The sequence below is a fragment of the Macrotis lagotis genome, chromosome 1 (assembly GCF_037893015.1).
Source record: "Macrotis lagotis isolate mMagLag1 chromosome 1, bilby.v1.9.chrom.fasta, whole genome shotgun sequence".
Lineage (NCBI taxonomy): Eukaryota > Metazoa > Chordata > Mammalia > Peramelemorphia > Peramelidae > Macrotis > Macrotis lagotis.
In genome coordinates, this window is record NC_133658.1 from 692357086 (window position 1) to 692422922 (window position 65837).

Below are 65837 nucleotides of genomic sequence, written 5' to 3' on the forward strand. Positions count from 1 at the left end.
TAATTCTGCATGCTCCATTGTAAATCAGCTTACATGTTTGCCCATATTTCTTTATCCTATTCATATTTTCCTTTCTTATAGCCAAGTAGTATTCTATTACATTGATGTACCACAACTTATTTAGCCATTAGTAAATTGATAGGCATCTTATAATGTTTTGAATTCTTTCCTTATGCAGAAAATGGGGCTATAAATATTTTATGTACATATGTGTTTAATTTCTGTCTTTGGCTTTCTGGTTAAATATATACTAGCATTAGGATTTCTGTGGACATTTTAGCAAATTTCTTTTTCAAATTATTTTTTAGAATAGCTGAACCAAATCATAGTTCTATCAACTCACCATGTGTTTGCTTGTCTTTCCACAATCTAATGTTCCTAATTTTTTTGTCATTTTTGCTATTTTTCAGAATGAGGTGTTTTATGAATATTATAAGTGAATATATAAGTCAATTGGAACATTCTTTCATTTGGGTATTAACTGTTTGAAATTCTTTCAGATATTTTGGCATATATCTGTGAAACCAGCTAATAAGCAGTCAAGAATTAGTGGATTGTTTGGAAATGTTAATCAAGTCAAAGTTTCTATAGCTATAAGCAGAGGCACTAAGCCTATAAATAGTTGCTTTACTTTTGACTTGTAGATAGAGAGAACCATCCTAACAAAAAAGTTGGTGATTTTTTCTTTTGAAAACTGTTTAAATGTTGAACTAGTTAGCTTTTGATTTTATATATTTCTGTTAATTACCTATATATCTTGTATGCCTTACTTATATTTGAGCCAAAGATTTTTCCCAGACTGTTTTCCTTTTAAATTTGTTTACATTAATTTTGTACATGCAAAACTTTTTCAGTTTTGTGTACTGAAAATGATCTATTTTATGTGATTATTTCTATTCCTTATTTGGTTAAGACTTTACTCTCTAGGTATCTGCTCTGATTGTCTTATAATTCTTTAATGGTGTGATCTTTTATCACCTGTCCTTTTTAAGTCCATTGTGGTATATGGTGTGGGATATTGGTCTAAACTTAATTCTGCCAGTCTGCTTTCCAGTTTTCCCAGTAATTCCCTTAGTAAGAAGAGGATATTTTCAGGTAATTTTTATTTTCAGACTGAATTATTGATTCAATTATTTCTTATTTTTCTTTGACTATTTTGTCCCACTGCTCTACTTTTATAATTTTAATCAGTACCAAATAATTTTGATGAGGGATTGATAATAGAATTTGAGGTCTGGAAGTCTCTTTATTGCATTTGAATAACTGAAATATATATATATATATATATATATATATATATATATATATATATATATATATATATATATATATAAAGACCTTGTTGGAGGTCATGATAAGAAATATTAGTTTAAGGGAGAAATAGTTGAAGGGAAACAGAGGTTTAGACTTTATAAATAAGGAAACTGAGGGTTTTTTTAATTGGTGGGGGTGTGTATCTGGTTGGGTTGGCAAGGCAATGGGGTTAAGTGACTTGTCTAAGGTCACACATCTAATAAGTATTACTGTGTGAGGCCAGATTTGAATACTGATTTTCTGGATACCAGGATTGGTCCTCTATCTATTCTGACACCTAGCTGCCCCTAGGAATTTGAGTTTTAAAAAAATAAGGGAGTTATGGTATAGTATGAAGGGGAGCTGCATTAAATTGATCAACAATCAGTCTTTGGATTTGAATTAAGAAGTACAAGTGACACTATGGAAAATCCAGATACTTGTAGTACAATGAGGTTTATTGAAAGGATATACAGGAGCAGATATTCAACAACCTCTTTCACTAGCAGATTCAGTCACAGTAGCCCTGAATTAGCAGTCCAATCAGTCACATATACCTTGAACTCCAGATTCTCAGTTACTATTAGCAGGATGACCCTCAACAATAAAATGAAAAGGAAATGTGTGAGCAGACATTTGTTCTGACAGACCACTAGGTGGTGAGTCAGTACCTGCTAGGGCAGAAAGGGGTTTCTATCTCAAGGAGGATTGCATGGAAAAATACTGGTAGTGTCCTCATGAGATCTATTGGGATCATCTTGCACAAGGTATAGCAACGTATGGCAAGATTCAAAGTGTGAAGAACTTTTAAAAAGAAGGAAATGACATAACTTGTAGGGGACTGCAAGAGCCAAAAAATAATTTATGTAGAAAAGCATATGCTTAATGCATTAGTATGAGATGATCATCTGAATAGTTAGTGAATTTAATCTATTTTTTTTTAGGTTTTTGCAAGGCAAATGGGGTTAAGTGGCTTGCCCAAGGTCACACAGTTAGGTAATTATTAAGTGTCTGAGACTGGATTTGAACCCAGGTACTCCTGACTCCAGGGCCAGTGCTCTATCCACTGAGCCACCTAGCTGCCCCATATTTAATCTAATAATATGTTTGCCCTCTATTGTAGTTGAGATTGAGTGATGAATTTCTGAGAACAAGATAGACCTAACATGCTTAAATGTAGGAAAAGATAAACTAGGAAATGGACCTTTTAATTTCATTTATTTCTTTTTTTTAATATAGTCATGGAACTAAGTATCTATTCTTCTAATTAGGAAGAATTATAGGGGCAGGTATTACATTAGAAAAAAAAATCAATGAGTTCTTACGTTAATTTTCCCTAGTCTACTATTTAGAACATTATATAGTTAGGTTGTTATCTCTTATGCTGGATCTTTTTTTTTTCTTAGTGGTAATATTAAATATAATTACCAGCTAATCTTTAGGGCATAAAAAACTTGATTCAACCACCCAGCAATAACAGTTATTACTGTACCATCTAAAACAATTGAATAATTATTTTCACTTTCTGAAATGCCCCTCCCATCTTGAATATTGCAAATAGCATATAATTATTATTGAGATTAAATGGTAACTTTGGTCATAATTACAATATAATTGGTAGAGCATGAATAATTATAGATTGTATCACATATATAGTCTGTTTATTTGGTACTTATATAGTTATTTGTAGTATGCATAATAAAGCAAAATGCTAAATGAAAGTTATTCTTAATAAAATTCATCAGATAACTTACTTTCATTTGATTTGATACCATCTGTTTAAAATACTAGCAAGGAGCAAAGTAAATAAAAAGTTTGGCAAGGACTTTCTTATTTATGTCTTTTCAACTTTTCAGTATCAAGTTAATAATTAAAATCTACTTATAAAGTCAAAAAATTTATGCCCTTTTAATATCATTCTTTAGGTAACTCACAAAATTTTCAGTAGAGGTAGATTTTAAGGGACTGTTGCATGTGGGAGTACTGTAAACTTTCATCACCTGGTGTCCTCAAGCGCCAGAGCCTTGTTTTATTGGTTGATTGTAGAGTGCCACGGGCGTGGGAGTGGTCCAGGGACTAGGGAGGATATTTAAGCACTTGTATTCTGGTAAATAAATGGAGATCTGGAAGATCTTGATGGAGATGAGAGATCTTGATGGAGATCTTGGAGAACTAAGAGAACTTTAAGGAGAACTTGTCATTCTTGTCTCCCTTGTCTCTCATCCCATTAATATTCACCTGGGTAAGAATAAGCTAGCTGGCAGGAACCTAACACTTCCTGAGCAGCTAGTCTAACAGGAACTTAACAGTAAATAAAGGAATATTAGAGATTTTCCATTCCCACTAAATTGATAGAGATCTTGGATTCTAATTTCCATTGCCTCTTTTCCCACCACTTTGCTGCTTTGCTGCTTATCCGTCCATGGTGTTGAAATGGAATTTGTTGTTTATAATATTCATAGAAATTGAAATTTTATTCCCCTTCAGATTCTGAAGATGATGACATCTTGGTGACATTACACCTACTCTGATAAAATTTCTGGAGCCTCTTAGATAGAGAATGATGGGATATTTTTCAGACTACTCTCCTCTTTGTTTCAGTGATTTTTGCTCTTGCTGCTTCTACTGCTGCATTTCCTGTCAGTCTGTCTGTCTGTCTCTCCCTCCCTCTCTTCCTTTTCCATCCCCTGCCAGAAGCATGGACAAGGTACATTTTGTTGTTGCTTTTGAGAGCAGAACCATTACCTAAGAGAACCAAGAAAGAGGGGAACCAGTACCTAAGAGAACCAAGAAAAATACTTTATATAGGCACCACTTGAGCAGAGTTTTAAAAGGAAACAAAGGATAGGATTCTAAGATGAATAAGTCCTATTCTAGGAATGGTCCTTGAAAACTTGACTGGCAATGAAGTTTATAAAGTAGGATGATGAAGTTACATGGAAAATATTTTCATGGGCATTTGTACATGGGCTAGAAATTATAGGCATCGAAGAAGAGATTCTACTATATTAGCAGCATTGAAGCTTTTTACATCCTTCCCTCTCCCTCATCTCTCATATCTGACCCATTGCCAAGTACTATTGATTCTACTCTTGCAATAGCTTGCATGTCCATTTCACCCTTTCTTTTTTAAATGTTTTATTGATGTATTTTATTTTCACACAAAAATCACATTTCAACACTTAGCTCCTAATTTTACCTTCTGATTTAGGATTTGTGACTGATAGAATATATGACACCCTTCACTTGTGGTTTATCATTTCTTAGCAGAGAAGGAAGTTTTTGTTAATGTAATTTAGAACCAACATTAGTCATTGTGTGTCACCCAAATTCTGTTTATTTCCCTTGGTTTGGCTTTTTTTGTTCATATTTCTCCTTTCTACTCCCAAGGTCAGAATCCTAGTTAAACCCTTATCATCTCTTATCTGCACAACTGCAATAAATTTCTAGCTATTTCCCTTTATTTCAGGCTTCCCTTTAATTTCCTTTGATTTTTTTTTTGCTCAAGTTATATAACACTTCGATCTGATCATATTTACTTCCCCGCTGTTAGACTTTCAGTGGCTCCTAAATGAACGAGTCCTAAAAACAGAAATGGATCTGTGATCCTATAGCTGTGAATGTTTCCTCTGATGATACTAATCCTAACTCATCCACACCTGTCTAGCCATGGTCAGTCTTTTCTATGTCCTCCCATATATTCTCTACAGGGAGTCCATGCTGGAACCCTTCCTAACATTCTTCTGACACTGTAAGGATGCTAGTGGGGCACTTATGTTCTCTCTCAGTCTCTTCTCACTACTCTCACCATGTGACCAGTTCAACTTTTTCAATCAAACATTTCTTTGATGAATTCTTTACTCTATTTATAATTTATATTTATTATGAATTGAACCTGCTTACACCCACCTTGAGTTATTTCTCTGTTGACTTTTGGGTTAATCATTTTAAATTCTATTTTTTAGGTTTTTTGAAAGGCAAATGGGGTTAAGTGGCTTGCCCAGGGCCACACAGCTAGGTAATTATTAAGTGTCTGAGACCGGATTTGAACCCAGGTCCTCCTGACTCCAGGGCAGGTGCTTTATCCAACTGCACCACCTAGCCGCCCCCATTTTAAAATCTTAATGGATTTTATTGTTGCTCCATGTCTTACTGTCATATAATGTTGCCATGCAGTGTATCATTTTCTTTTGTTTTGCATTGCAGGAAAAAAGACAACAATTTGTGCTTTTTAGTTTCAGGCCCCCTGCAGTCTGGTTCTCACTAATCTTTCCAGTTTGATTTCACATTATCTCTCTTTGTATACTCCATGTGTCATTTACATTGAACTACTAGCCATTACCTAATATCCTGCCTTCCTCCATCTATGTCTGCTTCTTGCAGAAGATGAGATTTTAGCTGGGACTTAAAGAAAGTCAGGGAAATCAGAAGATGGAGATGATGAAGAGAAAAGTCTAAACTTTGGGAAAAGCCAGCAAAAATGCAGTTAGTATATGGAATGTCATATATAAGGAATAGTAAGAGAGATAAGAGTTATTGGATCGTATGGATTTTAGGAAGATCACTTGAAAGCTGAGTGATAGAGGCAGGGAGATCAAACAGGAGACTATTGCCATTGGTCAGGTATGAGGTGATGAGGGCCATAGTGAAGGACATGTTAGAAGAAAGAAGGGGGTGTATTCAGAAGATATTAAAAAAAGCAGAAGTGATATGGTGGGACAGGTGGGATATGGTGATGAGGTAGAATGAGAAGTTGAGGATGAAACCTGGGTTGTGTTTCTGGGTTGTTGAGAGGATACTGTTGTCCTCACCAGTAATGGGAAAGTTGTGAAAGAGGGAAGAGGAGAAATTTGGGGAAAAGATAATGAGTTCAGTTTTGTGCATGTTGAAATGTTTATCAGAAATCTATTCCAAGATGTCTAGTAGGTAGTTGGAGATGTGAGACAAGAGGTCAAGAGAGAGGTTAGGGATGGGTAAGTATATTTTAGGCTCAATAGCATAGAGATGATTCATGTGAACTTATGAAATCACAGTGAAAGTGATGCGGCATATTGGAGAAAAGAGCCCAAGACAGTCTTGGACAATGCCCAAGGTTAGTGGTCAAGCTTGGATGAAGAACAAGAAAAGGAGAAAGAATGGAAGGCAGGAGAAGGTGCAGAGTGGTGACATTACAACCTAGAGAGAGAAAATGTCAAGGAGATGAGGGTGGTTACTGTCAAAAGCTGCAGAGACATCAAAAAGGATATAAATTAAGAAAAGGCCATTAGAAGGGGCAGCTAGGTGAAGCAGTGGATAGAATATCAGCCCTGGAGTCAGGAGGACCTGAGTTCAAATTTGGCCTCAGACACTTAATAATTACCTAGTTGTGTGACCTTGGGCAAGTCACTTAATCCCACTGCCTTGCAAAAACAAAAAAGGCCATTAGATTTGGCAATTAAAGGTCATTGGTAAATTTGAGAGGACATTTTCAGATGTATGATGAGGGTGGAAGTCAGACTGCAGAGGGTTAAGAGAGTGGAAGCACTTTGAAGTACTGATGATAAATGACCTTCTTAAGGAGGCCTAGTTATAGCAGGTTAGTTTTGAAAGGAGGGAAAGATATGTGATGATGATTATTACAGGAATGGGCAGATCAAGGGAGAGATTTTTGAGGATGGGGGAATATGAGCATGCATTTGAGAAGCATCCAGGAGACTGGGAGAGATTGAAATTAGTGAGAAAGTGGGAATAATAAGATGCTAGTAATCTGTTGGAGAAGATGGAATAGAATGAGATCATTGGCACATATAAAGGGGTTTGTTTAGTAAGGAACAGAGTGGTCTCTGTGTGAGACAGAAGTGAAGAAGGAAATAGTTATGGAAGACATCTGGGTGATGTGAGATGAGCAGAGGAGATAAAGGAGATCTTGGGGAATAACCTCAAATTTGGGGGGGGCAATATGAGACAAGTTCCTCAGTTGACAGGGTTGGGAGAGGAGGAACCCTAGAAGATTTGAGGTGGGTTAAAAAGGTTTAGAAAAGCCACCGAATTGAGGAGGATAGTGGATTGATACTGGTATAAAAGTATTACCTTGCCACATTGAAGACCCAGTTGAGATTTTGTAGCACAAATGTCAGCATAGTTTTGTGTTTTTCTCCAGTATCATTCAGCAGCATGTGAATAGGAATGAAGGCAGCAGAGTCTGAGAATAATCTCAGTCTGGGTTTTGATGAGGTAAGACTTAAATAGGATAAAGGGGCAACAGACTCAAGAGGAGAAAACAGAGAATTGAACTGGTTCACCAAAAAGTCAAGATGAGGATGTGAGGAGATAGTAGTGCAGGGGTGATGTCCTGGGAAAAACAAAATAGAGGCATTAGAAAGTCATTGTGGGAGTCTATGAATCTTCAGATAGACTCCAGAGAGAGTTTAATTTCCAGAGATTTAACTATAGCATTAACCTATAAAATTGTTCTAGAGGCAAGTTTTCTTTTCTTTTCATCCCCTTTTGAATGCATCTCCCTTGCATTCAAATTGCAAAATGAGATAAGAGGCCAAAACCTTTTCTAAGATATTGAAATCAACAAATTTTAGAGACTGGACACAATAAAATTTTGCAGCTCTTAGGTGGTTCGGGGACTTTGGTTTGACATTGAATGGAGATTTAACTTGATCTTGAGGGCATAATGCAGACAATTAGTCACACAGTCGGTCAGTTAGTGGGAACTGAATGAGCTGCAGGTGACTACAATTGGAAACATCTCTCTCAATTAAAAAGACAAACTGGCAACCACTCTGTCCAAGTTCTCCAATGAGAACTTTTATTTATTTATTCATTTTTTCCTCATGTATACTCTAAAATGTTCTTTCTGCAAAACAGTGGTGAGCCTAGTCACTGCTCCCCTAGAATCCATAAGGTTCTTCAGAAATGTTGCCATAGAATTTAGCTAAGCTAGTCACAGAGCTTGGTCCTGATCTACTTACTACAAAGGTACAAGGGCCTGGTTGATAGCCAGGGGTAACTAGAAAAGCATTCAGAAAACTGGACACACAGCCAAACAGTAAAAGTAACAAAGGTGCAGATTCTATGGAAGAAAAAGGATTTCAATATTCTCAACTCTATAGACTATCAGAATTCCTTTGATAGACAGGAAAATGATTCTTAAGTGATTATTTTTAAGGGCACTCTAATAGAAATGCAAGTTTCACTAAATTTTACTCTTTTCTCTTTGGCTCACAAATACACTAAAATACCATAAACATTATTTCAAACTTACTTCAGTAAAATATAAATAAGATACATTACAAATGGAAGAAAATACAAGACACCTCTTCACATGGTAAATCTCTGCAATATAAATAAAGCAAATATTTCATATACCTACAATTGGACAGTTATTGAAATCATTACATGTTTCTTCCCTCCATCAAGTCATTTAACAATAATATACACAATCTACACAAAGTAATCTCTAAAAATACAGCAAGAATATACCTGTTAACAAGGACTGTGCTACTACTGTCCCCTACTATGACACTAAAAGAGAGGGTATGACTATTTGGGCAGCATATGGTGATTTACCCAGAGCTATAACTAGTGATTCTAGAGCTTGGGGCAAGCACCACTAGATGCCCCTGTCTGGGGCAAGCAGTAAGACAAATTCAGCTGGGGTGAGTGGGGTCAGAGGGAGAAATCCCACCCCCAGAAAGAACTTAGATCTCCAGACATAAGATTCGTGGGAGGGGACACCCCCTGGGGACATCCCCAGGATACCTAGAAGCTGCTGGTCGTGAGATCATCACCTGGTAATGGAGCATAATGTGACTTGAATAGAAGCTCACCTGGGATTCAGGCCAACTCGGGGAGGGAGCTACTGTCATTTGACAGTTTCCTATTTTGACTAATTATTCTTCCTAAGTAGGTGCTAAACTTAGTTGTTTCTACTTGATGAAGGAATACAAGTGCTGGGACAAGGTCTTCTCTTGCCTTAGTTATAGCTCTGGCTTTTTCGAATTCATTATGTTGGGCAGGAGACATTAACAGTCCTGCTATATAGTAACTTCCTTTGTATCTACAAAACTACAGTTTTATAAAAGTTTTTCCTGTTTTAATTTGGCAAGCTGATTTGTGGCACAATACCCCCCTCTTCGGTAACTGTTGAAGGAAGAATTGACTGTCTGAAAGTGGAAAACATGCTGCTTATTACTAGGGTCCTACTCACTATACATATATATAGTTATATATAACTGTACATATATACTATAAAGAGTTTTTCTTCTGCAACTTCTTTTAAGACCTATTATTTTCCAGCTGACTACAAGAAACAGGCTTAAATAAGGTTTATCAGTACACGTCACAATAATTTTTTTTCTTCCTCAGTAAAATGGCCTAAATGTTTTCAGCAACTTACAGGAATTTTTTCTAGAGTGCCATAGGAGAAAGGAATATTTAGAAAGAAAACTTCCACGAAGTGTGTTCTGTAGAACTGGTTGTGAAGCAGCCAATTCTGGAAAACAGCTCATGAAAGCAACAAAGGGCTTGCCAATCCTTATTACAGATCCTGCCCCAATCTTTCTATTTCCTCAATGAGGAAGTCGATGTCCGACTTGGTGGCTGCTGGGTTTGAGATGACCATCCGGAAGAAGTTGGCTTTGTCTCCCTGGGGCTGATATCCAATCATAGTTGTACCAGACTCCATCATCAGAGCTTTAATCTTCGGGGCCACCTTGTGATAGAGAACACAAAATAATCCATAAAGCCAATTTCAACATCTTTTTTGTTTGTTTTGAAATTTTGAGTTTTTTTTTTGTTTTTCTTCACAGACTAATGAGGGAGTGAAACTTTTAAATTGGCATCTGAGGTCCTAATTTCTACAACAAATACAAATATTTCCATATTCAATGAACAGAAAAATGAGAATTATATATGAAACTGAAAATCTTTATAACTTTTGTTTTTAGCAGTCATATAAAAAATTCAGCTTGTTAGTTTCTAAGCTGTCCTGCTTGTCTGTGACTTCCTCTGACTTCCTTTAAGGATGCTTTTCAAATGACTTCATGTGTATGATATATATATATACATATATATATATATGTATATATATATAATATATATATACATACACCTATATATGGCATTTATATAAATACTAACAGCTATGTTATTAATAACAATAAATAATAATAATAATAAATAATTCAATGCATTTGGGGTATATTGGGGAAAGAGCAACCTGGCTAAAAATACCTTTGATAATTTTTTTAAAAAGAATAAAAAAGGGAAGTATTGAAAATTCCTTTTTTATAGTGGCTAATATTCTCTGGCAGGGTGCCATAAATAAATAAATTAGAAAGACTTGTATTAAGTTCAGGCTCCGACAGACAGGAAAAGTTGTGATTATAGATAAATCCCTTAACTTTTCAATGTATCAATCAACTTATAAGTTAAAAATGAATAGTTAGTCATCATTGGTAGAGGCAATTTCCACATTAATAGTTTCCTGAATCAATTAAAGTTAAGTCTTGACTATGATATATTCTAGTGTACCTGACCTATACTCTATAAATACCTCTATTTTCTAACATGGGATGTTCTGTTTAAAAGGGAACTTCATACATCATCAGAGTCCATTCCAACAGTGTCTGCTGAAAAAGAGTATCTATCCAACCTCATGCACCAGAATAAATAGCAGTTATTTTAAATAAAGCTCTAAAACAGTACCCCAAATTTGCTCTAACTAGCCATGTGCAATTGTAGCCATTTGGAACTTGATAAAAGTAATATTACTAATCTTCTGATCTCACCACTCTTATTGGTTGACAGTATTGGGTGGTAAATAGAACACTGGATTTGGAGTCAGGAAGACCTAGGTTCAAATCCTGCCTTAGACTCTTCCTAGGCTTAGAAAAATCACATCCTTTCTATGTCTCAGTGTTCTTACCTGAAAAATAAAGATAATAATGGACGTACCTCATAATGTTGTGATGAAGCTCAAGTGCTTTGAAAACCCTAAAGTGCTACATAAATATTATCTTTGTCATTATTATTTTATTGATTGACTTATTACTATTTCCTAACTCCAAAGTGAGGACAGGGATAGGATAAACACAAGGGAGTGGATTCTTATGTCATATGCTTTTGAAGAATGAAATAGAGCAACAACTGGGAAGTCTTCAAGAGATGCTAGATTTTTACAACCCATTATAAAAGATACCGAATATTGGATGAAGTTGACACTGTCCAATTGGAGTGCAGACAGGGAACTCAGACACTAGAATGAAGTTACTGCTGAGGAGATTGGGGCAGGATGACACAATGCAGGGTGGAGGGAATCTATTCAATAACTTTCACTTCAATTATTCTTGCTGAGTTCTAATATTTCCACTCTGCTAAAGCTTGGCAAGTACAGTGTTTTCTATTTCTGCCCTGGACAGAACCCCAGTTATCCTGTTCTATGTATGGTACTAAGTCTTTGCCATCATTGTCTTGGAGTTTGTTAAAGCAATTAGGGGAAGGTTATATGGTGGAGACAATAGAGAGAGAGAGAGAGAGAGAGAGAGAGGCAGATGGAAAGGTGGGATGGAGAACAATGTAGTTTCTGAAGAAACAGCATATTTCTTATTTCTTCCTTTTAGAATGAGAATATGGAATTCTAACTGCAGCATCTAAAAAGCTTGTGAACAAAGATTTTATTTACCCTGTCAACAGTGATGACAGAAGTCTATGTCTAAGTTGAACTGCCATTTGTTTTTGCATAAATTGTCCCAACTTTTAGAAGCCTCAAGAAAAATGATCCCAGTCCTATATATTGCTCAATACAAGATTTGGCATTCACAAATTCCAGCCACTTTTGGCCCAGGTTCTATTCATTGAATTACTCAGCTACATAGCATCATAGAACTGGATCTAGAATAGACTCAGGTGACTATCAGGGCAGCTAGGTGGCACAATGGATAAAACAATGGGTTTGGAATCAGAAAACTGAAGTAAACAGGGATAAATGACTTGCCCTGGGTCACATGGCTAGTAAGTATCTGAGCCTGGATTTGAATCCAATACTGACTTCAGGCTTGATATTATATCCACTGTGTTATCTAGTTAATTTTATTTTAGGAGAGATGACTTTTTGTAAAAAAGAGAATGATATATCCTATTTCAATCTCACAAATTGATCTTTTTTATTATATCTATTTCCCTTCCTGGAACTTATGGACAATCTACATTGTCTAAGCATACTTATGAATTATATTTCTGGTTGGCAAATTTGGAAAGAATAAGCTGTTCCTGAAGTTCATTATCATGACTACCATCAACTACTTTATATCAGAGAGATCGCATTCTTCTTTTTTCCTTCTACTCACCCCCTTCTTTTACTCTCTTACTCTGTTTCTTTTTTTCATCTTATGTCATATTCTTCTGCATTTTATTCTTTTCCTGGTCATAGGCCAATGGTCCCATTGGAGTTTGCTTCATCCCAACAGTGACATTGAGGACTAAGTTTTGATTGGCTTTGTTTAAATACTATAGCAATCCATGCTTAGAAACTGACTTTCTCTACCCTTAATGTATATCAAGGTTCTTATGACCCATGGATATTCTTGGTATAAAAGTCAGTCTTCAAAGGACCACTTTGTGGGATTTTAAGTTTAACAGCCTCTGACTTTATTGCTCTCCAAGGCCCTTGAGTTCTAAGCTCTGATTATCTAATGCCAAATAGTGAGTTCAGAAGCAAAAAAATCCAGTTAGACTTAACATCTGATTTTGTTTTGTTTTGTTTTTCAATGCCAATGGTTGGTTTAATGGAGTACATCACTGAAATGAATACTGATTATGACACCATGTAGAAAGGGAGTGAGAATATATAATTTTAATATTATCAAGGGTCATTTACCTGCAAATAAATCAATTCATAGCTACATAGAAAAGCAATTTAATTTGGGGTAAATGTTTTCTCAAAGAATAAAAATACTTCAACTCATCTACCATTTAAATTAAAAACAGGGAACATAAAACTTTGCTCACAGCACAACAAATACTAAAAACCGTTAGTTTTAGGTTGTGGTCTATTAAATGCAGGAAAAGTGAAAATAGAAGAAATATGAGAGGAAAAGAAAGCAATATATAGGGATGGAGAGAAAATAAGATGAACAGAGAAGATAGGGAAATAGACACTAAGAAAAAATAGTAGAAAATAAGAGTGAGAAAAGGAGATGGAGGAAGAGAAAGAAGCAGACATAGATAAATATAGATATGGACATAGAATATAAGAAAGTAAGAGAAAGATATAGCTGTGGAAAAGAAGGGTCAGACAAATATTTGTGTGTGTGTGTGTGTGTGTGTGTGTGTGTGTGTGTGTGTGTGTGTGTGAAGACAAAGAAAAAAGGGAAAAGAAGAGGAAGAGAGAGGCAGGTATAGGGCTCAATACATTAAATTTTTTTTATTTAAGGCAATGAGATTAAGTGACTTGCCCAAGATCACACAGCTAGTCAATTTTTAAGTGTCTCAGGTTGGATTTGAACTCAAGTACTCCTGACTCCAGGGTCAGTGCTCTATCTACTGAGCCACCTCGCTCTTCAGTACATTTTGTTTGATGTAAAAGTCAAAAGCCTGAAGTTCATCTGAGTTCTGGGTTTTAGAGTTACACAGTCCCTATTAAATTTTAATTAGCTGCTTCACTACTGGTTACAGCCCTTCAAATGCTCTATTTTTCAAAACTTGAGAAACTCTACTCTTTTTATGATAGCCAAAACAATTTAGAAGACAGAAAGTGACCAGAAAAATATCATCTTGAGGAAAATTCATCTAACTAAAAGCAGAATTTGATTTCTACTCTACTATAGAATTTATCTGAATAAAGGGCTGGATTCTTTGCTCTGCAGTTGTTCTTACCTGTTCAAACAATATTCTCAATTAGATATGCAAGTCTTTTTTGATAAGTAACGTAAAGTTCCACTGCTGAGCCAAGTTTCCATCAAAACTTTCATCTCATTCTCTTATGTAATCCATTTTCAGTCATGTTCAACTCTTCATGGGGTTTTCTTGGCAAATATAGTAGAGTGGTTTGCCATTTCTTTCTCAAGTCCATTTTAGAGATGTGGAAACTGAGGCAGGCAAACAGGGTTAAATTATACAACTAGTGACTGAGACCAGATTTGAACTTAAGAGGATGAGTCTTCCTGATTCCAGAGCCAGTGCTTTATCCACTGCACCACCTAGCTCATTCTCTACTTTGTTTTTGTTCCTAGTAGATATATACAGAAACCAAATGACAAGACAGCTTTCAAGGTGGTTATCAAATAATTGTGAAGAGCCCTGACCTTTATTATACTTGGCCTGTGATTCTGCCATTATCTGGGAATGTTCAACATACCGCTTTGCACAGTGAATCTTGGTTATGTTCCAAGTAGAACCCCAATTAATACTGAGACTGAGATCTTACTGAAGACACAGTCAAGTTGACTTTAAAACAAAGGTTTAGTTCCTTTGTGATAAAGGTAACTCAAAGAAGAAAACGCTGAGTTATTCAAAAATCTTTGATCAAGATGAACAGAACAATCATATAAGGACAAGCTAACTCTAAGTGGCCAGAGAGAATGCAGAAGGGTAGATGATAGCTCATATGTACACCATACCCTATGAAGTTTTTCTCGTCTCTCATCACTGTCTGGAATACCCCTGAGGCTTTGAGGAATGTACCAGAAGCAAACATTTGTGTGCTCCGGCTGTGAAGACAAAAACAATAAAGAAACAGTAAAGAATATGAAAACCTTTCCTTCATCCCAAAGTTGATACTTAAAAGTCATACATAAAATGGGAGAATCAACCAACAAGGCAAAGTTTTCAGATTTCCAATAGCATGTCATATTTGAGTAAATGTTGCAACTGTATTAAGGAGAGTAACAAGACATCATTATGCATCATCAGAAAATGAGATATTCCAGATCTGAGATTTTTCCAGTTAACTAAAACTATCCCTTCGAGCAATTAAATTTAAAATATGTAATATTATCATGCACATAATACTTGTATGCATGCAAGTTTCTTGAAAATCTTTTAAAAAGTTTGATAGCCTTCCCTGCTCTTTAGTTCCCTATACATAGTAGATGACCAATAAATATTTGCAGATTTCACTTTGTTTACAGTTAATAGAATTGAACTTTTCTTGATTCCTCAGAATAGGAGCATGATAGTAAATGTTTGACAACTGGCTCTTCATAAAAAGAGCATATATGACTCACTTTTAAGCTTTACTTATCATTATTTACATTTTTTATCATTCTTAAGTCTGGATAGTCAAGAAAATAATAAAACAAGCCCTGATGTATACAGTTTACCCATTTCTGAGGTATAAATGTTCACATTGAAAATTTAACAATTGTCTCTCTTGACAATTCAAGTTGATTTTAGTATGCCTCTGATTCAGAATCCTATTCATAAGCATGAATTTTCATGCTGTGTTTTAATACGGTAATGTCCTTAGAGATCACTAGAGTACTTTGAGATAAAACTTCATTACATGGTCTCATGACTGCTTATCTTTCTGTTTATTATAGTTTTTCTGTTTTCTCCTATACTGTCAACTGTCACTTTCCCTGCTGTCAATATGATTGCCTCCTAAAGTGTTTCCTTTTCCTTCTAATTTAATTTCCCTAAAAAATTGGGAAGTAATAAAAATGCGTGCAAATAAGTAAATAGTCTCTGTGTGATGGACTGAGGAACTGTGTTATAGTAAAATGAAATAACTAAGAGTTATTTCTCAATAAAAAGTGACCAAAATATGAATAATTTTCAAAATAAGAAATATGAAGCATTAACATTTTTAAATAATGCTTCAAATAACTAACAATAAAATAATATGCAATTTCAAGATATAGTTTTTTAATTCACATCCATCAAATTGACAAAGACAGATATGCTTTAAAACTTTAAAAAACCTATACTACACTTTGCTATAAAACCTGTTACTGTCTCTTTAAAATCAGAAAAGATGAGTTACAGTTTTAACTATAATTAAATGGGGATTTCACTGTATAGAGTCAGGGAGAATGTGTGAGTTTAAGTTGATCCATGAGAATCTGTGAGAAATTGTGTGGAATACCAACAGAAAGAAAGTGAGGAGAAACATTTCTTGAAAGAACTGTCTTAACTATTATTTTATAAGGAAATATTAATTTAAAAAACTTTAGGCAGCCAGCATGGTTAATAATGAGTACTTGATAAAAGCAAAGAAAATGTCATTTTTCTGTCATCTCTGGAGAAAGACAGAGAACCCAGCAAAAAAGAAAATGGATAGACCTTTTTTATGAAACTATTGTAAATATTATCTTACAAAGGGGATGAAAAGGATCCTTTTGAAGAGATTTGTTATTCTAAGTATACTAAAGGGTATGGAATATGTCTTCTGAGGTGAGGTTGTCATCATAGTGAAGGTTTAAGATGACTCTGAATGTGGTGTTTCTCATAGCTGAATACTGTAAATAATTTCCTAGGTCTTTGTTTTATATGTATTGACTTCATTATTAATAAAACTATACTATTAATTATAAATATTTAGTAAGCTTAATATTTATTTAATTTTAGGAGATTACAGAATTTAATAGAGAGCTATACTATAAGTAATTACTATGGAAAATGTTTCAACAGTTTTCTAAACAAATAATATTTGATGAATCTGGGTTCTGATGAATCTGATGAGCTCTGAGAATAGTTGGCTAATTAGGAAATAAATGGAAATCTTACTAATTCATGAGAAAATATACAAATATACTTCTGGGTTACTTTTTAGGATGGTGAAATAAAATATGAGAATGATTTCAGTAGCTGAGGGGAAGATCTATAAGCAAGATTAGTGACCTATGTATCCCTGTTGCATAGTCAATTTTGGAGAAACTCTGGTAAATCAGGCATACTAATAGATTGTTGTGAAACTGTGAAATGGTCTAATCATTACAAAAAAAAATCAATTTAAAATTATACAAAAAACCTTAAAAACAATTCATACCCTTTGACCCAGGAATCCTGTTACTGGGCAATAATTCCAGTAGTACAGGAACATGAGTGACAGAAAGAAAAGTCATATTTATACCAAAATCATCATAGGATTACTTCTTGTAGTAATTTTAAAAAAACTCCAAAAAACCCCTTAAAACAAAGTAAGTGTCCATGGATTGGAGAATGACTAAGTGAAATATGGTTTATGGATATAATTGGATGTTATTACACTGTAAAAAACAACGACTAAAAGGAATTCAGAAAAACCTGCAAAAGACCTGTATAAACTGCCAATTATAGAAAACAGAGCTAGGAAAACAAAATGCACAAAGATTACAAAAATTAAATTAAATTTAAATTAAATTAAGGCCACATTATCAAAATTCATATTAAATGCCATGACTAATTTTAGTTCCAGAGGACTGATGATGTGAATATTTTTCTCCCTTTGAAAGTGAGGTGGACTACAGGTGTGGAATGCTTAATGCATTATGTTTCTTGGTTTTGCTTGACTTCATTTCTTCATTGTCAAGAAGAGCTCTACGGAAGAGGTGGTTTATTGGGAAATGACTCTGTGTGTGTGTGTGTGTGTGTGTGTGTGTGTGTGTGTGTGTTGTGTATGTGTGTGTGTGTGTGTCAAAATGCAAATAATTAGTAAAACATTTTAAAATGTAAGAGCTTAAGAGTATAAGTTTTGTGATCTCTTTTGGATGTTCAGAGATCTAGATGTTCTTGGAGGTTTTATAAATAGTTAAGGTTTTTTAATATCCTCCAGATAAACACTCATTTCCTAACTGTTTTTTAGGGTGTGAAAGTTCATTTACTAGAAACTGATACCATTTCATTCTATTTGAGTCTAATACATTTCAAATTTTAATTTGCAGGATGTTGATTTATGATCAGATTAAAGCTACCTTTTATTTTACTCTCTTCACAGAAATATAGTAAAGCCTCATTTTAAAACTTATGTCAAAGGATACATACAACATCCTCAATAAATATTCTGAGCTATAGTGAGAATTATACAATCTTTTACTATGTATATATCTAAATATTGATGTATGCATATGGTGGAATTTTTGGTAATATCCAAATCAATCTAATGACAAATAGGATCTATAAGGAATAAATTTGATACTCTTCTTTTTTTTCTGGATTTATAACTCATGAACAAAAGGGAAGAACTGGATCATGGACACAAAAAAGGAGTCTCACAGCTAATCCATTTCCTTCCCAATGTAATATGTTTCACCAATATATAGCTTTATAATTGGGTTGATAAAAGAAAATAGGTAAATTAGGAATGTCCTGGAATAAAAGATTAATGGGGGGGGGGACAATACTGGGAGAGAAATGTACAAAGTTGGAGATTGATGAGGGCCTAGTTAATAGGACATAATGATCAGGTTGTGATTAGAACATTTTAAGAACAAGGACTACAAGCTGAGTAGGTATTTCCCAGGATCCTGCCTAAAGACAACATTCTTTCTCATGAGAACACATTTTCCCATCATTTCTTTAGGTTAGCAGCACCTAGTCTTTTCCCAAGATTTGACAAAGATGTCAATGTCTCTAGAAGTACAGCAATTAAGAGAAACCAGAGCTCTGATTCTACTGGAAACCTAGGCTAGATGAAGAAAAACCCATTGGACCAATAGTGGAAAATATTTCAAAGGGAATTTATGTTATTGCCTTAAAATATTTTATGGAGAGGGCAGACAGTTCTTTGGGCAAAGGACATTGAATTCAATGCAATCTGGAGGTAGAGAGAGAGAGAGGAGGTAACCTTTTTGAGGGGCTTCCTATGATTCTATATAATCTTACTAATTAGTCCATGTTCATTTTATGTATCCTACAACCTAAATGAGATATGAAGATGATTTCTTTTCTCTAATTCCTCTCACAGATTTTACTAGTAATTTTTTGTTGGGTCTGTGTAGGATAAGCTGCTTTAAACTCACATTAGCAAGTATTAGCAAGTATAACGAATGGTGTTTGACAGCTGAACTTCATCCTTATCATGTCCATGGATCTTGACAGAGAGTCATGCACTTTATCTCTGGAAGATAGATTAAATGACTATTAAGCAGTTATCTCTCTGAGAATTTGTTTTGGAGGGAGACAGAGTTCACATTTCTTTAAATTATTTGGAGGTTATTTTAAGAATTATATTAATTATAATATGGTTTGCCCCAAAGAAAAGATATACCTTCCTCCTTCCTTTGTAGAGGTTGGGGACCATGATTGTGGAAAATTGTACTCTGCCAAACTCATTCATGTCAGTTTTGCTGAACTGTGATTCTTTTTAGTTTTTATGTTACTTTTTGTGTCAGAAAAGGATATATTTAGAAATGAAAGTATATTTTAGGGGAAAATATGGTCATAAAATTTAAAACCACAAAAAGGTTTATAAAGGATTAATTTTAGAAGATAGTCGCCTAAGGAAAAGATGAGGGAAAAATAGATTCATGCTGCAGAAGTAAGGATTTTAGTTAGAGGTGAATTCCTGATAGTAGAGATTAGGAGAGATGATAAGGGAAGATGTTAGCTGTTTTTTTCTCAAAGCCCTTAAAGAATAAGGAAATAGGTCAGTCTCCTAGCTGTCCTAGATGGTTTCTATGCACTCTTTCCCAAAGGTAGATAGGCCAGACTAAGTAATCACTGAACTCATCCCAAAGAGGAAACAGTTTGTGAATGTGCTAGTGTGTCTAATGATGCCATATCCAATTTGAATTCTGGGTCAAACAAAACAGCTTCATTTAAAAAATACATCCAAGATGTCTTGGACAGTAGTATTCTTGTGGGTCAAATGATGAAAACATAAAAGATTGTTAAAGAGTACAATATCTAGCACAACTATGGCCTCACAATTGCCACTAATGGAAACACTCAAAAAAAAAAATCTCTTAACATACACTATTATAGTTAGGATAGACTGTGATGACTTACCTCACCATCAAAAACCATTTCAAATTCTTCTCTGTTTTTAATTTTGGCATAGAGATATTCTGCCAAATCCAGACACTTGTTGACCTGATTTTCAAATCCTACTGTGCCCTGTTTTCAAAGAAACAGAGATGTTAATAAGGAATGGGTCATTTTTCCATTTATGTCTTAAGACAATTGAATTTTAGAGTTGGGAGGAACCTCAGAAATCAGTTAGTCTAAGCTCCCATCTGTGTCTACTTATTTAAAATAAAAATATTGGAATGTGAACCCAAGTGCTGTGTGATTGTCTTCATTTGAAAAATGTTATTTTTGAAACAATCAAACAGTGGAGGAGAAGCCCCAGTAAAAAATCCTCGAATGAAGATATGCATAGTTCAAAATGAAATGTTGTGGGGGTGGGGGGCCTTATGACCTTTGAGTAGCTATTTAAAGCACGAATTTTATTTCCAAAAGGTTCTACCACCCAGTACTTTCAGTCTGAAATTTTGTTTACTTTGGAACATACCACATCTCTTTCCACTTGGACTTGAAAGTATTAAGTGTACCTTGACCAAACATCCCAAGCTCCCCAAAACAAGCAGTTTTTTTTATTACCATCATACCTTGCCCTTGATCAGCAGATCAGTAGCAGAGAGCCAGGGAAGCAGAATGCATTCCCTGGCTTAGTAAGAGTCTCAGACATTTCATTGGGTCCAAATATTGACAAACTAGTCAATCTAGACAAGTACAAGCTTCAAGAGTTAGGCAGAAATAGGGGCAGCTAGGTGGCGCAGTGGATAGAGCACTGGCTCTGGAGTCAGGAGTACCTGAGTTCAAATCCAACCTCAGACACTTAATAATTATCTAGCTGTGTGGCCTTGGGCAAGCCACTTAGCCCCATTGCCTTGGAAAAAGAAAAATTAAAAAAAATAAGAGTTAGGTAGAAATACCAAATATTTACATGGATGGGTGTTAGCAAAGAAAATAGGTGAGTTCTCAGAAAGGGTTGATTTGGGGTTGACTGACAAGACTATGTGAGATTCAACACTGTCAAAAAAACTACATCCTTCAAACTGGTGTTCACAGTTTTATGAATTATCCACTGAAAATTATCTGTGATAAATATTAAAGACAGATGAGTGGTCCCAATGCTGCCTTACTGTTACCTACGTTGTGCTCAGAAAATAGGAAGTGAATGCATTTTTCTCCCACTTCCTGAATTCCCTCCTTGTTTACCTTAGCTTTCCACATCAACCAAAACTTGAAAATGTCCACGTGTCGACCACACTGTATGGCCTTGTCTCCAGTATCATAGGAAATGTCATACTGTTTATCTTGCTGGAATAGGTAGCCTGCACACATCTGGTTGCATCCTTGGAGTATGCCCTAGGGGTAGAAACAGAGAAATATTTGCATATCGTATTCATAATCTTCTAAAGCATGAAGAGGGGGGACTTAGGTTGACCCAGCTTTTCCTCTCATCACCTCAGTAGTATTGTTAAGCTTTTATAGGCTGTTTGTCCCATTAAGGGAAACATTACTCTTGGGAGAAATGCAATGCAAAGCTTGACAGTTTCTATCTCTTCCTCTTCCACTGTAGACACTGATGACTGAGTATTTGGTGTAAAGGTTATTTAAAATTCCTTTGTCCAAGAGGGTAGAAGTGAGAAAGAAGAGGTGATAGCACTCCCTGAGGAGGTAATCTCTCACAGTGTCATCAGTACCACTTTGAATATTGAACAAAAAAACCTGTAACTGTCAGCAAGCAGCAAGAGCTAATATAAACACCGTCTGGCATATATCTCTTCACAGCCTGGCCACTTCTCAACTCTCCGGTCTTTTTACACAGGATTCCCTTGCATGTTCTTTCAAGTTTAGCCACATGTCTCATCCGCTATTTCTGTGACTTTGGACCGGCTCTGCTTGGATTCCATCCCTCCTCCCCTCTTGGTTTTGGAATCCATACTTGGTTTCTTTCAAGATTCAGCCCAAATGTCACCTTGTACAATTATGTACCCTTTCAGAGGCTGGTGCCCTCAGAGTCATTGACTGAAAGAAACAAACCTTTTCTCTCACAAGAATGGCCGAGCATTGTAACAGAACACCCATCATCTTGTGAGGGTTCCAGGTCACTGAGTTGGCTCTGGAAGAAGAAATTGGTACTTGTAAGAGGAGATGCAGACAGGGGGGCATAATAAATTATGTTCTTTGGGGAGTCATCACTGTACATTCATGAGCTGATATATACTTTTCATACACAACTCTAGTTTGATTGAATAAACATGTATGAGTATTTGACTGGTTAACACTGTGTCAGTACAGTGAGCTAAATGCTCTGCCATTTATTACTAGGATAGTGACTCAGACACGCTTCTTTCTTGTACCTATCCAGAAAATGACTTGGTGATAGATCTAACTGCATGCCTACTTCCCTATAATAGCTAGCATCTATATGGTGTTTTATGAATATCACCTCATTTGATCCTCACAACAACCCGGGGTGGGGGGTTAGTTACTTTTACTATCTTCTTTTTACTGATGAGAAAACAAAGGAATAAAGAGGCTAAGTGGCTTGCCCAGTTTGTGTCTGAGGCTGCATTTGAACTCAGGTCTTCTTGATTCCATTGCTCTATGTAACATCCCAACTAATTGTCCTTCCTGGGAGATATGAGGAAATATTCCTAAAAATGCCTAGAGACCAGTGAACTATAAAACTTCTTCTAATACTCTAATCACTCGATCCAAGACAATTAAGTGACTAAGGAGCACCTTAAGATGTTGCAACAATTCCCAAGTGAAATAAATAATGATTAAAACCTTGGTACTTTTGCTTCAATGATGCATAAGCTTATTAAAAATTTCCTTGTGAACCTGGTGAACTCTTTCCCCAATAATCAATGGTTTCCTTGAAATGTTTGTTTGACCTTCCCCATACTATGCCTCTGACCCAGAATTCTTAACTTTACATCAAGGAGATCTATTAGTGGGGAAAATATTTATCAGGTATATTTGTGACTGTGGTATATGAATAAAATGTGAATAATTTGAGAAACCCTGAATAATTCCGTCCTCTAAAAATTATAAAGAAGAAAGAAAATCCATTATGGAATAGATTTGCAAAATGTTCAGATGGAAGGTAATGGAATTTTCATCTCAGGTCAAAGTTTGGAACCCTGATTAAGCCATAAGGGCTTCAGAGCAAAGGAGATAGGCTAAGGTTCATTACAAAGGGCAAGAGTCTATTTATTATTTGCAAAATAGATTGATTATATCTGTCTCACAAAATGTCATAAGATCTCTAAATTTCCTAAAGATTCTAAATAAACAATATATTTATGCTTCAAATAGAAAATAAGGAGATATGGTCAGGGTTTGATTTTCTTTAGGAAATAAAAGATATATATATATATATATATTATTAGGAATATTAGGATTATATATTAGGAAATATAAGACCATATATATAATTATATATATAATTATATTAATATATATATATACATATATATATATATATATATAATTTTTTGTTTAGTTAGGTTTCAGTCATTTCAGCAGTATACAACCCTTCATGATTCCATTTAGGGTTTTCTTGGCAAAGGTACTGGAGTAGTTTGCTATTTTCTTCTCCAGCTCACTTTCATTTTTTTCCTTTTTTCTTAGGTTTTTTTTTTTGCAAGGCAGTGGGGTTAAGTGACTTGCCCAGGGTCACACAGCTAGGCAATTATTATGTGTCTGAGGCAGATTTGAACTCAGGTACTCCTGACTCCAGGGCCAGTGCTCTATTCATTGCACCACCTAGCTGACCTTCCAGATCATTTTCTAGATAAGGAAATAGGAAATATAGACAAACAGTATTGTGACTTGTCCAAGTTTACACAGCTAGTAAATATCTGAGTCTGGATTTGAACTCAGTTCTTCCTGACTCCAGATCTGGCATTCTATCTAACATATATGTATTACATAATTCATACTTTAGTATATATGTATTTATAATATATGTGTATATATGCCTGATACATATATATATATATATATATATATATATATATATATATGACTCATACTTCCACCTCTGTGTCCTTGTTCAAGCCATTCTTTATGCCTAGTGCACCATCTTTCTTCATCTCCATCTCTCAGAATTCTTAAGGCTCAATTTAGTTGCCACTCCTTCCATGAAGCCTTCCAAGAGTCCTCATGTTGTTATGTTAGTGTTCTATTCCACTTCCATTTTCCTTGATCTATACTTATGCTCTGCATTTGACTAAGACTTCATTTTTGACTTTCTAGCCCCAGTTCCTAGTACAATGCTTTGAATATAGTAGGTCCAGGTTGAATTTCTGTAATTTGGCAAAAAATCCAATTTAAAATTTTGAATATCAGAAAATCTGAAAAAAATATTTTGACTCCAAGAATTTTCTTCCTTCCATACGTATTATGTCTATATACACTGTACATATTCTCTACATATACAGTATATGCACACACATACTATATACATCCAGCATATATTATATGCATATATATATATATATATATATATATATATATATATATATACACACATATATGACCACACTAAAGAAGAAATTTCTTGAGTCAAAGTACATTTCAGATTTTCCCAGATTCAAAATTTAAAATAAAATTTGTTTGATAAATCTAATTGAATCTGGATTAGCTCTACTTGGTGGTCTCCCTTGTGTTTTGAATGACCATCCTTATTTATTGTGATTCTTTCCTTACAAAGCTAGGAGATGGTCAGGAAAAATGGCTTTAAGTCAGAAAAGTTACTACAAGGAACAAAAAGACAGACTAGTGCTATGATTTTTTTCTCTATCCATAAGATGTTTTTTTTTCCCCAATAGTCTTGACCTGGAAAACTATGATAAATGAGTGAGAGATGCTCTCTCTCTCTCTCTCTCTCTCTCTCTCTCTCTCTCTCTCTCTCACACACACACACACACACACAAACACACACACTTTCCTATCTCAAAGGAGCCAGCAACAATGAGGCAGAGAAAGAAGGGAAATGAATTAGTGGATGAACATGGTAAACTGCAAACTCTGCACTTGAGCATTTCCCAGCTAAGTAGAAAAATAACAGATTCTGCAAGGTAATCAAAAGAGATGCCACTCTGAATCAGAGGTTCATATTGTATTTGTCTGATACTCTGAATGATAGGATTCCAGGAAACTGCCTCATACCTTTCTATGCCATTGAGCTTGTGACGGTGTTTTCTGGACATAAGGAGACCTCCTCCCCAGGCAGCCTGTGAGAGCAGAGAAAGAAGAGGGATTAGGAGATCAATTGCAAGTAAGGATTCCAAATTCTTTTCTAGGCTGCTTGACCTTCTATAACTTTCTTTAAACATGGAGGCTCACATGGAAGATGAGACTCAGAAGGTCCTCTGGCAAAATAATCTGGCAACAACTCTCCAAGTCTGAATCTTTGCAATTTTTTTTTTAGAACATTTCACTGAGGTGAGTGTGAGCCAGGTTTTAGTCCTGCAAGTTAGTTGGTGACAGGTGGGAGATGAGGTTAGTTAAGGTCCAAGTCTGTGTTAACACCATAGATGTCCAGGTACTGATGAGCTAAAGATCAAAGATGCTCCTACATTGTTACTTGAATTAGGGTCCATTTGGGGAACATTGTAGAGCTGAAGGAGGCTGTTTCCTAGCTCTCACTGCATGAGGTAAATCTCAAAGTATCTAGATAAGTGAAAAATAATATATATAAAGCACGAGTAGTCCCTGAAGGCTGTAGCAGGTCATCAAGTGTCCAGGCTTCTCAGAGGGTAACCATGTCAAATACTGCAGGGCAGGGGGTGGGGGTGGGGGATGAGGAAGGTGGGGAGCAGGGAATTAATCATATTTGTAGTTTCTGTTTTGTCATCTGCTTCACAGCAGAAAAGACAATCCAGGCGCATGGGGTTAAAAAGATAAGGTGATAGAGGCAGACCCAAGGAATGGATAAATAGATAGATAGAAAGAAACAAAAGAAAGAGAGAGAAGGTAGAGAAAAAGCAAGGGTTGAAGTGAGAATGGGAAGAGGAAGGAAGAAGGGAAAGAGGAGCAAGTAGAGAGGGAGAGAGAAAAAGAGAAGCAGGCTAAGCAGGGCTATGCTGGAACCAGATTGTTAAATTTTTCAGGGAGTGAGCATTTACACCTTGGAAATCAGTAAATATTACAAATCAGGACTTGATTTATTTCTTTTGTTAATTGTCTAGATTTAAGAAAGCAATGGGGAAAATGTTAAAGTGTGTCATATGTACAGTTTTTTTTTTAAAGAGAGAGCTTGTTAATATTTACTAGAACAGTCCTACAGAGAAGAGAAAGGGAGAGAAGAGGAGAAATATAGTTAAATATTTGGAAATATTTTCTATTGTCCTTTCTGTGTCTTCAGAACAATTCAGGGGATAATCTCTCTCAATTGTGTTTCCATGTCCTTTTATTTCTATATCAGTCTTAAGCAAAGATCATGAACAGCAAGTAGCCAAGCATCTGTGACCCTTTCCTTTATTTCTTCTCTCATGTGGGGTGTTGTTTTTTCCCCCACAGCAATTAGGGTCACAATCCAGGTGCCAAGTGTCTGAGGCTGGATTTGAACTCAAGTCTTCCTGAATCCAGACCTGGTGTTTAGGCACCAAACCACCCAGTTAGTCCCGTTTACCTCCCACCCCATATTTTTGCCATCTAGAAGCAGTTTATCCAAATAAAGCTGCTATGGGCAGCTTGCTATTGGCAAGTATGAAGCAAAGAAAAGTCAAGTAGCTCTGGAATGGGCCAGAGAAATCCAAAGAATGCTATGTCTATGATGCAACTTGTCCAAACTGGTCAAGCTGTGGACCAGAGGAGAGCATGGGCCTGAGACGATGTGGCAAACTCTGAGGATCTCCAAAAGGAGAATGGTTTCCTGCACCTGGTTAGATTTGGGCTGTCTGTTGTGTCCCAGCACTTACATCAACATGCAGCCAAAGGTTGTATTTATGACATATATCAGCTATTTCAGGGATTGGATCGAAAGCTCCATACACAGTCGTGCCTGCAGTTGCATTGACATAAAGAGGAACAAATCCCTGTGGCAGAAGACAAAAGACAAAAGAACTGATCAATCTTTAATATTTCTTGTTTGAACCAAAAGGTATTAGAACTTACTTTTAAATGATGGCAGCTGAATTGTTTATATTTATTTTTTAACAACCTGAAGTGAGATTGTTAAACATGGAAAGACTCTTAGAGTCAATCTAGTCCAACTCCTTCATTTTATAGATAAGGAAACTGAGGCCCAGAAAAGTGAATTGACTTGCCCAATGTCGAACTTATTTTTCCAGGATCATCTTTACTAGCCTGATATTGCTTCTTGCATCTCTGAACCTTTCTTTGCCCAGGCTGTTCCTCATTCCTGGAATGCACTGTCTTGTCATCTCTGTCTCTTAAGAATTATTGGCTCCATTCAAAACTGAATTCATGTGCTTCCTTCTACTCAGGATCTTTCCTAATACCCCCTGAAATTGCTTTGAATTTCCTTATATTGATGTGTTTTTTCCTCTGATAAAATATAGGTTCCTTAGAGGGTAGGGATTCATTTTTGCTTCTATGCCTAACAAATAGTAGGAACTTAGTAAATGCTTATTCATGCTAAGGTTTATATAAACAGTAAGCAAAATAAGTAGAGGTAATTGCATAACACCAGATTATATCTATGCAAATGAAAAAAGACACCAACAAAAGGAAGCTGATCTTTGAGTAACTGCACAATGAATGAAGGTTTCAGAGAACAGAATAAAATATATCTCCTCCATCAAGGCAGAAAGGTGGTAGACTATTAGAACAGAATACAATATACATTATCAGCTATGAATTTTTTTTTTGGTCACAAAAGATGATTTCAATATTGTGAGTGTTGGCAAAGACTGTGATACAAAGACAAAAGCATCAATAATGACATTATTAAAAATGCTTCCAGACTGGGATATTGAAGGTCAATACAGCTGACCAAGAAAGAATATATAGAATCAAAGGGCATAGAGCTGGAAAGGACCTTAGGGATCATTTAAATTTCACTCCTTTATTTTCCAGTTGAGGAAATTGAAGTACGGAAAGAACTTGGTCATCTTATTTTAAATGGCTCTTTCTATCACTACTTCATACTTCTATATAGAGTAACAAAGTTGTCATATGACATAATATAAAAGCTATGACTTATTTTAAAATGGATATTGTCTATCTTTCTTGTAAGGCATCCTTTCTAAAATATTTTTGGTTTATGACTATGGTAATATAGTGGTTAGTTACAAACAAGAAAGGAAGAAATATTGCAATAGAACTGAAATGAATTTAGACATCTGGGAGTCAAGAGTTTTGAGGTCCCTTAGCTCAACTTCCACCTCTTTGCCTCTGTTCTAGCCATCTTCCATGCCTAGCATGCCATCCTTCCTCATCTCCATCTCTTAGAATTCTTATCTTCCTTTAAGGCTCAACTCAAATGCCATTTCCTCCTTTAAGCCTTCCATCAGCCTTCCTTTTGTTAATGTTCCCCTCTGCTTCCATTTTCCTTGAACTATATTTATGCTTTGCATGTGGTGAGGCATAAATAGTAGGTAATCTCCCTGACAAAAACTTCATTTTTGTCTTTCTAGTCCCAGTGCTTAATAAATGTTTTCATTTAGCAGGTCATTAATAAATGAATATTGAATTGAAATTGTTGTTAAATTATTCTTGCCCTAATTTTGGTAGTCTCTTTCCTTCTCATTTATCTCTTTTCTCTCTACTGAAAGCCCAGCAAATATAGTTACAGCAGAAGGCATGAATACTAAACCAAAACAACATTATTGTTAAATGGATTGACTGCAACATGGCAGGGCCTTTATGAATACATCTGTTCAACAAGATTTTTCACTTAATACAATTTGCTGAGATTAGATCAACAAAGACCTGTTACCATGTGCCATAAGCTAGAACATGAGAATAGCTATGTTAAACAGACTCCAATGTTAAACTGAGATTGTACCAGAATGAAAAGCAAGTTAAAAGTTAAATAAGGCTTTGTCTACAGGATTCTAAAGCAAGCAGTTAATTGAACAAAAGGAGAGAGAGAGAGAGAGAGAGAGAGAGAGAGAGAGAGAGAGAGAGAGAGCAAAAAGGAAGAAAGGAAGAAAGGAAAAATCGAAGAACAAAGAAATAGAATTAATTAGCATAATGGATAAAATAGCTGAATTCTTGTTTGAAATTTTCATTTTTCAACTGACTTTTTTGGGAATCAGGTAGACAGAGCTTCAGAGAATTAGGTCAACCTATAACTGGAGACTAACAAAACTGGAGAAAACTATGTTAGAAGTAACATTAAGTGATATTTTGAGAGTCTGTACCTGTGATTTCATTGATATATAGTACTTCCAGGAAAACTCCCTCTACTAGTATAGTTCACCACCTGCTATGCGACTTAGAATCATAAAGAGTTCTCTGAAGCCTCTGACAAATTGGTCTTTGTCATTATGTGTCAGAGATAGGACCTGAATCCAGTTCTTTCCTGATTGTAAATCCATCTAGTCTACTTCAGTTATTTCTCATGAAATAATTTTTAGTTTAATAATGGTTTTTAATTTCCAGCAAAAAATAGGTTTAAAAATTAGAGGTTTTCTGTATTACATGGCTAGAATATAGCAACTCACATTTATATCCTACATTAGTTTAAAGTCCTTTGTCAAAATGACTTGAGTTAGATCATTAAGGTATTATCTATCTACCTTTCTATTTATCTAGATGAAGACCTTAGATTCACAGTCAGGGCTGGTACTCAAATCTAAGACATCTAATTCCAGGTCCTTTCCATGAAACCACACTACAAAACTCTTTCCTTATAACCAATCTATAAGGTAGGAATATAATAGGTCTTATTATCCTTTTTCAGTTGAGGAAACTGAGGCTTAGGGAGAATAAATGGCTTGCTCACAGTGGGCAAGTATCTCAAACTCAGGATTAGTGACTCTTGTCCAGGTTTTCTACCACACGCACCTTTTTCTTGGCTTCAAGAATTTTTGCCTCCAAATCAGCTGGAATGATTTTCCCCCTGTAATTGTAACAGAAGGAGATAGTTTTTTTTTTTAATAAGAAGAATCAATAGGGTTGCACGTGAAGGAGTTTCAGATGCAGAAGAAAGTAATTTAATTGAATATTTTCATCAGCTCATTAGCAGCTTGGCACACTAAAACAAATTTAACAGATGAATTCATTTACTATATCAAAAAATTTAGCTATCACCCTCCCCTCCTACCTTTCATTGCATTTTATCAGAATCACATTGTCTGTTCCAAAGCCAAGTGCGGCACCTGCCTTCTTTATCGAATAGTGACTCTGCAAGGAAAAGAGACATGTATTGACAAGGGAGACATTCCTTTGGGATAGTCTATAGTGCATGAACAGCAGCATGAACAGAACAACTTACATGTTCTGAAGTAAAGAGGACCAATTTGGGAACAGCTGCCATGCCTTTGGTTTTGACTTCTGGGAAATACTTATATCGAGCAGCCATGATGCTGTACATATTGGATATGGCACCCCCTGTAACCAAACAAAACATATGTTGAGGGGGATTTGTCATTGTGCTTGCTATTTCCCTTAACAACAAACTCAGTGCTTGAGTTTCAAGATATAAGGGAGGTTAAGAATGGGAAGGAATGACATCTTGGTGGATTGGGACACTCTGGGCTATCCCCTAGTTATCTTTACAATTCCTTTACTGTGACCTCTATGGTCCCAATGTCTATCCTCCTGTCTGTATTAAAGCTAGAAGTCTTCATCATAGGGCTATTAGATTCACATTTGTAACTGGCTTTTGGGTCTTCCATAGTAACATACCTTTTTTTTTTAATTGGAGACAAAGTGGAAGAGGTAGTGATGACAATAGAAATCAAGAAATATGGGTTTCCTGTTTTTAACCTGAGGTTGATTTATATATCAATGACTCAATCAATAAATCAATAAATAATTTGTTGTTTTTCTGCTATATGTCAGGCACTGTGATAGATTGAAGTTGTTCCATGGCAATGCATTACCTGTGCTTTCCAACATCCTGTGTAATAAATATTATCATTTTATAGATAAGGAAACTGAGGCACAGAAAGATTAGAGACTTGAAGTCAGAGAGAAAGCAACAGCAGAACTTCCTGAAAGTTCTTGCCCTCTGAATTTTTAGTCCTAGGTCTACTTGTCATTACAATATAAGTTCCTTGAAGAAAGAGACTATTTGTTATTTTTAATTCTACTATCCAGAGCATTGCTTTGAATGCAGTAGGTACTTAATAAATGCTTTGAAATGACAATGTCTTGTCTCCTCAAAGAGCACTCAAGTGGCTGAATCACTTATATTTTTTATTTGAGACTAAATGATTTTAGAAAACTTAGATGAAAACAAAATCTGAATCTACACACAAAATGAAACCTGAAACTGAAACAACTATTTAATAAATTTAGAAAAAAGCCACATTTTTTGTTTCAACAATATGAATATTATGGGTCCATTAATTATCTGTCTAAATTAACTAGATGTTTGCAACAGAATAGTAATGAGTTCTTTAAAATATATATTTTATTTTGAAAACATTTAAAAATTTTAAAAATTTACAATTTACAACTACAATTTAAATGTATAGATTGACAGCTGCACTAAGATATTTGGAATACCATACCTATCCAAACTAGGGCATAGTACTCTTATAACTTCTTGCCCAAGAACACGTGTGTTTGTTTTAAAGAATCATTTTGTATTTACACAAGACAATTGGATCTATCATTTTGACTGAAAATCCAGTATTCATTAAACTGGCTTGATATTTTTTCTCTGAATTGCCCAGTAGTTTGAAGTAACTGACTGAATTGAAGTGTTATTTAGGCATCATATAGATGTACATCTCTTAAAGGAGGAAGTCTGGAGAACTGAAAAACTTCAAGAACCTTTTTAATATTCTTCCACAAACCCTTTAAATGCGTTTTGTCAAGTTTTCTCACTCAATGCAGGGCCCAGAGAACTAAACTTTGTGGCTTTAATGAGATGAGACAAGGGAAGTAAACCTACCAGGTGAAAATATGCCATCACCATCCTTATTTGACCATCCGATAATTTCTCGCATCTTCCTAAGTGTTATTTGCTCCATGAGGACAAACACTGGGGCAATTTCATATGTAAACCTTAGAAGATGGTGAGGAAAAAAAGAAGATGAATAAAGAGGACAAGCCACTAATTTCAGGAACTCAGAGGAAGTTGTATTTCTTCAGAAAGATCTTCCAAATCTCTGATAAAATATATTTATTGAAGATAGAGCAAGTCACCAGTCATAAGCTGTCAGATATTTCCCAAAAAATTAAAATTCTTCATTTCAATCTGCCAGTGTAGATACCTGAAAACACTAAACATTCCTACCTTTTCCAAGACATGAGCACTTCTACACAGAACTCCTCAAAACTACTGGAGTAACTATTTTATTGAGCATTCAATTCAACCAATGAATTCGTTTTGCTGATATTTTTCCTTACTGGATTTACCAGAAATTTGACTAAACTGAGCAATGGTTCAGGAATTGTAGAGATACAGCCTCTGTAAGAAGCAAATATACTGGCTTTTTTCTTTTTTTCTCTTTTTTTAATAGTCCATAATTGCATATATATATATATGCATATATGCATATATATATGTTGGTAGGAAGACTAGATATAAACAAAATTTATGATTTTGTAACAAACTATTTTGTGAAATTTTTTACATTCTCATTGAATCTAAGGAAGGATAACTTTATGAGAAAAAATTAGATAAACCTGCCAGCTGACAATAGTCCTTTATCATCTTTTTTTTTATGATCACTAAGAAAATAAGAGAGATTCCTATTGGAATAGTTGGATATGGTCCTACCTGAAGGCATGGGGATGGACTAGGTAACTTCTCTGGGTCCCTTTTTAGTCTAGGATTATATGACAATGCACAACTTCATTATAAATATATTGACAGTGATATATAAAATTAAATTGCAAAGAAAAATTTTCAATTACTGCCAATTTCAGACTCCTATAATATGAAATTTTGATGCCAAAAATCCTAGGATGTTTTTAAAAATTATGAACATCAGAAAGTCAACTGTGAAAATAATTAGAAATATTGGTTTGGATTTTAAAAATCTAAGAGCAATTATCTATGGGGACTTTTTTTTTTCCTACTGATAATCCCCAAGGACAATTTTGTTTCGACATTGCCATATAGTCGATATCTGTCAAGAGTAATTATAAAGGATGATTTTCTAATTGCCAATTATAAATAACAAGAAGGCAGTCAACTGGTATTTCTATCTTCTCTAGGCAAAGGGCATCAGATGGCCTGGCATGTGGTGCTTATCTGATGCCAAACTGAATCTCAAGCAGTAGTCTCTGAACTGCAAAGTTCATCTCTGAAGGGAGACAAAGGCTCCCCTTGATCTAGTTATAAAAATAAATGTATGTGCCTGAGTCCAGGGCCTAAAAAACAATCAAGGTAAGTCTAAAGAAAATTAAGCAGCAGGCCTAAAAGATATTTAAAATAGCTCTCATTTTGCTTAGTCTCCTTGAGCATCCACGTCTTTGCAGTAGGCTCTGATTATTAACTGAAGGCTGATGTCTGAGTTGTCTTAGCCTTGTGATGTGGGAGAATCTGCCTAGGAAGGGAAGCTGCAACATCAGTCAGTGAAAGTGGAACCAATGAGAATTCAGGCCAAGTGAATTGCTTTAACAATCCTTTAAAAATGTCTGAAAGGCCATTTTCAGACACAAGATGCAAGCAACAATTCTCATTTTTCAAGACTGAAAAAAAACTCCAATCAATTTAATGACAGTTAGAAATTTGTGGGGGAATTATCCCAGAGAACTCTCATGACATTTTTGCTAGTGGCAGAATTTTTTAACCAAAAGTATCTGTTTACTGATCTTAGGATGACACTAAACTATTAGGAGGAAGAATACTTGGTTGTCATTTTTTTAATTACCATCACCTCTGGAGGGCCACAATCATGCTTTGGTCCTGCTCTGAGCCCCATCATCATGGCAACCAACAATCCCTTATGTCTGATGGCATGCTGGAGACTGGCTGTCATAAAGGAAGAAGAAGAGAGAAGGTTCCTGGTTTAGCCTGTGCTATTTAAAGTACCAAGTTGCAAACTCATGATGTGTGACATCACCGAACAAGCGAGCTGGCAGAGGGTGCATCTGAGCTTCCCAAACCCATTGGAAGGATGAACTGTTTTAACACTGTAGAGATGCTGGCATGACCGATTTGAGTTGGCCACAGTGGGGACACTAGATACACATGAAACTTCTTAAGAATGCTTGTTAGAGTTGACCTGTGGTAAGGTCAGGAACATACTATATCAGAAACCAAGGACTGGTCATCCTTGAACACAGATTGCATTAGTAGCCAAGCTCAAGTCAGACGATCCCTTAGGAACCAGATGGACAAGGGAGAAATGACAAGAATGGGATGGCATGATTTGTTCAGCTTTTTGCCCTTTGCCTTGTGCCCGGCTATAGACCAGGTCTAATTAGCCTCTGCTTTGTCTGAGCAGGTGATCTTCCTGTTCTAGTTGCTTAATCAGGTGGATCAAGTACAAGTTTGCCATGTTGACTTCTGACCTGTCCCTGCCCTTGGACCGTGGTGGTTAGCCAGAACTCTCAGGATTTGGAAACAGTTTAGGAAGCAGAAGACCAATTTATACTATAACATCAACTTTGTAAAAATGAACAGTTCTGAAAGACTTAAAAACTGTGATCAGTGCAGTGATTGATCATAAGTCCAGATGATCAATAACCAAAAAAAATGCTACCCACCTCCAGAGAGTGAGATGATAGATATGCAGAATAAGGCACATAGTTTTTGGAATGACTAATATGGGAATTTGTTTTACTTGAATGCACTTATTTGTTAGAAAGATTTTCTTTTTTTTATTTTTTGCAAGGGGAAATGGGAAGGAGAAAAATAAAATGCTTGACATTTAAAAAAAAGAAATTTAATTAAAAAACTAAAACCTTAGAGAATTCAATAAGAAAAGAGTCTAGTACCAACCAATCCTGCTTTCTATTCTGGGACTTCTTCCCAATTCCCAAGTCTTATAACCAGCTAAGTGGTACAATAGATAGCTCACCCACAGGCTTTGGATTAGGAAGACCTCAGTTCAAATTTGACTTAAGACACTTATTAGCTGTGTGTTGTTAGGCAAGTTACTTAACCTCTTTCTGCCTTAGTTTCTTCATTTGTAAAATGGGATAATGATAATACCCAGTATTTTTGTAAGGACAAGATGAAATTATTGTAAAGTATTGTAGCACAGTGCACCACATATGGCAGTCACTTCCTTATTTTGCAAGCACTTCTTAATGCTTGTCATCTATTTATCTGGGAAGCTAGGTTGTACAATGGTTAGAGCAGTAGTCTTGGAGTCAGGAGGACAGGATTTCAAATCCAGTCTCAGACATGACACTAGCTGTGTGACCTTGGGCTTATAACCCTGACTGCTTCATATCCAGGGCCATCTCCAGTCATCCTGATTCATATCTGATCAAATGGCTCTGGAGGAGAAAGGGAGGTTGGTGACTTAGCACAGCACCCCCTCACTCATATCCAATTCATGTGCTTGTCATGGCATCACCCCCCCATGTTGTGATCTTCTTTGAAAATGAAGGATGGGGCGCCTAGGTGTTGTAATGGATACACCGGCCCTGGAGTCAGGAGTACCTGGGTTCGAATCCGGTCTCAGACACTTAATAATTACCTAGCTGTGTGGCCTTGGGCAAGCCACTTAACCCCATTTGCCTTGCAAAAACCTAAAAAATAAAAAGAAAAGAAAAGAAAAATGAAGGATAAAAATCTATAATCTGTTTATCTATCTTACTATCTATCTACTTATCTATCTATCTATTTATCTATCTTACTATCTATCTTACAATGTCTTATTCTATGTCTCCTAATTCCTCATTTTAAATCTGCTTGAAAACTCTTAATTTGGTCCTGGTAGGATACTTCCTCTTGCTCAGCTCTCTGTCCATGGTTCTTGGTCACAGCCCAGTCTTTACCTAACTGGCAGAAAAGTCCAGTTCCCTTCTAGGATAATGTATCTTCTGGATGTTGATGCCAATTCTGATAGCCCCATAAAAGGATACTATATATAGCCAGAAGGGCCTCACCCTGCTGGGCTTCGGATAGAGGGGGTTCCCAGAGGGACAGGTGGGATCCAGCATAAACAAGAGATCAGAATTCAAGTCCGGATCCAGTAGCAAGTTATATTGTAAGAGGACAAAGTGGGAGGAGCAGACAGCAAGAAATCAGGATCTGAGACAAAGGATCCAGACAAGAACTGGGCCCCAGAAACAAGAAATGAGCACACTGAACTGATTGTAATTCCTATCAGTGTGAAGCTAAGGATAGCCTAAGCAGCTCAATATCCTCATCAGAGAAGATTGGAAAATTACTATACTGGCCTAAACATCTGAGGTGCTTTCTCTACCAGAAGATTATACATAGTCAGAACCTTCCCATCTTAGGACCAAGGTGGAGGGTAAAATCATCCACAATATTTCACTCAAAGAGTAACAAGCCCTAAGGGAATTTCTTCCCCACTAATTTTCACCACTTCATAAAATTTAGAATTTAGTGTCCAGCTTTGGAAGGAGGGAATAGGACTGGTCAGATCATATTTGGTGATATGGTGGCATCATATGGTTGTGTCCTCTTCTGGTTACCACAGTTTAAGAATAAAAACAAGCAAAAAAGGAGAACAAATGAAGGAATTCAAAACCTTTTCATTAGAAGGTACTTGGAGAAAAGAAAGCTAAGAGGAGGCAAGATATTATCGTCAAATATTTAAAAGGTGTCATGGGGGAGACTGGTCTTCTTTTGTATGGTTCCAATTAGAAATACTAAAACTATGTAATGGAAGGAATAAGGGTACATATTTTGGAAGACCCCCCCCCCAGATAATTGGAGCTTCTAACTTGGAATGGACTGTGAAATATAGCATCATTAGCAACGCAGATGCTGAGAATTGGTCTGTCTGTTGGTGTGTCACAGAGGAGATCACTGCATAGAATGACTAGATGACTTCTGAGGTCCTTTCAGATTTTGAAATTCTAATATTATTATGTGAAAAAATGATGTAGATATTAGAGAGTATAAGGGGTAGGAAGGAAAGGGCAGAGGAGCACACAGGAGGCTCCTGTTATTCTACTCTCTTAGTCAATGGGGAGTTGATCACCTTCCCCAGATTTCCCTCCAGGATCATTTCTCTTAGATAATAAGAGCTGCTGATAATGTGTACTTTTCTGACAAAATGTAGCTAGGTATGGAAACTTGCAGAGAAAATTTCTCCAGTGCAATTTCTATGAAATTATTGGTCTGACTGCTCTGAATTTCTAACGAGATGTGTTTGAGCTATGAGTGATCTTGTAATTAAGGCTGAGTATTGTCATCAAGCATTTGTTGGGGGATACAAAGGTACAAGGAACATCTAGCTGGCAGAGTGGAATATTGCCAGGCCTGGAGAAAGGAAGATCTGAGTTCAAATTTGACTGCAGACATTTACTAGTGTGTGACCCTGGGCAAGTCACTTAACCTTGTTTGCCTCTGTTTTCTCATTTGTAAAGTAAGTGGGAAAAGAAAATGGCAAGAGACTCCACTGTCTATGACAAGAAAATCCCAAATAGAATCCTGAAGAGTGGGACATGACTGAAAAGTAACTCATTGATGAGTTATATGAGTTATAACTCCATCCTGCCGGGCTAAAATCCCTCATGGATTTATCCTGGAGTTTTGACTTGGGAGCCTGCATTCTGAAATGCCTGCTATGATGCAGAAATGCCATGGGTGGCCACTTGAATGTCATAGGGGAGCCTACATAGATTGGTCATTATTGCCTACCAGATGAAAATGTGGATCAGGTAATGAATGCATCATTGATGCAAACCTTACCTGGAAAAGCTTAATCTTTTCCCCCATCTTTTCCTAGAAATATTCTGAATACTGCATTTAGATGGAGGAGATGGCTGTCAGCAGAGATAATTCCCTCAAAAGAACTTGACTCTCCTGCCACATTTCATCATCCTCCCATAGAACTGGCTTAGAACAATTTCCAGATAATAGTTATTACCTCATCTCTAGACAATGCCTTGTCTTGAGAACTGACAGAAACTATTTCACTATTTTAACCAACCTTCTATATTGATCTGTTGGAATTGTATCATATTTTTAAAATCTCCACTCGGCAGTACAGCTGCAATTATGAACCATTAGAGGGGTTTGCTTTGACCTTCAATGACTGAAATATATTTTAGCATTTCATAGTTCAACTTAGATTAGAAAAGAGGAGAAAAGGATTTTGATTTTATTAACAGGGGCAAAAAAAGAAAATTTGTGTGATTTCCTGCTAAAGGAAAATCATTTGAATAAGATATTTAGGTCATAAAATTTCAAAGCTATAACCTAATTTTTAGCCAAGATATGTTAGGAAAAAAACAAGCAATCAGGGAGCAGCTAGGTGGTGTAGTGGATAAAGTACTGGCCCTGGGGTCAGGAGTACCTGGGTTCAAATCCAGTCTCAGACACTTAATAATTACCTAGCTGTGTGGCCTTGGGCAAGCCACTTAACCCCGTTTGCCTTGCAAAAACTTAAAAAAACAAAAACAAACAAAAAAACCCAAGCAATCAAAAGGCTAGCAAAATAGGTTCTACTCCTTTAAGGATAGACAAGTGGATTCATTGAAGGCATTAAAGAAAGTACTTGTACTATATGGGCAACTGTCCATTGATTTCCTTAGTTCCTAAGCCCTTTGTTGAATATTTTAAAAGATCTGAGATTAGTTAAGATATGGGTACTCCCTCATTGCCAGGTGGCTATCCTTCCAGATTTGTGGTTCTCTAAACTCAGCTTGGCTGATCTTTGGGTAGATGACTTTCATGGTCAACTTGCTAGGCCCATGTTGGAAGACATCTCAGCTTGGTAGGACCTGTCAGAACTTACATACATACTCCATTGGTATAGCCCTTTAGAACCCTGAATCATTGTAAACCACAAAAAGATATAGAACTTTGAGTAGCTGAGTTTAAGTAAACTCTTATTTTTGGAGGCAGCTAGGTGGCTCAGTGGATAGAGCACTGGATCTGAAGTCAGGAAGCCCTGAGTTCAAATCTAACCTCAGACATATCCTGGCTGTGTGACCTTGGGCAAGTCACTTAACCTATTTTTGCCTTAATACTCTGGAGAAGAAAATGGAAAACTGCTCCATTGTCTTTGCCAGGAAAATCTTATGGATAGGAAAGTCCCTGGGCTCATGAAGAGTCAGACATGACTGAACAACAACATACTCTTATTATAAATTGTTTTTTTTAAGTATAACTGATGCTTTAATTAAGCAACATATACTCTGATGTTTAAAAATTATTCATTACTATGGTATAATTTTTGTCTTTTATATAGTTATATGATATATCACAAACTAATAGATTATAAAATGACAAGGTGAACAAGGGGAGAATTTTGGGGGGATAGTGTCAGTAAAATAATCATGGATCTTTAACTTGAGTTTCATGAATTTGAATAGCCTACATGATCACTCATAAGATTAAAACTTTTTATATTAACTATTACCTGAAGATGTGGCAAATTAAAGCTCCTTTCATTTTCTATTTTTCAGATCATCCATCATTCAGGGCATATGCTACTGAAGACTTTAGTATTTAGAAACTTTTTCAAATCTAGTGCCAGTTTAAAGTAGCAAATTATGTAAGAATATTTGTTTAATTAATAGAAACTTGTCTTCTATAACTGGTATTTTGACACTTCATTTTACACTTTTGAAACATAAACAAATCAATATACGATTTCAAAATGGCCTAAGGGTGTTGCAGATGGTAGCAATTTGGTCTTGAAATACAACAAAATATTGTAAGCTTGAGTAATCTGCATTCCATCTTGATGTCAAACAAGACTTTCTTTTTAAAATCACATGAACTTTCCACCTAAATTCATTTTTTCAAATCTCCTTTATTATGAACATAGATCTGAGAATCTCAACAAGAATTAAGTCCATCAGGAAACCCAAATGATTCTCATCTGGCTATTAGTTAGGTGTTTCCAATAAACATTAGTGAATGTTGTAACCATTGTTATAGAGGCATAGAACTATTACGGTACTGAGAAAAGGAAACAAGCCCTACCCAGAAAAGACGGCCAATATAATTTGTCTGATTGAGACATCAGAGGTGTCAGACATATTAAAACACTCCCAAATGTGGTCAAATGTCACTAAGAAATATTTAACCAAAAATAGAAGGTAGATAATTTATAATATGTGGTTTTCTAAGTCAATATGTAACCCACAGAAATCCTTATGTACAGTTTAATAGCCCCATTTCTAGGGATGTAACTCAACTGGAATAAGGATAAATGTATAGAGAAGAAACTTAGAGGTAATGCTGTGGAGGTAATAATTACCCATCAGACAAATTAAAATCAGAACTTTATACAAATTTACAAGAACAGAGAACAATATTAAAGCTGTGTCTACAAAAATGAATAGATTTTTGGGGAAAAGTAACACTCAGGTAAACAATTACATATTGTATAATTAGTTTTAATTCAATCAAACAACTGATAGGGTTTTTTTCCCCAAAATGGTTGAAATGTATCATAAGAACCTAGGGTAAAAAGATCACCGACCTTAATGGTAATGGTCAGCAACTTTGGTTATCAATGGAAAAATGAATCAAGATTATTCTAGAGAGCAAGAAAAATTGTGTTTAATTGCCCTCTCCTGAGGATATGGTCATTTCCCCACAGTTTACTTAAATAATAAGTTCTAGAATCACTATTTCTTTTGATCATCTTGTCAATGAGGTACATAAATTCAATTCAATTCAAAATGTATTTATAGAGTAGTCATGATAGCTGACATTTACATAAGCATTAAAGTTTGCAAACTGCTTTATGCCTATTATCTCATTTGGATTTCATAGCAACCAGACATTATTATTCCCACTTTACAGATGAGGAAAATGAGACTGAGAAAATTTATGTAACTTGCCCAGGGTCACCAAGTCAAAGAAGGTCTGCTATCAACCCAGTACTGAAAGGATGGTGCCCTCTGGAGTGAAATTCTATTTTTGCTATTTATTAGCTACGTGACCTTGGATAAATAACTTAATCTTTCTAGGTCTCAGCTTCTTCATTTATATAAGGAGGGAGATGACCTGGTCACCTTTAACTGTCCATTTTGACTGGATTTATAGTGTAGTTCTAACATATGCAAAGTTTTTTGCAAACCTTAAAATGCTACATAAACACCAGCTATTATTTATTTATTATTCTTATGTCTATGACTCTAACCATATGCCTAAAGGATTTTATACCATAAAATTCCACCTCCCCAGAAATCTTTGCTAATTTTAAATAAATAAATTAATAGGGATTAGTCTCTAAAAACATAAATTAACAGTAACAATGTATCAGTATTGCTAGAAAAGAAGGAAAAAGGTATAGGACTTACATATTGGTGTTAGCAGTTGATGTCAGCCACTCACCAGCTAAGCCAATAATATCCAGTCCAGTAGAGAGTTGGTTGAAAAATCGAGGATGACCTAGTGAGGCAAGAATAACAGATACAGGGGGAAACATAGAAACGTATGACTTTGAATCTGTATGCTCGCATAGTCACAAGAACATGAGAATTTCCATTTCTGGATAGAAGGTAGATGGACTCAGAGTACAGATTGGAGCATGTTTTCTTTTCTTCCTTTTTTTTTGTCCCAACATGTAATGTAGGAATTTGTTTTGAATGACTATACATATTTATAATGGGATCTTCCCCCCTTTGTTTTCTATCTGGGTTGGGGAGGGGGGGAGAAGGAGAGAAGAAGAGAAATTGAAAAATAATTTTTCAAAAAGAACTCAAGGATTGCCAAATGATGTCAGATCCATGGTCTATCATCCCCTGTAAACCATCAGGAATAGTAGCACTGAAGGGCGCACAATGGTAGAGCACAATTGTCCCCTCTGAAATCAAGGGCAGTTTTAAAATAAAACAGAGAATGCAGCATTAAAAAGGCAATCATTCTACTTCTTATGACTAAGGATTTTGGTGCTTAAATCTTTCCTATATTTAATTTCCCAGTGCCAAACAAGATGAAATAGCCTTGAAACCTTAATCCATTCCTTTAATTTCAATAACCTCTTTCAAAGCTTCTTGGGTCAAGATAAGATCCGGTGAGTCAATTTTGGATTATTCTAGCCTACCCTGTGACTGATTCAGAAGATGAACTCCTTGGAGAAGGAAACTGTGCCCTAATGGAAAGTGTTGGTTTTTTCATGTCTACCATGTTACATGACTTTGGACTAGCTAATCAGATTCTCTGTGTCTTACGAAAATAAGTCATCCGATCCAGCCAGTCAATTCTGTCAAAAACTAAATCAAGATGCCAAATGACCAATTTTACCCAAATTTTCACACAGTTAGCCATATGTTCAGGTCCTGTGTAGACAGAACATAAGTATCTTTCATCTGGAAAATGTGGATAAAAATAATGGGGACAAATTATGGAGACAATAAATGGGAGCAATTATAAAAGTCCAATGACTTAAGTATTATGGAGAATTAAAAAAAAGACTCATCCTTTGTTCTCATAATACTTTCAGCACAGTCATTGCCTTGGTCAATTTGCCATCATGGGGGTGGGCAGTGGAGGGAGGAGGAGGAGGAGAAGCATGGATAGAGCACCAGCCCTGGAGTCAGGTACCTGAGTTCAAATCCAGCCTCAGACATTTAATAATTAACTAGCTGTGTGGCCTTGGGCAAGCCACTTAACCCCATTGCCTTGCAAAAAAAAAACAACCTAAAAAAAAAAGTTGATGAAAACCTAAAATGGATGTAATCAGAATCCCTAAGAATTTATTATACTGAATTCCACAGCAGCAGGCATTCTCCTCTTCTGTCATTCATTGCAGTCTACAAGCCTTCTCTAAGTCCATTATTTCCTATTTATGCTGTATATAGCTTGCTTCGTTGCATTTTGTTTCCCCCACCCCCACCCTTTACCTTTAGATTGGAAGCTCCTTTAGGGCAGGAACTTTCTTTAGTCTGACATATGGTAGGGGTGTAATAAATGTTTTCTGATTGACTGTTTGGGAAATACAGAACTTCCCTTAACTCTTTCAGCTAGGTACCCTTTGGAAGTACATAGAACTGGCCTCAGAAGGAAGATCTAGGTTCAGGTGCCTTGTCTTGACACATACTTGATTGTGTGTCCATAGGAAAGTCACTTCATTTCTCAGGTTTCTAGGCAATCCTTTGTCCAAAAGCTTCAGAAAAGGTATAATTTTGCACCAGTAGAAGAAAGTTCTCACTAATTGGTAGCTCTCTATACCTTTGAAATTACAGGTCTGGTTCAAAAATTAAAAAATCTGTTTGGCAATGGAAAATACGATAAATATGAAGTGATATTCTTGAATATCTGGTCTGATTGCATTGTATTATTGACATATATTGAATATATTATCCACGTTCATTTAGAAACAGACCTAGTCATCTGAATTCACCTTAGAAGCATTTTTTTTAGGTTTTTGCAAGGCAGTGGGGTTAAGTGGCTTGCCCAAGGCCACACAGCTAGGTAATTATTAAGTGTCTGAGACTGGATTTGAACTCAGGTACTCCTGACTCCAGGGCTGGTGCTCTATCCACTGTGCCACCTAGCCACCCCAGAAGCATTTCTTAAATCGTAACTTTCTATACCTAAGAATCTCCAGGAGAAAAATAAGGAAATTCATGTGATATAAAGATTTTGATAAAGGAATCTATCTAATTAAGCTATTTATTTCTGCAAGATCAGATGAACTTTTAAAGTTCATCTAGACAACTCCAGATTGTTTAGGATAAATGTCTTATGAATTGTAGAGCACTCCCACTCAGGTATCATCACCCATCAGGGTGTCCCTCTGCCTATCCTAGTATAAATCTAAATATACTTTAGATGATTAAAAATTATAGAAAGTATGTATATGCCCCTTTGAAAAATTAAAAATTATCACTATGGGTGACCACATCATCAACTGAACTTAAAGTGTATCTTGACACCTTTTGAAAGTTTTTCAATGCTTAATAGTGGAAATTCATATGACTACACATATCTGTAATAGGTTTTATTTTTTCTTACTTTCTCTTTGAGTGAGGGAGTAGTTAAAAAGAGAGAGAATTTGGAATTGGAAAAAAGGAATAGAATAGCTCAACTTAAAATAGATTTAAATTAAAATTTAAAAAGAAAATATTCATAATCAATCAATATGGAACAAAAAGTCAAATAAATACAAAACTCTGAGTGACCAAGAAGTCAAACTTCAATCATTTTGAAAAGGGGGTGGAAGATGGGGAAGGAGGGATGAACACATATAAATTAAACCCATCAATTTTGCCATTTGTTCTGTTTAACCTTTACTAGAGTTTCTTTCATAGGTAGTTGTGGTGGTCTGTACCTATAGAATATAATGCTGGGGAGAGGGAGATTGGTTTACCACTTGAATTCAGTTCTTAATTGTGGTGAGACTAAGCCCATGACCAGTAGAGTGAGCTCCAGATTGAGGAGAACCACTGGGCTACCCAAGGAATGAGCTAATTGACCTAGGTCAGAAAAACAAAACTAGTGAAATCTTTTGAGCTGATTATCAGTGAAGTTAGATTCAATACAGGCAGCTGTATACTTCCACCCTGGGCTAGAGATATCCAGTTTCACTCGTCCAAGAGAAGTATTTTTTTTTTTTAGTGAAGATAAGATGTAGTAAAAATGCTACTAAATAGTGAAATGGGCTAAAGCCAGGCAGCAGAAGAAAGAAGTTAAAGGAAAGCTAGAGTGCCAGAAGACACTGAAATGATGACCCAATGATGCTTCTGGAATGAGGAATAACTCAAGAGAAGGTACTGTGTTCAACTGAAGAACTAGGGCCTGAAAGAAGAGTATACTCTGCAACTTTTGAGTGCCTCAAGTAAACTGGAAATGTCAAAGAAGTCTGTAAGAAAGGCTGAATTGACCAAACTGTCTCACTTAATCAGAGGTGACAATTAGGAACTAAGTGCCATGGACCACCTTGGGCAACTCTCCAAATTCCCCTGGCACTTAGAATGTGGATATTTGGGGAACCCATATTAAACAAAGCCTCTTCTTTTTGACACACTAGTGAATTCAATTAACCAGTTAGTGCTAGGAAATTAATTTCAACTCACATGAATTTAAACTGAGTGAAATGGGCAGAAAGAGAACAATTTAAACAATAATACTTGACAGACTTAAAAACTGATGAATACAAAGACCAGAAAGCAAGCTGACTGATGAGGAAACATGCTATTCACCTCCTAATAAAGAAGACATGAACTTAAGATGTTGAATGATGCTTTTTGGATTTGACCAATGTAGGGACTTCTATAACTTGATTATTCATTTCCTTATGAGGGTTTTGTTTATATTTTTTTTTAATCTTTTTTGAATGAGGGAGAGAAAGTGGATTTTTGTTCATAAAAATCCATTTAAAAAAAAGAAATTTACTCTTTTGTTAGTGAGAGACTCACAAAGAATGTTCAGTTACCAGGTTTGGTCTCCAGATGTCTACCTAGCCAGTATGCATTTTGTTTCCCTTTGCTCTGGATGGAGACACATTTCTTCTCCATAAGCTCTGAGAGCTATAAAACCATTGACATTTGTTGTGAGCTCTCACAAAGAACTACAGTCAAGAGTCCAAAACCTCTAACTTCTGAAACTTTGAAATTTGAAATCATTCTCCCCTTTGCTTCTAGGAGACCTTTAGCTTGAAGGAATTTTTTTTTTGACTCAGACTTCATAGTTTTGTTTTGTTTTTTTGCAGAGATAATAAGGAGACTTGAAGAGTTTGATTTCACATATTGGGTAACAGAAAAAAAAATTATCAGGAGCCTGAGTCCTACCCAGTGACAGGAACAGGATGAAGAGGAGTTACTGAGTCAGAAATAGGTATGAAAACCTCAGAGAAAAGAGAAACAAATAAACAAAAAAAATCATTCTCTTATCTGTTTAATGGACTGAATAGCACCATGGCTGTTTGTTAACTGTTTGACAGAGATGGATTTAAGATGCAGAATGAGACATATATTTTTAGACCCATACAATGTGGGAAATTTGTTTGCTTGGATTTATGCATGTATGTAAATTGAAAAGGTTTAGTTTTTCCTTTTCCTTTATTCCCAATGGAGGATAAGTAGGAGAATGAGGGGAGATAGATTTAGAGTAAGAAAATAAAAAAGAAGTGAATAAAAGGAAAGGATAGAAAAGTTATTGAGATGTGTTTTTCTTTAAAGGAAAGAAAAGATTAGAAGAAAGACCAGACAAGTAGGCTACCTTTGAAAGCAGCAAGTGGATCATATTTTTTTTTTTTTAGGTTTTTGCAAGGCAAACGGGGTTAAGTGGCTTGCCCATGGCCACACAGCTAGGTAATTATTAAGTGTCTGAGACCGGATTTGACCCCAGGTACTCCTGACTTCAGGGTCTGTGCTTTATTCACTATGCCATCTAGCTGCCCCTTGGATCATATTCTTAAAAAGAAAAGCAAGTTGTACATAATAGAAACATGTGGTTTCAAGGGCTATCTTCTTCTTCCTTTCTACTATGTAAATGAAAGTGACCATTCTGGTTCAGTATATAAATACTTAATTTTTTTTAAATGGTGATGAGCTGTCACCAGAATCAGTTGATTTCCCCTAAGCAAGCTAGGAAAAAATTCATGCTAGCAGAACTCCAGGCAGAACCTCTAGGGGAATTTACTCACTCCCCATGATTCTAAAAATTAATGTCATTTCCACTTCTAGCATGTGGCTGGTTGCCCTCTGAGGTAGATTGGTCTTGCCAGTCTTTCTTTAGAGATATGTGTGCATGGGAGCATGGGAATGAGAGACTAAAGTGTGGAAGATAGAATTTTAATTTCCATGTATCTGCCTGCCTGGTACTCTACCTGTTCGAACTCCATACTTCAGAGTATCTCTGCAGTCCACAAGGATCTGCTCCAAGGACTCAGGGTGGTCAGATAGCTCCAGGTTGAAACCCTCCATTCCTTCCAGCAGCTGGTGTGGATGGTGGAAGTCCAGCACCTTGGTTGATCTGTCAAATGTCTTCCGAACATAGTTGAGGAGGATATCCACCACTTCCAAAAGGAATTGCACAGTTTGTTCTTCCCCATTCTTGGCTGGAAGCAGATCTGAGAGATTGAAGATAGCAGAGTCAACACCTAATATCTGGGTGCTTTATACCTGAGGACCAACAATATCTTTCCCATTCCTTTCTGTTTGTACCACCATCCTCAACTCTCAGACTCACTTTGGTCCTAGGATGCATACCATCAACCCTCAACTAGGTAGCACAGTGCATAGAGTACTAGACAGAGTTAAGAAGAACTGAGTTAAAATCCTGCCTCATATATTTATTAACTATGTTTTACTGGGTAAGTCACTGAGCCTTCTTGTGTCTCAGTCTCATGGTAAAATAATGACTCTGGGGGCAACTAGGTGGTGCAGTGGATAGAACACCAGCCCTGGAGTCAGGAGGACCTGAGTTCAAGTTCAGCTTCAGACACTTAATTATTAGCTAGCTGTGTGACCTTGCGCAAGTCACTTAACCCCATTGCCTTGCAAAAAATAATGACTCTGGACCTAATGATTTTCAAGGTTCTGACAACCTCTAAATTTATGATCTTATTTCCCTCTTCACACCCACACCTACAACCTCCCCACCCCCAAGCCCCCACAAACCCTAAATATCTGGAAATGTTCACCCTGGATAAGAGATGGATGGGGGCAGTACATATGTTAGTTATCTTTAAAACCATTGAAAGACTGAAATATAGAAGAATTTCTGTATATATATATATATATATATATATGTATATATATAGAAGTATTTCTGTGAACAACTAGGTAGTGGGGTAGATACAGCACTGGGTTTGGAGTCAGAAAGACTCATCTTTGCCAATTCAATCAGACATCAGGCAAGTTACTTAATCCTGTTTGCCTTAGTTTCCTCCTCTATAAAATGAACTGAAGGAAATGACAAACCATTTTAGTATCTTTGCCAAGAAAATCCCAACTGGGTCACAAAAAGATGCAATTAATCCCCTAAACAGAAACACTTTACAGAAGGCAGAGTTAGGATGAAAGAGTAGAAGTTATAGAGAATCTCAGCTCAATTTATGTATGGTGATAGAGATGTCACAGCCCCCAAATCCATTCAGACTGCCAAAGAAGTGCCACATGAAATATGTGAACATTTGAGACCATGACCCCACTTGTCTACAAGAGTAAAAGCTAAGGAGACTTAGGAACTTTGATCAACACAATAATCAACAATGATTCCAGAGGACTCAGATAAAATACATCCTGATCCAGAAGGGATGAACTCAGTGCAGTCTGAGATATACTTTTTGTGTTTGGGAATAGTGTTTGAGGGACATGACCAATGTAGGAATTTGTTTTGCTTGATTATTTATGTTTATTATAGGGACTCATTTTTTTTTCTTCAGGGGAAGGAAAAGAAGGAGGAAGTGAAAAGGAAGTGGGAGGGAGAGAAGTAAGATTTTTGTTGATTAAAAAATGTTTTTTTATAAGAGCAAAGCTAAGGGAAGAAAGTAAAGTCTTAGATTTGAGAGTTATAAGGAATCTTCCAAGCTTCCTGGTCTACCCCTTAAAAAGATGAAAGGCAAGTGACTTGTACAAGATCACACAGATAGTAAGCATCAGAGGCAGGGTTTATTTTAGTTTGTCTTTAATTTATTTCTTATTAATAAAAATAAATTTTCTTTCCTTACCTCTCTATCCTCAACTTAAAGAAAAGATAAAAATTAAAAAGTCAAGCAAAACAAATTCCTGAATAGGTTATATCCAAAATATTTGTATGGAATTCATCACATCTCTGTCAAGAGGTGGTTGTCATGATTCTCTATCAGGCCTCTATCATTTGAACTGGGTTCTCTGCCTCCCATCACTGAACTCCAAGCTCCTGGCTCACATTCCTGCTTTTGTCTGTTAGCCCAAACCACCCAGGTCTTTGTTCTTTATATTATGACCTCACAAGATTTCCACTTCCTTATATTAGGAAGAATTTCCCAACAATTATTAGTGTTTAAAAAGGGAATGGACTGCCTCCATTTGAGGTATTTGAGCAGAGACTCTTGGCAAGTCTGCTATAAAATGTGTCCCTCAATTGATTAAGAGACTGGATTAAATGAAGTTCTTTCAGTTTTGAGATTCTGACTTTAATAGGTGGAAGATGAGGTTTCTATAACAAATTGGGGGTGGAGTCAATATTCTCAATCAGCTTCCCAAAAGTTAAATTTTGGGGAGTTGGATAGGGAAGAGTGTTCCATTGACCCTGACATATAAGAAAAACAGCTTTAATGAATGAAGGCTTGGGGAAATGAGTTAAATGTCCTGGAGTGTCATTCTGCCCACCCAACTACCAGTATTATTAAATCCACAAAACAAGCAAAAAGTCCTCTTTAGAAGGAAAGGAAGATGAAGAATTAAGTGTATTACCTCTGGCAAACAGGTTGGAGAAGTCAGTCTCGGTTCGTCGGAACCGTGCCTCCCGATCACTGTTCTCACATGATATCAGATTCTTTGAGGACTGCCTCTCTTTGAAGGCACTCACAATCCGACTCTTCTCCTCCAGGCTATTGGTTCTTTGCAAGAAGCCTATGTTAATATAAGAAAAAATGGTCAAGGACTCCCCATCAGGCTTATAATCAAAATCAGCTGCAGGGTCCAAACCCAAGTTGTCCAAATAGATTTGTCTTTCTCTTATAGTCAGTTTAGTTGAGTCTCTGCACACACACACACACACACACACACACACACACACACACACACACATACACACATACACAGGACTTCTCTGCCTCTGGCAGGGAAGAAACAGCATAAAGCAACATTGATGGCACAGGTCCAGTCATGCTCAGAGAGAAGGAAAAACCCCCCCAACAATATGTAAAGCCTATTCCCATTTCTGAATGTGACAGTAAGCTCTGAATTAAGTCAATTGGACATATTCCACTCCAGTAACCAGCTCTAGGAATAAGGTTTTAGGGAATGGATGGATTCATTGTCACTGCAAGCAGTCAAGGGGGTTTATTGTACTGTGGTAGGCAAAGGGAGGCAGGGGGTCAGGATGGGCAATGAAGAAAATACTGGGTGCTGCTCTCCCCCTCTCCCCACCCCTGAAGTCTACTGATAGGTGATCTGATCAAAATCTTTCTGACTCAGACCTGAAATGTTCTTCCTATGCCTGTCTCCTCTCTCTCCTTGACTCACACCACTGGGGAGGAGGAGATTCTAGAAATGGAGCTGGATGAAATCTGAAATAACTAAGGAAAAAGGTCCAAACTTTTGAGTATATCAATTTATTGAGCAATGCATGCCAATTGCATTAAAAATTAGAACCAGGATTGTCATTGAACTCCAAAGACCTGGAGAGACTGATTTTTGTACAATAAAAGAAAACAATTAACAGGATGCAAACCAGGATACAAGATTGGGTAATCTGATTTCTAAGTAGAAAAAGATTAGAGGTTTCCAAGTTGGGAAGGAAAGAGAAAAATAGGCAAAATCCCCTGTATTCAGTCTGAGGAACAAGGAGATAATAATTGACCAGAAAAAGTCACTTTTGTCTTGACAAATGCATTAGTTGAGAGGTATAATTCTGAGGAAACTTGCATCAATCTTCAATCTAGGCCCTTAACTCAAGGGTCTCTAAGCAATAGGTAAAGGTGGTCTAGTTTCTCAGCATGCAGGGATAGGTTCAAACAATTAAAAAAAAGTCTCACAAATACTGTAACAGAATAAAGTTTGCTCACAAAACAAGAAATTTAACTAGACCTCATAATTGCATAGAAAGGGAACTGAGTTAGATCCTGAACTGAGTCACAAGATGGAATCAATGTGATTTACTCAATTCCCACAATTACCTCAGAGGTCCCTGGGTCCTGATTAATGTTCCCCAAATGAAAATGTACATCTCCTGCAGCTTGGGTTGATAATGCTCAGAGGGAATAACATTGCCACTTTTCATTTTACCTCTCTGGGCCTCAGCATTTTTCATATGTAAAATGGAAGGGGAAAAGAATTGGGTACCTGATTTCATTAGGGAGGGAATTAGTAAATCAGTACCTTCTCTTCAACTTAGAGTTTTAACACGTTCCCTAGAGTGCTGAGGGTTTATATGATTTCCCAAAGATTACAGTTGGGTTATAAATTCAGGTGTTTCTTGTTGATTCTCTACCCAATACACTATGCTGTCTTTCTGCTATTAAGTTTCTACTATTTGTCTTGTAAAATTGTTTCAAGAACTAAATAAGGAAATGTATGTAAAGTAGATAGGAACTAAGGTGTACTGGAACTATAAAGTCCTAAATCAGTGTAAGTTATTCTTATTTTTTTTAGGTTTTTTTTGCAAGGCAAATGGGGTTAAGTGGCTTGCCCAAGGCCACACAGCTAGGTAATTATTAAGTGTCTGAGACATAATTTGAACCCAGGTACTCCTGACTCCAAGGCTGGTGCTTTATCCACTAACGCCACCTAGCCGACCCTAAGTTAGTCTTCTTATCAACATTTTGGGTTCCTCTGAGAAACAAAATTGTCACCAGAGTTACTTAAAAGGTTTCTGGAGGAATAAATCCATCTGTGGATTCAAGTTTTACTCTTTCAGGACTCAATTGTATTTGTAACAAGGACAGAAAGAGAATCGGAGACTGGATAGGCATCCCGATTAGAGTGCCTCACATACATATTTTTAAGATCCCTCTTGTCCTGCATCCATTGAACTGAAATTTGTCTCCCCATGTCTTCGATCCATTAGACCTACCTCTGCACTCTGGAACTACACAAAATAAATCTTTTGAAGATTCCATATAGAAGGTTTGATAGGTTGGGCATAGTAGTGTTTGAATCTTCTTTGGTTCATTCATGTACATGTATTAAATTTCCCCCATTCTACTCCTCTGTCCTCTGACTGATTCATTTATCCTGGAAACCTGAGGCAGTTGAATGAATTCAGTTTTACCAACATCTGAAAGAACCAGCCATTTTCCCCAGAGGTGAAGTTATAGTAGATAGGTCATGGAATAGCCTAGATAGGTCATGGTGATCTCTCTTTGAGAAGCTGAGAGGTGAAGGTTAAGGTTCTGAACCATAGTTAACCCCTCTCCCCACTGGGGACAAAAGTGAAGTTCACTTTGGCTTTTATTAGTTGTGCTATTTCTCTTTACTGCCCCTACCAACCACTGTAATTCAAAGATCTTAATCACTATATTTGGATTTTAGAAATATCCCTGTTACTAGCCTGAACCCATAGTTTTGCTGTCAGGGTTCCAGAGGCTTGGGGGGAGAACTATAAATTTCATTCCCTTGTAGGAATATGGTACCAAGTCTACTTTTTCATAGTTCAAGGCATCCTTATATAAAAGAATAAATGTAAAATAAAAAGAATAAATGTCTGGTTTTTTTCCTATTTGTATGCCATAACTGCTTCTATCAAGGTATTTAGTCATTTTAAGTCATAGATTTACAATTAGAATGGACTTTTAAAGATAGTATGCACCTCATTTTGCATATGAGGAAAATGAAACCCTGAAAGTTTAAATGACTTTCCATATTATGGAAGGATGATTCCAACCCAATCTCTTGACTCAGTCCATTGCTCTTTCCATTGTACTATATTATTGGGTGCACATTTTCAGTGTATACAGTTTGGCACACACACACACACACACACACACACACACACAAACACACACACATAATACGGTGGGCTCCTTTTTTGCATTTTTATCTCTACCTGAAGGTTTGCTGTCCGAGTGGATTGTATATTAATCTCCCTAGAACCAAACCCATAATTGATGGGTCTGGCAGCAGAACCCTAGAGATGAGTTGCCTGGAAATTTTGAGGGAATTTAGGGGAGTAAGGAAGAGGAGTTTGGGGCCAGGTTAAGACACCTCTTCTTAAGAGTAGAGTTAATAGAAAATGTGAAAGCCAATCACCCAATTCTTCTACTCGAAGCCTATTTCTAGTGCTCCATAGGAATAATCTCCTAAATTCAGGCCTATATCCAGCTTGAATTGGGACAGCTGGAAGCCCACAAGTTGGTTCTGGGGGGTGGGGGGAAGCTAGAGGTGGAATCCTGACCATAGTGACCTGAGAAGAAAAGATAGCCTCTTAAATTAGGAAAAGAGAGACTGGAATGAGGGAGGGGGTTGGGCCAGTAAATAGTTTCTAATCTATCCTCAGCTTCGAAGAAGTGAGAGAAAATGTGATGCTTGAGAGAGCATTTGGGGATAGACGGGTGAACTGAAGCAATCTTGAAGACAGACACTAGAAAGACAGTTGTTCCATGGAATCCAGAGAATCTGGGTTTAAATCTGAATCCTGCTACTTACTACCTTTGTGAACCTGGACAAGTCACATAAACTCCCAGGGCCTCAGTTTCTTCATTGTAAAGTAAGGAGTTTGGATCAGCGCTAAATCTATGATTCTGTGAAAGAAGAGGGCAGATGTAAGCAAACATTCACAAATGTTTGTCAAATGAATGAGTGAATGTTGGAAACACCTGTTCCCTCCCTGGATTTAAATGGTCGAATAACTGCGGATCTGAAATTTCAACAGCACAGACGAATTGTGAGTAAACCCTCCCTTACTAATGCAGATGGAAAATCCTTCTAATTTGCCTAGTTACTAGGTAAGTCCTCAGGAGTTACCCGAGGTTCTTAGAGAGTAACTTGCGTCCCATTACTATTAAACTATCTGGTGTGGGATTTTGACTCCGATCTTCTCGCCTCCTAAACCAAGGCTAATGCTGGGAACTCCATATCGTTCCCAAAATAAAGGGAAGAGTTCGAATCTCCCCGCCTTCCTCGTCCCCAATTTGAAAAACGAAATGCAAAATCTTAAAATTATTTAAACCTATTTGAACCTTACCCACGACTAGTTTAATTTCATTGATCTCTCTTCTTCCCCCTTTTCCTTTTCCAAGCAACGAGCTTAAATATAATAGCTATTTTCAAAAGGTAATTTTCCTTCCGCTGTCTGCTCCCCCTCCCATACTCGAGGCACACGCTTACACAAGGGCAAGCGCACACTCATTCGGACACACATAGACATTCACAAACACACAAATACAGTGACAACTGCTCGGGTTCCTTTGTGACTCCTCTCTGCTTTTTGTGCGATCTCTACATTATAGAGATTTATTTAGAAGGGGCCAGTGCTTCTGAAAAGGGAGGTAAGGGCAATCCAATGAATCCCTAGGACAAGGATCTCTAAGTCGCACGCTTCTCTCCTTCTCGTCACCTCCAGACCTTGACCGCCTGCAGAGAAGGGAGGGCGGACTTAATTGCCATAATGGGTTCCTGTGTTCTCCTTGTCCAGCTGCCTAGAGCACTCCCCCACCTCCACCCCAGCGTTTCTCTTAGACACTTTATCTAAGCAGGCTCAGCCCTCCTCGGGTTTCTATACCTAAAGAGCATTCTATATCCAGGGTTGATTGTTTTGTTTTGTTTTTCTTTGGAAGAAGTTGCTTTAAGCTATCTCCCTTCCCACCTTGCTTTTCTGGCTTTGGAAATCTCTCTGGAGGGTCACAAGCGCGTGAAAGCGGGGCAGAAAAGTCTGTGACCCGACTAAAGGGGATGGGGCGGAGACTAATTCAATTTGCTTTCCTCCTCCTCTCCCCAGGCAATAAAGCGACTCTAACTCTCCCTGGAAGGAAAAATAAAGCCTTTGGGCATTGATTTGATTTGATAGATAATTCACACGTTTTTGGAGCTTTGAGGCTCACAAAGCGCTTTGCTAGGGAAAGTGGGCTTTTTCTCCCCGACCCCTCTGGCTATTCGCCCACCCCCCATTTCCCTTCCTGCGCGGGCGGGGACCGGCGAGCTGGGCTGGCGGGCAGCGGTGCGTTACTCCATCAGTTCTGCTTGCCGGGCTGCATTAAAATGACGGCAGAGAAGCCGAGCTCTCCAGTAGCCGAAGGGACCCTCGGCGTAACGGCCCATTAAACCCAGATTGGGGGGAGGGGGCTATTTATAGAACAAAGCAACTAGCTATTTGAGTTTCCTCTCCTCCAAGCTCTGCCACCTCTCCCTCTTCCCCTCCTCCAATACCCAGAGTGGGTCGGAATGGGGCGCGGGGGGGGGGGTGTCTTTAAGATGAAGATGTGAATTAAAAATTGTAGGTTCTCTGCTCACCTCCCCTCTAATCTTGAATTTTCACGAATCTGGGCAGAAGGGAACAGAGGGGGCGGAAGTGGGGCAGGGAAGAGACTCAACCCAAGGCTGCTGCTATTCTTAAACACCGCCAGTGGATTGGGATTTAAAATTGATTTGATGTCTGTGTTTGTGTGTGTGTGTGTGTGTGTGTGTGTGTGTTCTTACCTAGCCCCTTCCCAAGAATCTGCTTCTTCATATCAATAACCTTCACCCAAGGGGGAAGGAGGACCTTTTACCTCTTTGCCCCTCTAAGATATGGGGGGAAAAGGGGGCTCCGAAGATTATCCGGAAGCCTGGCAACCCACTACTCTGTACTTTAGCCTTCGGAGGAATGGGTAACGTTTGGAATTATAGAATGTAGATTTGAATGTTCCAGGTGGCTTTCACTGGATGGGTTCTAAACATTGAAGGGCTTTACAACGGAAAAAGAAAGGCCAAGGCAGCTTGTTATCTCAAATGGATCTCTCGTTGTTACGTGGCCATCTGACTGTCTGGGTATTTGTTTCCGAGCTGTCCGTGTCATGCGTGCTGGAGAAGCGGACAGGCAAGGCCGCTATCTCACCCACCCAGCCCTCTGACGAATTGCTCTTTAATAAGCCTCTCCTTCATCTTTTTCCTTCCCTTTGCCCTGGGGAGATCCGTATTTTCTGGTCAGATAAGGTTTGGGAATTTTAGACGGTGAAACGTAGCAGAGAGAAAACTATCACTGTTCTCGCTCCTCGGCTGGAGCTGCTATAATCGACTTCCCTTCGAACAAAATCTTATTGTTCTTTTAGATTCCAAGGGGTCACCACCAGTCTTCAGATTGCCTCTCCGTCCCTGTTCACCTCTACCAGTCCCCTCACCTCTCGAAAGCTTTCCATTGCTCATCCTCTCCTCTGTTTATGAATTCCACAGCCTTTCCATCTCAGAAAGAACGAAACTGGCTCTGTCTGCCACCCCCCCCCCCCAACAAAGCTTTACAAATAGACTTTGCACCATGCATCTTCCCAAGCTATCTTCGCAGCCTCGACCCTCCCCACTCTCCCAACAGAGATTATCCCGGTCCCGCCCTTTCTCTCTCCCCCCCCCCCTCACCTTCCCCTTTCACAGATAGCTCCTCCCTCCGGTCACGGAGGAGTGAAAACCCACCTATTCCTCGATAGAAGCCACAGTCAAAGGGACGAAGAAGGGCAGAACATGAAATCTTAGGCAAAAGGACTCACGCTGAACGTTTTGTTTGGCCTTAAAAACTACAATCTGCTCATTGCCAACCTAGTCAAACCTTGCTCAGGGGCAATAGCTCTCAGTCAGCCGTTTGCCCCCAGAAACTAGAGCCTCGGGAGCGATCATTGGCCGGGAGCACGTAGGCTAAACTGGTAGCCTTAGAGCGGGTTGGGCAGGTGGAGCGATGGCGCTATACAGGCAGAATGGGAGCAAAGCCCCCGGGTGCGACCTTGATGTACTGGCGCCCCTGGGCCAGCAGAAGGCGCAGAGGGCTCACCAAAAACCGCCGCCTTGGAGAATCCCAGTCCTAAAAACCTAAAGTCAGGTGTTAGCTGATGTAGCTGGTGGTTGGGGGTCTTCCAAAGACAGAAAAGAAGACCCCCCAAAAGCCGAGTTCCCTTTACCTAGCTAAAGCCCTATTAAAAATAATTCGATATCCACAGAATAAAGTTGAAGACCATGGTTTATAGTTTTCTTTCCCTGATGACATCCCATCTCTTGCTCCAGTGTTTTTTTCTCTTACCGCATATCTTGAGTCCCAGTTTTCTGGTACATCCATGGGCCACCCCGCACCAGGTGTCATAAGCTAAAAAGAATAAGACAAAAATAATTCAAGGTATGGAAACTATTTTAGGAGGCAGTTCTGGTGGGGTGGGATGGCTGGAGAAGACAGAAGTTTTTTCTTTGGATTTTGGAAGGAAATATAATATTAAAAACATTCTTTCATTCCTTGTTCTCCTTCCCAGAGGTATTATAGAAGGAAGAAAAAACCTCGTAGATAGCATTCAAACCTGTCCCCAAACCCTTCTTCTAGTCAAACCTGCACTTCCTTCATCATCTCCATGTAATATCTCATAGAACTAAAATGAAGGTCAAAAAAAAAAACCCCAACTCAGAAAGGAATCTACATTCCAAATTAACTGTAGATTGCTGGTCCTGGGGTAGAAATAATGGTGCTTGGAACAAGTAGGGAAAAACAGAGAAGTCTAGAAGCCCTTTGTTTCTGTCCAGCAGATGTGAAAAGGCCCTCACATCAGTCCAGTAAAGGAACAAAAAGGCATCTGGGACCTAAACGTCTCATAATTTCCTGGCAGGTCTCCAGCAGAGTGGCAGCTTAAAATAAACTGGCATGAAATGGGGTCGCAGAAGAGTTCAGGAATTAATTGGGTGAAAAATAGTATTTGACTAGATGATAGGGCTTGCATGACTGCCCTTCAGCTGGACTGAGGAGTCAGAAAGACATTAAATGTGCCTCAGATCCCTTCTCCATTTCCCCCCTTTCCAGTCTCCTCAATAACCGATTTGCCTCCAATCCTCATCCCCATTTTCTTGGACCAGGTTTCATTTTGGGCTTGCTCCAGAATATAGTTGATGTAAAACCAAGGAGAACGAGGGTAGTATGGTGAAGAAAAGGCATTCCAGGTGGAATGTCCAGGATTGGGACACTTTAATCTCTCTCATGTCAGCAGGTTGTGGAATGTTTTAGGTTTCCCTTACTTTGACCTGTGTCTGCCTCAACTCAGTACCTTGCTTTTAAGTAGAAGGGGATTTAGGAGAATCAGATCTTGCAGACGTTTTGTTTAATACCTTAAGGAACTCCAGTTTGTGTTCTTCCAATGTCTCCAGATTTCTTTGATTTTCATGTATCCCTAGTTCCCTAACCATTATAAATATATGTTGATGGAGATAATGGGGACTGTAATGATTGACAGATGCCCCAAAAGGACAAAGGAGATAATAGGGACTGTAATAATTGACAGATGCCCCAAAAGGACAAGAAGGAAACAGGGTATTCACTATTGATATACACTCAGAGAGACTATATTAGAGTGAAAGCAAGCAGAAGTGAGAGGAATGGTCTAAATATTTCAATTTGGCAAGTCCCTTTGTCTTGTGGTCAAATGGAGTAAGATACTAAGGGAAGGAGGACAAGAATGAAAGGAGATGGAAGAACTTCTTTTGGAGACCAAAAAGCCCCGAACTGATGAATCAAGGGATAATTGTGGTCAATGTAGGCTTTGGGTAGTAGTGGAGAAAGGGATTGAGTGGGGATGGGCTGAGGGACAGAAGAATACATTTTTTTTCCCACTGTCTCTCTCAGAGACAACAAACAAAAGGTGCTTGCTGTGACTAGATAAAGAGGGAGAGGGCAATCTGTAAAAGTGGAATACTGTCTCAGGTTTGTGGAAATGACAAGTTATGCTCCTATTATCACTTTGTGTGTCCCCTGGAAGAGGGAATTGAAGTCTGGGTCTGCCAGGATCTAGTGTGCAAGTATGGGCTGGACTGGGGAGCAGCCTCAGTTTCTAAGTAAAATCATTAAGAACAATAAAATCAAACACCTTTGCCTGTTTCTGCCAATTCACTGGGGATCGTTAGGGACTCGTTAGGGACCTTTAATTTCTTTTTGCCTTGGCTTTGAATGCTCAGAAAAATCTCTTTATGGAAATATGGGCAAGTACGACTGAACAACAATTACAAAAATCACAAGGGCTTAAGCCCAAACTCAACAAGCACCAAAAAAATGAGGGAGAAGACCAGAGCAGGTATGTAATGAGGAGGAAAGAAACTGTTCGAGAAAATAAAGGATCATGGAAGGAGGAAGGGGGGGGGGGCATGAACTAGGAGAGGTGGAGATTGTCGTAAATAAGTAAACTCTAAGTGGGAAAACTGGGCGTAACAGCTAAGAAGATAGTAATGATAAGTGAAAATAAATAAATCTGGAAGCAGAGAGACAAAAGGCAGCTCCCTGCATTCCTCTTGTTTCCCCCTCTCTCCTCCCCTCCCCCGATTCATCGGTCCAGAACCTTGGCACTGGAGCGCAAAGATGAGACTGCCCGCCCAGTCACAGCCAGGCTGGGCTCGACTCCTTTCCTGATACAGCCTCTTTGTTATGGGGGAGGCGAGTAGGATGGAAAGGGGCAACTGGGTTGAAGCGTTTAAGTAACTACCCTTGTTCTCCAGACTCCTGGAAAGATTGATTCTATTTTAACCCATAGTGGGGTTGAAGGGGGGGGGGGGTAGGGCGGGGCAAAGGTGCTAAGGTGAACCTTGAACAGGGTTAGGGGCGGAGTGTGTTTGGAAACAATCTGTTTTTGGATGGATAGCTGCTTTTTAAAAATGGGGGTTTTTGTTTTTCATCTTCCTCCTTTTTTACAGAAGAGTCACCCTCCAGATATGTTTCTACCAATCTCAAGGAGAAGTGCAGGGCAGGGTTCTCTTGGATCTGCCCCAGAAAGACCATTCTCTACCTTCCTCCGCCCCTACAGGCTCCTCATTTAATTCGTTCATAATGATTACACCCTGGGTTCCTATTGAAAAAAAAAACCCACAACAACTAATTGATTGTCTGAATAGTCAAGGCAGAACCACAACTGATTTTTTTCACCTTCTCCATCCCTTGCTTTCCCCTCACACTTCAATAGCTCGACGCAAATTCGGAACAATTAGGGACACGGGGTTTTCGAAAAGCTGCAATTAAAGCCCAAATTTCCGCTGATTACAGACTTCCTAGCGAAGAGCTGGAGGGATGGGGAGGACGGCTGGGGGAAGGGGAGTGAGGCCAGCTCTGGGCTCAACGAATTCTAGAGAAGAAAATGTTTTTGGTTTCCCTTAGGGACTTCCAGGTCTTCTCACCTTTTGTTCTAAACCCGGACACGATCTCCTTCAAAATAAACCACACAATAAGACAAACCACTTGCTCTGATCTTTTAGACTCCAGAACCCCAAATTTAGACGGATCTCCACACAGCTCTTTCTGGGACCTCAGGTTACTGGGTTAACAGTTTGATTTTTGCCTAACCTTCAGGGCCCTCATCTCCATCCCCTGTCGAGAATTTCCAGAAGCTCTGACAGGACTTACTTGTAGGGCGCAGGTTGGTGGGATTAGAGTCCGGCCCTGGGTTGGAAGAGGAGGAGGAAGAGGAAGGCGCCGAAGATGCCATTTGCTCTACTGTCAGAGTCCCAGGTCTGTTTGTTTTCCCGGGTCTTTCACGTGGGAGGCCGAGGGGCAGTTAAGGAGCCCACTGCAAGAAGAGAGGAGCTGTTACTCATTTGGGATCTCCAGGTAAGTAGGAAGCGAAAAAGGGGTTGGAGACAGGCAGCAGGCAGTGGGAAGTCAGGAGGCTCCCCCTTGCGCCGGGGCAGAGGAGACGGGGAAATCAAAGAAAGGGACCCTGGTGATATACATGAAGTGATCGAGTCGGGTGCTCTAGAGCTGCTGCCAATTCAGCGTGCCGGGGAGAAGCAACAGAAATGTGGCCCGAGTCTTAGGCCCTCTCATCATGGAGTCCAGGCATGAAGGAGGATAGTCTGCGTCGGGACAAGGAAGGGGGAGCGGCGGCTGCGGGTGGGGGGAGCGCAGCACGTAGTCTCAGGGGCTCCGAGAGGTCAGAACGAAATGCCCAGGAGCCAGCTCGGAGGAGGGCGAAGGGGAGCAAATACTCAGAGCTCATACCCAAGAGAGGACCAGCCCCAAAGGACTGGCGCGGCGGGAGGGAGTAGGTGAGTGGGGGAGACGAGAGGCGGGCACGTCTGATAGGATGTCTGGTTTTTGTTGTTGTGTCTGGCTAATCCCTGGAAAGGGCAAGAGGGAAGATTCACGTTGCTCTGGGGTTAGGGTACTGACCGCGAGGCAAGCGATCCTGCCAGATTCCCCAAGATATCCTGAACCGAGACCTCTCCAGACTTGACCCAGGTTACAGAGACAGTCAGCTCCGAAAAGGGACAATTCTCCCACCCCCTCCCTTCCTCAATTAGTCGGTCAAAGGCTTCTTCCCGGACGACCCCGTCCTTTGGGTCCCTGGTGGAAGCGCTTTCTTAACCAACTAGTGAGGAGTCATTCTAAATCGATGTCCCTCTCCAGGTCGCTCAGGTCCGTATTCCCTTGCCCTTTGGAGAAACAAAGTTGCGCCTTAGGTTAGGGAGGCGGGGGAATTTGAAATCTGCTCCGAGCGCCTTTGGGGAGCCCTTGAAAGAGACTTGAAGGCGCCCAGAACCTTTAGCAGAGAGGAAAGGAGTAATTCAACCTAATCCTCTGGAATAAAATACTTGCAGCCCCACCTCTACCCAAAGTGTTCACACGCGCGTACACACACACACACACACACACACACACACACACACACACACACACGATTACCAACCGCGGGAGCAAGCCAAACAGATAAGCGATTTAATAGAAGTAACAGGTTTTTGTCGCTCCGAGAAGCTTCAGTGACTCTTGACTAGCTTTGCTAAATAGGTTCTGGTCGCAGATAGCGCTAAAGGAGAAGGAGCAACTGATGGCACCCCACCCCACCCCCATCCCCTTCAGCTCCCATTTGTACTTCCAAAGGAGCCTCTTTCTCCCTGCTCGCCTCACCAGCTCGACTACGTGGGGTTAGAAAGGAAGAGGTTGCGGTGCGACTCACAAAGGGAGCTGGGTCGGGCTAGTCACTCACAATTGCGGACCGAGGCAGTCTGCGCGGGCTGGCTGGCGGTTCCGTGGCTCGGGAGAGCTGGAGGATGGAGGGAAATAGCGCACTTCAGAAACTGGGCAAAGGGCAGACGGTCGGAAACTCCGGGTGGCACAACGCCCGTACGCCAAGCTCTCGGATGCTGAAAATGCACCTGGCGCTGCCCGGTCGCTCTCAGCTCGTCCACAGCTCCGGAGCGCTCCGGGATGCTCTGTGCAAAGCACTGGGATCGGCGCTGCTCCTTTCAGCTCCGCTCCTACGCAGGCATGAATCACAGCCTTGCTGTCCGTCACCTCCAGCAGATGCAGTAGCTGCTTTCTTCTCAGGCGTCTCCTTAGGTCCGGTGAGGGAGGGTGAGCAGGAGAGCAGAGAGAGGCAAAGGGGGGGAGGAGAAAAAGGGATAGAGAAAGAAAGGAGGAGGGGGGAGAGAGAGAGAGGGAGAGGAGAGAGAGAGAGAGAGAGAGAGAGAGAGAGAGAGGAGAGAGAGAGAGAGAGAGAGACACTAAAAGCTCACTTTCTCTTCGTACTCTTTTTTTTGGGGGGGGTAGATGGAGTGGGGAGGCGGGAAAGAGGTTGGTAGAATCACGAGGCGTTGAGCGGGCTTTCCTTGGACTGAATGCTGTGACTTATTCGCAGGGGCATGGGCTTTATAGCTCCATTATCGATCCAGATCACGAAGTTGCACCCGGAATGAGTAATCTAATACGTACTCAACATGCTCCATTTTCTGAAAGAGGATGGAATGCTGCTGGGTGGGAATAAGAGTTGGGGGTAGAAACGCTTTCACTCCTCCATCACATTCCACTGAGCCATTTCCCCCTCCCCTTTTCTAATATATTTCTCAGGATATGGGAAAATGGCTTTCACTTCCCTCCTTTCTCCGGTTCCCTGGCATCCCTCTTTCCGACCTGACCCTTGGAAACCCTGTATAGGGAGAAAAAATGCGCCAGAATTAATCTCCATTTGCTCTTCCTGAATTCTCACACAGAGAGAAAAAGGGTCTGGGGGAGCTGTAGGAGTAACGTCTGAATAACAAAGAAATTTACAATTTTCCATCTCCTTTTCTAAGGGATAACCTGGTACTTTTGATTCTAACTCTAAAAGATCACCACAATCCAGTTGGTTACTTCCACCTACATGAATGTATACACAATTTAAATGGTAGAGGGTAATCTCTCTATCTCTTGAGACTCTTTCCTTCCCTTCTAGCTGCAATCACTTTTTAAAATACTGTAGTACGGTGGGGTGGGGCACAAATTACAGCGTTTTTAAAAGCATGAAGGTTAATTGCAAGTATGAATGAGTCTACAGAGTCTACAGAACAAGTAAGCATCTAATCCAGAAAGTGGCCTTGGATCCAGGTGTGGAACACCAGTTTCCTTCCTAGCTGAGTCACAATTCTTTCTTTCTTTTCACGCCCTCTGATGGGGTATTTATTTTGACAAAAGTTGAATGACCCCAATAATTAATTCATGGATAACAATGCTTGGGTGAAAACGTGCCCCTCTACAAGGAAATCTTTCTTGAGGTACTTTCCACTAGAGGGCGCAAGGCACCCAAAGACTGAGCTGTCCTTCATTTGCGGAGGTGGGAGTGAAAACACCTGGTTACAGAGGCAAAGGGGGCTACACAGATAGGTTGGATTTCAGCCTTTTTTTTTCTTTTTTAAATATTCTATTTCCTCACCTCTTTCTTTCTCCTCATGCTATCCATCCTTGTTCATTTCCTTTAGTTTTTGACATGAGGAGGCGAAGAAAATTTCGTGTGGTCAACTGCCATGGAAAAATCTCTTTTAGTCTCCAACATTTTCATGTTGTGACCCAGCGGGCAAAGGGTTTGTCCGTGCTGGTGTCTGGGTTTTTTTATTTGTGCGTCTGAATGGCTGGTGGGAGCTGGGCTCCAACGACTCTCTTAAGAAGAACCCCATTTCCCTTCTTAAAATGACTCCTTGAAATTCAAGGGACAGTGGAAAATTAAAAAATTCTCAATAAGTCACCGAAAATTCCCTAAGGGAAGTAGAAGACTTCATAGGGAGGAAAGGAGAAAAGATTTTCTGATAAGCAAACGGAAGCAGTCGTGAGGTTTTGTTCTGTTTTTAAAAAATTATTAAATGCTACCAAATTCGCAAAGGGAAATGCCCTTCACTCCTTCCTAACCTCACCAGAAATCCCAATCCACAAACGAATCTTAATCGGACGGTCAGTAGGCATTAATAGTTGACTTTGCTCTCTTAGACAGTAGGTACCAAAGAACAAAGTGTATTCTCCAGACGCTAGACACATTATCAAAAACAGCACACAAAAGGCAGCCGGAATTTCAGTCAGTTAATAGAAATGTGCAGTTTACGTACCGGGAGCAAAGCTCTGGTTTTCTTGTTCTCCTTCATACTCCACTTCATCTAATCTACCTCCCCCCCCCCCAACGGTCGTTCTCACCAATCAGAGAGATCTTTTGCGCATATTAAATCATTAGCGACACAATCGAACAATGAGCCCAGCCGGCAGAGGGGAAATAAATGCTCATTTCATTTGCACTTGTCACCGTGAGAGAATCCAAAATGCTCGCTTGCTTGTCCCTTTAAACTTTCCCCCAAACCCTGGAATTCTCTCATCTTCAGGAGAAGACATTCATTTACTTCATAGTTTAACCCAGCACTTGATTTGTGTCTGACATACAGTAAGCGCTTACTAAGTGCTTATTGGATGCTTGCTCTATTTAGAAATTTCCAAACATCCCTACTTTTAACCCCACTTTTTAAACATGTGCACTACAACCTTTCAGAAACGGGGGAAATTACATATATGACTTGGATGGAATTATCTACGACACTATGGAATTTATGTTAAAATTGAATCCTTCCAGTTGTGAGAGTTCAAAGGGCTTTTGGTTCGAGGGCGTTTTGTTTGATTGTTTTCCTAAATCTGCTTGTCAGTGGGGACAGGAATTCGATTTTTTGAGAGGAAGCTCTGTAAGTAACCTTTGTTCTGAAAACTTGTGTTATAGTTGTGCAAGATGACTGTTGGACTTCAGATCATGTTGTTGCTGTTTTTGTTGTTTTGTTGTTTACACACACACATGCACAGACATAAAAAATGTCTTTTGCTCCTCAGGTGACCTCTCTGCTGTGACTAAGGAACTGATGGGCTTGATTTTTCATTCGGTGTTTTCACCTCCTCATTGTCTAAAGTGGGATGGCCAGGTCTAGGTTCAGGACTAAGGACAGCGCCAAGCCTTCCTTCAACCCCCAAACCTCTCTTTTGCCTTCTCCGGGTTAGCATTCAGCATTCAGGGTAGTACACCAGTCAATCTCCCTCAAGACTGTGTCTGTGTTTGTGTGTGTGTGTGTGTGTGTGTGTGTGTGTGTGTGTGTGTGTGTGTGTGTGTGTGTGTGTGTGTCCTAAGGTTAAGCTACTCCTCTCCTCCCTGGGTAATGGATTTGAGATTATGGTAGCTGTCAGGAATAACTATGGTCTGCAGTTTGCTTATTTCGTCTGGTTCCACTTTAATATTTTTGTTTCTCTTCTATGGGCGAGAGAGGAAGAGTAAAGGTGGAAATAAAGGAATCGCCTCTGGGACTTGAAGTAGCAATGGGATTTGCAGGCGGAAGGGAGTGGCATCTCCACAGCTGTTTATTTTCATTTGATCCAGAATCCAAAGCTTTGAAGAAATAAAAAC

General features: G+C 38.3%; 1 protein-coding gene across 1 annotated transcript; it reads right to left on the bottom strand.

Moving 5' to 3' along the window:
* Nucleotides 1–8120: 8120 nt before the first annotated feature.
* On the bottom strand, nt 8121–60705 carry GAD1 (glutamate decarboxylase 1). The gene is made up of 16 exons (XM_074236473.1): nt 60569–60705; nt 57230–57292; nt 49783–49941; nt 47211–47453; nt 41737–41827; nt 32264–32376; nt 30635–30750; nt 30464–30543; nt 30205–30259; nt 27150–27266; nt 25396–25460; nt 22255–22333; nt 21427–21576; nt 20212–20319; nt 14904–14993; nt 8121–9997 (listed from the first exon to the last, which is right to left on the bottom strand). The coding sequence occupies exons 1-16, from the start codon at nt 60648–60650 to the stop codon at nt 9824–9826; spliced, it is 1785 nt and encodes a 594-aa protein (XP_074092574.1). The 5' UTR covers nt 60651–60705; the 3' UTR covers nt 8121–9823.
* Between the last annotated feature and the right edge of the window lie 5132 nt (nt 60706–65837).

Coding starts and splice junctions, on each gene's coding strand:
- GAD1 (XM_074236473.1), bottom strand. CDS start 60,650: ATGGCATCTTCGGCGCCTTCCTCTTCCTCCTCCTCTTCCAACCCAGGG. Junction 47,454..49,782: donor CTCCAACCTGTTTGCCAGAG/GTAATACACTTA, acceptor TCAATCTCTCAG/ATCTGCTTCCAGCCAAGAAT. Junction 20,320..21,426: donor GGTTGATGTGGAAAGCTAAG/GTAAACAAGGAG, acceptor CTTTGAAAACAG/GGCACAGTAGGATTTGAAAA.